A 72,089-nucleotide genomic window follows, 5' to 3' on the forward strand; every position below is an offset into this window, starting at 1 on the left:
ACCCTTGACTGCATTAACGCATAAAGGGAAGAAATTTGAATGGAATGATGAACAAGAGAAAGCGTTTCAGTTATTGAAGAAAAAGCTAACTACGGCACCTATATTGTCATTGCCTGAAGGGAATGATGATTTTGTAATTTATTGTGACGCATCAAAGCAAGGTCTCAGTTGTGTATTAATGCAACGAACGAAGGTGATTGCTTATGCTTCTAGACAATTGAAGATTCACGAACAAAATTATACGACGCATGATTTGGAATTAGGCGTGGTTGTTTTTGCATTAAAGACTTGGAGGCACTACTTATATGGGGTCAAAAGTATTATATATACCGACCACAAAAGTCTTCAACACATATTTAATCAGAAACTACTGAATATGAGGCAGCGTAGGTGGATTGAATTATTGAATGATTACGACGTTGAGATTCATTACCACCCGGGGAAGGCAAATGTGGTAGCCGATGCCTTGAGCAGGAAGGACAGAGAACCCATTCGAGTAAAATCTATGAATATAATGATTCATAATAACCTTACTACTCAAATAAAGGAGGCGCAACAAGGAGTTTTAAAAGAGGGAAATTTAAAGGATGAAATACCCAAAGGATCGGAGAAGCATCTTAATATTCGGGAAGACGGAACCTGGTATAGGGCTGAAAGGATTTGGGTACCAAAATTTGGAGATATAAGAGAAATGGTACTTAGAGAAGCTCATAAAACCAGATACTCAATACATCCTGGAACGGGGAAGATGTACAAGGATCTCAAGAAACATTTTTGGTGGCCGGGTATGAAAGCCGATGTTGCTAAATACGTAGGAGAATGTTTGACTTGTTCTAAGGTCAAAACTGAGCATCAGAAACCATCAGGTCTACTTCAACAACCCGAAATCCCGGAATGAAAATGGGAAAACATTACCATGGATTTCATCACTAAATTGCCAAGGACTGCAAGTGGTTTTGATACTCTTTGGGTAATAGTTGATCGTCTCACCAAATCAGCACACTTCCTGCCAATAAGAGAAGATGACAAGATGGATAAGTTAGCATGACTGTATTTGAAGGAAGTCATCTCCAGACATGGAATACCAATCTCTATTATCTCTGATAGGGATGGCAGATTTATTTCAAGATTCTGGCAGACATTACAGCAAGCATTAGGAACTCGTCTAGACATGAGTACTGCCTATCATCCACAAACTGATGGGCAGAGTGAAAGGACGATACAAACGCTTGAAGACATGCTACGAGCATGTGTTATTGATTTCGGAAACAGTTGGGATCGACATCTACCATTAGCAGAATTTTCCTACAACAACAGCTACCATTCAAGCATTGAGATGGCGCCGTTTGAAGCACTTTATGGTAGAAAGTGCAGGTCTCCGATTTGTTGGAGTGAAGTGGGGGATAGACAGATTACGAGTCCGGAGATTATACAAGAAACTACCGAGAAGATCATCCAAATTCAACAACGGTTGAAAACCGCCCAAAGTAGACAAAAGAGCTACGCTGACATTAAAAGAAAAGATATAGAATTTGAAATTGGAGAGATGGTCATGCTTAAAGTTGCACCTTGGAAAGGCGTTGTTCGATTTGGTAAACGAGGGAAATTTAATCCAAGGTATATTGGACCATTCAAGATTATTGATCGTGTCGGACCAGTAGCTTACCGACTTAAGTTACCTCAACAACTCGCGGCTGTACATAACACTTTCCACGTCTCGAATTTGAAGAAATGTTTTGCTAAAGAAGATCTCACTATTCCGTTAGATGAAATCCAAATCAACGAAAAACTCCAATTCATCGAAGAACCCGTCGAAATAATGGATCGTGAGGTTAAAAGACTTAAGCAAAACAAGATACCAATTGTTAAGGTTCGATGGAATGCTCATAGAGGACCCGAGTTCACTGGGAGCGTGAAGATCAGATGAAGAAGAAATACCCGCATCTATTTCCAGAAGATTCGTCAACACCTTCAACAGCTTAAAATTTCGGGACGAAATTTATTTAACGGGTAGGTACTGTAGTGACCCAAACTTTTCCATGTTTATATATATTAATTGAGATTGATATTTACATGATTAAATGTTTCCAACATGTTAAGCAATCAAACTTGTTAAGACTTGATTAATTGAAATATGTTTCATATAGACAATTGACCACCCAAGTTGACCGGTGATTCACGAACGTTAAAACTTGTAAAAACTATATGATGACATATATATGGATATATATATATATAGTTAACATGATACTACGATAAGTAAACATATCATTAAGTATATTAACAATGAACTACATATGTAAAAACAAGACTACTAACTTAATGATTTTTAAACGAGACATATATGTAACGATTATCGTTGTAAAGACATTTAATGTATATATATATATATATCATATTAAGAGATATTCATACATGATAATATCATGATAATATAATAATTTAAAATCTCATTTGATATTATAAACATTGGGTTAACAACATTTAACAAGATCATTAACCTAAAGGTTTCAAAACAACATTTACATGTAACGACTAACGATGACTTAACGACTCAGTTAAAATGTATATACATGTAGTGTTTTAATATGTATTTATACACTTTTGAAAGACTTCAATACACTTATCAAAATACTTCTACTTAACAAAAATGCTTACAATTACATCCTCGTGCAGTTTCATCAACAATTCTTCTCGTATGCACCCGTATTCGTACTCGTACAATAAACAGCTTTTAGACGTATGTACTATTGGTATATACACTCCAATGATCAGCTTTTAGCTGCCCATGTGAGTCACCTAACACATGTGGGAACCATCATTTGGCAACTAGCATGAAATATCTCATAAAATTACAAAAATATGAGTAATCATTCATGACTTATTTACATGAAAACAAAATTACATATCCTTTATATCTAATCCATACACCAACGACCAAAAACACCTATAAACACTTTCATTCTTCAATTTTCTTCATCTAATTGATCTCTCTCAAGTTATATCTTCAAGTTCTAAGTGTTCTTCATATATTCTACAAGTTCTAGTTACATAAAATCAAGAATACTTTCAAGTTTGCTAGCTCACTTCCAATCTTGTAAGGTGATCATCCAACCTCAAGAAATCTTTATTTCTTACAGTAGGTTATCATTCTAATACAAGGTAATAATCATATTCAAACTTTGGTTCAATTTCTATAACTATAACAATCTTATTTCAAGTGATGATCTTACTTGAACTTGTTTTCGTGTCATGATTCTGCTTCAAGAACTTCGAGCCATCCAAGGATCCGTTGAAGCTAGATCCATTTTTCTCTTTTCCAGTAGGTTTATCCAAGGAACTTAAGGTAGTAATGATGTTCATAACATCATTCGATTCATACATATAAAGCTATCTTATTTGAAGGTTTAAACTTGTAATCACTAGAACATAGTTTAGTTAATTCTAAACTTGTTCGCAAACAAACGTTAATCCTTCTAACTTGACTTTTAAAATCAACTAAACACATGTTCTATATCTATATGATATGCTAACTTAATGATTTAAAACCTGGAAACACGAAAAACACCGTAAAACCGGATTTACGCCGTCGTAGTAACATCGCGGGCTGTTTTGGGTTAGTTAATTAAAAACTATGATAAACTTTGATTTAAAAGTTGTTATTCTGAGAAAATGATTTTTATTATGAACATGAAACTATATCCAAAAATTATGGTTAAACTCAAAGTGGAAGTTGTTTTCTAAAATGGTCATCTAGACGTCGTTCTTTCGACTGAAATGACTACCTTTAAAAAAACGACTTGTAACTTATTTTTCCGACTATAAACCTATAGTTTTTCTATTTAGATTCATAAAATAGAGTTCAATATGAAACCATAGCAATTTGATTCACTCAAAACGGATTTAAAATGAAGAAGTTATGGGTAAAACAAGATTGGATAATTTTTCTCATTTTAGCTACGTGAAAATTGGTAACAAATCTATTCCAACCATAACTTAATCAACTTGTATTGTATATTATGTAATTTTGAGATACCATAGACACGTATACAATGTTTCGACCTATCATGTCGATACATCTATATATATTTCGGAACAACCATAGACACTCTATATGTGAATGTTGGAGTTAGCTATACAGGGTTGAGGTTGATTCCAAAATATATATAGTTTGAGTTGTGATCAATACTGAGATACGTATACACTGGGTCGTGGATTGATTCAAGATAACATTTATCGATTTATTTCTGTACATCTAACTGTGGACAACTAGTTGTAGGTTACTAACGAGGACATCTGACTTAATAAACTTAAAACATCAAAATATATTAAAAGTGTTGTAAATATATTTTGAACATACTTTGATATATATGTATATATTGTTATAAGTTCGTGAATAAACCAGTGGCCAAGTCTTACTTCCCGACGAAGTAAAAATCTGTGAAAGTGAGTTATAGTCCTACTTTTAAAATCTAATATTTTTTGGGATGAGAATACATGCAGGTTTTATAAATGATTTACAAAATAGACACAAGTACGTGAAACTACATTCTATGGTTGAATTATCAAAATCGAATATGCCCCTTTTTATTAAGTCTGGTAATCTAAGAATTAGGGAACAGACACCCTAATTGACGCGAATCCTAAAGATAGATCTATTGGGCCTAACAAACCCCATCCAAAGTACCGGATGCTTTAGTACTTCGAAATTTATATCATATCCGAAGGGTGTCCCGGAATGATGGGGATATTCTTATATATGCATCTTGTTAATGTCGGTTACCAGGTGTTCACCATATGAATGATTTTTATCTCTATGTATGGGATGTGTATTGAAATATGAAATCTTGTGGTCTATTATTATGATTTGATATATATAGGTTAAACCTATAACTCACCAACATTTTTGTTGACGTTTTAAGCATGTTTATTCTCAGGTGATTATTAAGAGCTTCCGCTGTCGCATACTTAAATAAGGACGAGATTTGGAGTCCATGCTTGTATGATATTGTGTAAAAACTGCATTCAAGAAACTTATTTTGTTGTAACATATTTGTATTGTAAACCATTATGTAATGGTCGTGTGTAAACAGGATATTTTAGATTATCATTATTTGATAATCTACGTAAAGCTTTTTAAACCTTTATTGATGAAATAAAGGTTATGGTTTGTTTTAAAATGAATGCAGTCTTTGAAAAACGTCTCATATAGAGGTCAAAACCTCGCAACGAAATCAATTAATATGGAACATTTTTAATCAATAAGAACGGGACATTTCATCACCCTCCTTAAAAGCATAGGTACATTCTTTCTTAGGTAGTGAAGGCAATTTATCACACAAAGCAAGCATTTGTTCTAATGATTGGCACTTAAGTTGCAAGTCAATATTATCCTGTTCTAGTTGAGCTACTATACGATTCAAATTACGTACAGCAGGTAAATGCAAATAATAATCGTGCAAAGGATCAAGTTGACTTTCAAAATCTATCAACGGTACAATGATTGGTTCATTATGAGGTTCTACTTTTTCATCTAAAGACTTTTGACCTAGAGATTCTATCTCAAAGAAAACAGTTTGTTCATGTGCTAGGTCTTCACGGAAAACATTATCAGAACATGCAGGTAAAGCAGGTAGAATTGGTTTCACATCAAAAGTTGATTCATCAAACACCTCATCTATGTTAACAATGCTAGAACTAGGTTTGTTAAACACTTCATTCTCAAGTATTAAAATGTATTTCTCTAGCATGAGTGTAGGAATGTAAACCAATCTACGTGTTGGCACATAATTAGCACATTGCACATTCTTTTCAGTATCAACAAGTTCCTTCAAGAAATCAGGATTTGATTTACCCATTTTTGCATTAATTTTCTCATACATTAAGCTAATTTGATGGTATTTTTTAGATTTGCGATTAACAATTATATCATCAAAATCTGCATCAGAAGAATGCACAAAATGCGGTGGTAAACCAGCTTGAAAGTAATCAGAATGATATAATCCTGGAATCTTTTTGGAAGCTCCATCTAAGATCTTATGATCTTCATAACCCAACCTCCACTTTTCACCATGAATCGTTTTTGGTCTATTCATGAAAATCGTTTGTTTTGAAAGTTCCATATCCATGATAGCTTTGGATTGCTCTGTTCGATAGAGTTTCTCCTCATATCGAGCAAGTTGTGCTTTCATTTGAACAGACTCTTTTGACAACGAAGAAATTTCAGTGTCTTTTTCAATTATGGCGTTTTCCAAATGAATAATATTCTTATTTAGCTTTGAAAGTGTGGGTTCATGTTGATTTTTTAAATCAGAAAGATCTTTTTCTAAGAATTGAACTTTTTCTGCAAGTCGTTAGGATTTTAAACGATAATTAGTTCGTTCGAATTTAATCGGATGAATTGTCTTTTTAAGATCTTCCAACTCAGTTTCCGTAGAGTTGAGTTGGAGAGTCAATCATTGCACATCCGTTTGCAATTTGGATGAGGAAGGTCTGGTCTCATTTAGTTTGATTTTATCTTTTAAAATCTTGTTTTCAGATTTTAAGCCTTTGACTTCTTTTGACATTGAGACCTGATTGTTCATCAAGTCATTTTGCATTTTTATAAAATCAGGTGAGATTTCAGTTGATTGTACCTCATCATCGTCAGATGTTGAGTCAGAATTCTCCAGTGCTTCCTTAGCTTTGATGAGCTTAGTCACCTTGCAGACATTTGCATGTTCCACCTCTGAGTCTGAATCATCAGTCCAGTTAAACCAAGTATCATCAACCGGTTTCAGCTCTCCCCCAGTTTCCACAATCTTAGCCATCAACATTTTCTTCTTGTAGTAAGCTGCGTCCTTCTTCTTAGGCATTTTGCACTCACGAGAGTAATGACCAGCTTTGCCACAATTGAAACAGATTGAATCTTCCTTCTTGGAATCATCAGGACTTTACTGTTTGGATTGATCAGCTTTCTTGTAGTACGAGGAAGATGATGAGTGTTTGCGTTGATTGCTTGATTTACCTTTAAACTTGTGTTTGTTCAAGGCGTTTGTGAACATGGCTGCCATCTTGACTAATTCAAGGTGAGAATCATCAACATCAGAAAGATTCAACTCTTCAGAATCAGTTGATTCTTCAACAAGCACTTTCTTGGATAAGCTTTTGGAAGTCGTAAATGATTTGCTCTTCTTTTTGGCAATTAGGGCAAGAGGATCGCTCGGAGAAGACTCTTTCCTTCCTTCTTGAAGTTTAGACACCTCAGGTTGGTAATGCATAAGAACTCCAACAAGCTCATGAATAGTCAACTTGTCAATCTCTTTGGTAGATCGAACAATGGTTCCATAAGGAAGCCAATCAGCATTGAGCTTTTTGAGGAATTTCATGTTGACTTCAGCATGTACTTTTACAATCTTACACCTTTTCAGCTCATTGAGAACACAATTGAAACGACGGTAGGTATCCTTGAGTTGTTCTTCTGGTTCCTGCTTGAAATCTTCATACAATCCCAGAGCCTTATTCAATTTAGTAACGTCTGACATGTCATAACCTTCTTGTTGTCGTTTGATCTTATCCCATATATCTTTTGCAGTAGTGTTGCTATCAACATTTTCAAATAGCTCATATGGGATAGCTTGCATGACAATATTCTTAGCCTCTATGTCACCCTGAGCTCTTTCACGTTTATCACCAGAAAGTTCATAGACTGGAATTGGCATACCAGTATCCGAATGAAAATCAACAACTGGACCTTCTCTCAGAGAAGCCCATATATGTTTAGCTTTATCACCCTTATTGTCTATGTACTGAGTGATACGATGAAGCCACTGAGTGTACTTGCCATCAAACAACAATGGAGGTCGGGAATCTGATCCAATGATAAGAGTATCTTGTGTAGACATCTTAAATTGAGGTAGATTCGGTATAGATTCGGTATTAAACACAATCTATGATCAGGGTTCAGTATAAAATTTAACAAGAATGTCAGATTTGGTAAAGATTCGGTACTGTAGCAGGTTCAGTAAGTGGTTCGGTACTGTAGCAGATTCGGTAACAATTCGGTAAACCAGATTTTGTAACAGAAACTGATAAAAATTACAAGTAACACACCCAAATTCGGTATGGATTCGGTAACCACACAACTTGAAGCCTCAGAATACTTAAAACCAAAGAATGAAGTGAAACCGAGATTCTGATTCGGTAAATGACTCGGTAGTCAAATTCTGTAAAATATTATGTGTAAACTCAATCCAATACCCTTGAATTAGATTCGGTAACCTTGCTGCACAAGAACACAAGTTAGTAATAAACAGAATATCAATGATACCGAAGATTCAGGATACCAAATGTCAACTGTAGCAGTTGACAATACCGAGTCTAAGTCTAAAACTTAGAAATATAACAGAATCCTTTCTCAAACCATACCAATTAGCTGCGTATGATCAAACCGAATGTGATAGAATCACAAACACACCACAATCTGCAACACTTAAGATGAATTTTCAATAATGAAGCAGATTCGGTATGATAGTTACGATACCGAGTGTTGATCAAATCTTCAAAACTTGAAGAATTGGAGAAATTGAATCGACAGAAATGTGATTTAACACCTCACGAACACAACCGAATCTTTAAATCTTCACAAAACTCCAGAATCAAGCTTGAATTAAGCAATACCGAGAGTTTTAGCCACAAACTCTAAAAATCAACTTGATTCTCCATAATTGAAGTTAAAAAGCTGTAATGATGATCGAAACTCTTTCTAATAGACCTAATACACCTTCGCTGAACTTATCACAAGAATCTGAACGTCAGATTATCAAATTCGATAATATCGAATCTGATTCATTTTACCGAGAGTATTCAGATTCTGTAATCTACAATCTCTGGATCAATATAGTGATGTAGAATCACTTCCTGGAAGCTCTGATACCAAATGATAGGTCAGATCATGATGAGATTGAGAGAAATAATAAGATAGAGTGAGATTCGGTATGTAGGAAGGAGACTTGGTATGAGAGAGAATCGCTAAAATTACATTCCACAGCTTCTAGAACTCTTTTACAATGCAATGGCTATCTAATTAGAACTACTTAGGTTCCTTATATAGCCCTCTTCTAAGGAACCTTCATTTAAGCTTAATTCACATTAACACTATACAACTTCGGGGTCCTAACATAACTAAAATCAGGATCCATGCGAGTCTCCATAGCTGAGATAACGATTGCTCTACCGCAAGTAAGTCCAAAGTTTTTCCCTATTTGAGAACTTTTTCCTTAAGTGTCCAGGGTGTCTATATCTATTACAGATTTTCAGGTTATCAATTCTGCAATCAAGGCCCTTCTTGTACAGTATCTGGGCTACTTTGTTATTCTTTCCCTACCTCTAACAGACCATAATGCGTATACTCAAGTGGTTCCTACCAAAATTTTCTTTGAATCACTTCATATTCCTTATGTAGTAACATTGGAACTTCTGCATGATTTACTTCAATATAATCACACTGGCCGGGTGTCATTATATTGTACTAAATCGTACGTTCATTCCAATATCACTCCATATGGTCAATGTAACGCGATCACTTCAAGTTCTACTCAATTTCATCTAACGGTGCTTTATCTATGCTATCTCAAAAAAATCTACATAATTAATCTCATGGCTTCTCAGTGTGGGTGCGTAGGTTCCGTAGGTCATGCATCAATACCTAAATGTCCCGAAATTTTCTTCAAAATATTCGAGTTTGGGTAATGTCATTAGGTTCCTTTCTAGAAATTCAATCTGGGTCTCGTGTTGAGTTGCACGTGTAGCAAGTAGTAATACGATATGTCTTGAGGTGACTCCTAAGTCTTTGGATATGGCTGAGCATCAGTAGAAGACACTCTGACCTTGTGAAAGGAGATGCCTTCCTGACTTCTCCAATGCCTAAGAGTGTTAGGGACCTAAGTCCAGAAGTGTCGTTAGATCGTCGAGTAGTGGTGAAGAATGAAAGAGATAAGTGACGGTCATGAAAGCGTACGGGATACGGGTCAACTTGCAAAAACTAAACAACCTTCTAATGTTCATACGTTGTACGTGGCTAATTAGGGTGAGCTCGGGGGGGGGGGGGGGGTGGGGCGAGGTGCAGTTACTCTGACAAATCCTCACATATCTCCTCCTCCAAGGATCAACTTTAGTGGGCGTGTAATCCAATGGGTACTCTTCCTAGCTCGCGTGAAGTATGTGTCAACCCGGAAATTTCTGACTAAATTTAAACTTGATCTTTATATGTTTCCGACACGATAAGCAAAGTCTGTAATGTTGAAATCTCAAAAACTTTGAACTGTGTTCATGTAATCAATTACCCTTTGACCTTGCTCGATGATTCACAAACATTAATGTGTATATCGATATGTATATATAATGTAGTTATATTAATTGAAAACGTTAACAAAGTATTAGATGTATAATACTTTACATAAACGTATTTGTTTCAATATATGTTTAATATATTTATCGACGGAATTAAAAGATAATATTAAATGATTGAATTATCAGATACATTGTGATATGATTACGGGTCTATGTTATGAGGTCCACTGTGATTTAAGAAATCTATTCTTTTTGACAACATTTGAAAAATGGTAAAGTGATTTATAAGTAAGAACAAATGTGTAAATTAACGAGAACTAGACAAGGGTTAGTGGAAATTCCTGTTTAATTTCCAATTCATGTTTTATAATATTTTTCTCGTGACCTTGATAAGATAACTACGTTAACTTTCATTTTATTTAAGGTGAAAGTAAGAACGTGGAGTGTAAATAACTTAGATGTTAGAAATCGACAAGTTAAGTAACTCGACATTTTTCATTAAGATGATTTCATACGTTTATTTAACATTTGAACTTTATCCCATGCTTCACCAATAGAATGTAATTTAAAAACTTGAAACCTATTATGAATATATATAATTCTACTTTTCTAAAACGTTTTATGATATAATGATTTCTATTATTTTAACCTTTTAACAAAATGATTCTTAAATATATTTAGTTTTGGAAAACAAAATTATCATATTTATTTGATTTAGTTTCAAACGTACAAAAACGTTTTCAGTTTAAAAAGAACTTTATTATTAAAACGTATATAACTTTTATAAATATCTAGAACTACTTTTGACAACTCATTTCTTAACCAGTATGATAAAGATAACGATATTTATATATTATTTTATTAAATATATATAATGATTTAAATTAATATTATATATATTTATACGCATATTATACGTACATAGTTTTATACTTTTACTATACTTTAACTTTACCTTTACTTTACTTTTACTTTAATTTTACTTTAATTTTACTTTACTTTAACTTTAATAATTCACTTTAATAATTCATACTTTAATAATTCACTTTAATAATTCACTTTAATAATTCATACTTTAATAATTCACTTTAATAATTCATACTTTAATAATTCACTCTAATAATTCAAAAATCTATTATAAATAGAATTCAATAGGTTTCATTATTTCATAGAAACTTGAACATATATTTCTCTAAACTCTCTCAATCGATTTACATATATATATATATATATATATATATATATATATTTACTCAGTATTATTTCAAGATATTATTAGTATACATAAAATACTACGACAGAGTTATGTTCAGGCGATTTCAAAATAAGTTTTCAAACGGGATAGAACAAAGGAAATTATGGGTTATAGCTATAGAGGTTATGGGTATTGTTCGAGGGTATTGCTGGTGAGGTCAACCTAACGTTTATCATTTTCGTTGCGTCTACGTACTTTACTGCAATATTGAATCACAATATTTGTACATGAGCATTCATATCTTATCTTTTATATATTAATAGTGTATCGCTAACTAGTGTTCGAGTATATATGATTATGCATGCTTGTATGCTTAGTTTTGTCGTTAAATAGTTTATGATAAATCATGAATTTAATACATATGCTACAAAGATAAGGTATATGATATGCATGTCGTTGGAAAGCTGGCGAAAAATTAATAACTTTTCATTTAGAAAGCTTATGGTTTCGATGAACGGATTAAAAGATATGGTCAACTGAATTATTATTAATTTTAGTATTATTACTATTAAAATGATTATTATTATTACTATCATCGTTATTATCGTCATTATTATTATTATTTAATAATAATAATAATAATAATTATTAATAATATCATTATCGTTATTAATATAAGTATTATTATTGTTATTGTTATTACTACGTTATTATCATTAAGGCTATTATTATTATTATTATTATTATTATTATTATTATTATTATTATTATTATTATTATTATTATTATTATTATAATAATAATAATAATAATAATAATAATAATTATTATTATTATTATTATTATTATTATTATTGTTATTGTTATTATTATTATTATATTATTATTATTATTATTATTATTATTATTATTATTTATTATTATTATTATTATTATTATTATTATTATTAGTATTATCATTAATATTATTATAATACTTATTAGTATCATTATCATTAAAACTAATATTAGTATCATCTAATTATTATGATTACTATTATTATCATTATTATGAATACGATATAAAAGAGGACTAAAAGCTATTAAACAAGTCGATTAGGAAATAATGAGTATAAGTATCATGATTCAGTTAAAATATTGGTAAGATTATGATTTAGATAAAAATATTGTTTTCATTATTTTTATCATTATTAGTAATATTATTATGACATTAGTATTACTACAAAATATTATTATTTGTTATCAAAATTATTATTATCATTAGTAAATATCATTATTGTTATTATTATTATTATTATTATTATTATTATTATTATTAAAATAATTAATATTATTATTATTATAAAATAGTACAACTTTTGGTTCATTATTATTATCAATGTTATATTATTTAATCAAATAAATACTTGATACAAATATATATTTATGATACATATCACTACATTTTTATCATTAAAAAGATATTATGTGAACATTATACAAATTATAATACTTACTATATAAAAATATATTTTTACTATATATTAACATAAATTTTTATCATTAATACATTATAATAAATGATGAAATTAAAATATTTTAAGATATTAATTTAAGAGAAAAATATCGATTTCATTATTTTTATCATTATTATTATTATTAAAAATATCATTTATATTAAAACTATCATTTTTATTAAAATTATAATTTTTAATAGAAATATCATTGTTATTATAAAATATCATTATTATTATCATTTTATTATTTTTAATAAAATGATTATTATTATTATTATTATCGATAATATTAAAAAGTATCGTTATTATTAAGATTATCATAATTGTTAGAAAATGTATTCATTAAAATTATCATTTTATGAATATTATTCGTATTATTAATAACAACAATATTAGTATCACTGTTATTATTAACATGATTATAATAATATTATTTATTGTTAAAATTATTATTATCCTTAATAAACATAAATAATGTTATTATTATTATTATTATCATTAATATTATTATTAGTAAAATAATTAAGAGTATTATTATTACAAAATAATACAACTTTTATTCATTATTATTATTATCAATATTATTTTATCAGATAATTATGTGATACAAAGATATTTTTACCACACGTAATATAATTACATTAATAATACATAACACTATATTTTATGATATTAAGTGAATTTTATAAATTTTATTACTTGAGATATATAAAAGTATATTTTTATCATATATAAATTTTAATATAAATTTTTATTTATTAATAAATGACCTGTATTATTTACTCTAATAAAATCTGATAAATATATTTAAGTATATAAAACGACTATATTTAAGTTATATAATGAACATGTATAGATTTTGAAAGTCATTTTGGGACAAGTTGACTTTTGTTGACTCTTGCATGTTAATCTCGAGCATTAGGATTGTGATACACTATGACCTGACCTAGCTTGTTAGACATTTATTTGACCAACATATACTAATATAGGCTCGTGAATCCGAGGCCAACCCTACACTTGTTCAATGCCGTCATATGTATTTTTACTACAAAATACAGTATTGTGATTTTCATTTGCTCCCTTTTTAAATGCTTTTGCAATATATATTTTTAGGACTGAGAATACATGCGATGCTTTTATAAATGTTTTACAAAATAGACACAAGTACTTGAAACTACATTCTAGGGTTGGACTATTATACTGGATTTCACCTCTATTATCTTGGTAACATAAGAATTAGTGTTTATTATAATTGCCACTAATTGAAGCGAATGATAGATCAATTCTCTAACATACGTGTGGTTCTGTTCTCTACAGACGAGTGGTTCTGTCGATCTATTCTCTACAGACGAGTGGTTCTGTCGATCTAATCTCTACAGACGAGTGGTTCTATTTATCTTTGGGAATATTTTTGATGCCTTTTGTTAATATGGGTTACCAGGTGTTCAATTCATATGAATTATTTTTACACTTAAGAGTGTATGGTTACTGAAAAATGAAATCTTGTGGTCTATTAAAATGATGGAAATGAACGTTTATGATAAACTAATGAACTCACTAATATGTTGGTTGACACTTTTAAGCATGTTTATTCTCAGGTATTAAAGAAGTTTTCCGCTGTGCATTTGCTCATTTTAAAGATATTACTAGGAGTCATTCATGGCATATTTCAAAAGACGTTGCATTCAAGTCGTTGAGTTCAATAAAGATTATTCTTAAGTAAATGACAGATTAGATCATTTATAGTTTGGATATTATGAAATGGTATGCATGCATGTCAACTTTTGATGTAATGAAAGTTTGTCTTTTGAAAACGAATGCAATGTTTGTAAAATGTATCATATAGAGGTCAAAAATCTCGCAATGAAATCAATTATTATGTAACGTTTATAATCGATATGAACGGGGCATTTCAATTGGTATCAGAGCGGTGGTCTTAGCGAACCAGGTCTTGCATTAGTGTGTCTAACTGATAGATATTAAGATGCATTAATGAGTCTGGACTTCGACCGTGTCTGCATGTCAAAAGTTTTGCTTATCATTTCTTGTCGGAAATTACATGCTTATCATTCTTAGTCTAGACACATCTTACTGCATTGATTGCATGAATAGTGTATAGACAAAATACATATCTTAGCATATATGCTAATTCATATCTTAGTGTATCTGTTACTGTAAACTTTGCCTGATATATTCCGTAAATTTCTCTGTAATCTACGAAATCTTTTGTTCTATATATATAGATATTCTATGCAATTAGAATACCATCCGATAGCCGGAAATCCTTTCATATCAAAAAATCCTTTATTCAATCGTACGAAATGGAACTCGTCACTAGTTCAAGTTCCTCGGATTCCGATATGGAGTTTCACTCGAGCTCCGAAAGCAGTGTGACAGGAACTGATCAACCAATAGCCATCATCTATTCTGGATGAATTGGGAATGGGTTCGTAGCCTACTTAATCATTGGAGACAAGAAGAAGGCGATCCCTTCCATCCACCACATTTCCCTCTTGGCGAAGAACCTGAAGCACTTACCGGCGAACTTGTTCGAGACACCATTTTCTCTCTCATTTCCAGAGTATCTCATCACGATTATATACTATCTCAAATTCTAGATCTTATTCATCCGCTCGTCCGAACCGACAATCATCCCGGTGTAGTAGAAGAAGTCAACGAGCTTCGCGCTCGGGTATTGGCCTTAAAAAATATGGTGCAAAGGTTACACGCACCAGCAGCATCACCGGCATCAACAGTACCATCATCATTCACCGAAGAAATATCAATAAAAATGAATAATGAAGTATTAATTCATAATTTCATGCAAGTGGAAGAAATACTCAGCAAAGGTTATGTAATTTCTAAATTTTTAGGAATTATTCAATCCTAGTTTCAACCGTAAATCAAATGAGTTTAATTTAATGTTAACTCATTAAATCTATATTACATCTGAAGAAAATATACATACATATATATTTTTATAAAGACTGTAATAAAATTTTTTTGTACAAAATATTATTTGTGAATTTTTTTTAACGGGTAGGTAATACCCGAGAAATATTTAGATTTCACATTAATATGTTACACTGTACATTCTTCGATTCTGATTCAACAAGCATTAACTATACTCACTACTTACACAACGATATACATTTTTCATATAAATCAGAATAACCATTCTCATATAAATTCAATTACATATTCTGATTTTAATAGATCAGAATCCAAATCGAGATTTAACCGAAATCATCACTCTTAGATTCCTACATCTTTCAAATCTATACTTTGACTTCAAAATTGTGCTAGAACATTACTTCTATTCATTGAACCCAGAAAACAATTTTCGTATCATTCAAAATTCTAGAACATCATATGTATATTGACAACTACAATCTGCATTCAAACCCTTCATGATTTTTGAAAACACCTCAATTAAGAAACAATCGAGATGATGATCCAACCACATGTTATCCACAGTCATGCACCTGGAAAACTCCCGGAACCTAAGTATAAGTTTAACACAAATCTGTGAGCCATTGGCGTTGTTATTACTGAAAATAACTTTGTAATCCCTTTCCAAAGTAGTCAGTTTTGTAACAGCTCCAGCAAGTCAAATTCGACTTTTCAGTCGAAATAGTCTTATTATAACTTCGATATATACGTTGCCCTTTCGCCATCGTTACCGAGAAACCTTTTACATTCCACTATATTAACAGTAAACGTATCAACAACTTCATTACCCTTTGACTTAAGCTTCTCCGAAAAATCACTATACTTATTCATTGAAATACTATCATGTACTCATCTGCATCTTGTAACAGTAGTTGCCATATCAAAAAGCTTGAATCATTATTTCATAGCAATTCTACGCCAACAGTTATATATATACATATAATGTTTATCTCCTAGACTTACATACTTCAAATGTGAAGTTTCTGAAAAATACCCTAAACTGCGAACTATTTCTCTGAATTTTGAAAAAATGCTGGTGAAGCAGCAAAAACTGTAAACGACCTTAACAGTCGAGACTTTGATGATAAAGAGTAGTGTGTTGAAAAAGTTCAAAAAATGAGAAAAATTTGGTGTTGAAAAACGGTTGAGCAAACCATGAAGGAGGCTGTGGACAGATCACAAAGATGAAATCTACCTTCAAAGAATCCAAATGATCCAGTGTCTGCTAAAATCATTTGCAAACACCTTACTCCTTATTCTAAACCTTCGCAGACAAATTTTCCGCATCATTCTATGATTCCAGATATTTTAAAATTCTAAGATATCATCGTATCTTTCATTATAAATATCCCCGATATTTCTAAAGATATTTTCATAACCATTCTTATCTGAAATAATTTATCTCCTCGCGTTATCTGTATCACATCATAAAGGAAACTGTTTTAGTTTCTAAATTTTGAAACCTTCGAGTTTAAAGTATGAATGTTTTTGAAGTAGTGTGGGGAACTGAAGCATGAGTTAATATAATATAATGACACTTGATCAACGTGATTATATTACGGTAAGTCATGCTGAGTTTCTAATGGAACATGACGATTCACAGACCATACCGTCATCATGTGCCATGTTACATAACTCTTTCATTCTATTTAACCTCTAAAATTATCAAGAAAACATTTTTTTTTCTTGATGATTCGGTCTTTTCAGTGATTTTTTGGTAATTTAACGAGTCGGATATTGCTATTACCAGTTCTTTCTTAGAACGTTAGCCATGATCATTCGAAATTCAAAAATTTCATTTACAAAACCGAGACGTCTTAATTGCTTTACTTTAAGTCGGGAAGAAAACAAAAGCATGAAGCTTCAAAATACTAGGGAAAATATAAAGCTCGACGGCAACACACAAATTACAAACCGTGTATATCAATACGTATCGTAATATAAAGACACGGGAGAACTAGAAACACTATAAAACCAAGAGTATAGTAGAAGTGAATAGATTCTTCCGGCGGCAGATGAAAAAGAAGAATGACAGATATGATAGTTAGGAATATATCAAGAATCAGAACTGGATGGAGCATATTGACGAATGTTTTAAAGTATGAATTGAGGGAGAAAGAATAGAAGGTATAAGTTGTGAAAATAACAGATCATCGCATTTAATCAAAGAGGATCCTAATTTCCTTAATTACCGAAGAACCAAATCTTATTACGAAGATTTTCTCTAAATCCCTTGAATTCCGAAAATCAACCGTGACTACGTCACTGGTTAAGACGAACCTGCATTGACTCATTTCACTCTTTTGTGATGGCTTCACTCGTACTCTTCACAAAATCAAACTGTTTTATCTATATTACTCGATGATGATAAAACTCTAATTTTTAGCTTGTATGCGTCATGAAAACATACTTATTGTCATCCATGACAATCCCAATCAAATTTTTGGATGAAATTTCTTTAACGGGTAGGTACTGTGACAACCCAAAAATTTCTGACAAAATTTAAACTTGATCTTTATATGTTTCTGACACGATAAGCAAAGTCTGTAATGTTGAAATCTCAAAAACTTTGAACCGTGTTCATGTAATCAATTACCCTTTGACGGTGCTCGACGATTCACGAACATTAATGTGTATATAGATTTGTATATATAATGTAGTTATATTAATTGAAAACGTTAACAAAGTATTAGATGTATAATACTTTACATAAACGTATTTGTTTCAATATATGTTTAATATATTTATCGAAGGAATTAAAAGATAATATTAAATGATTGAATTATCAGATACATTGTGATATGATTACGGGTCTATGTTATGAGGTCCACTGTGATTTAAGAAATCTATTCTTTTTGAAAACATTCGAAAAATGGTAAAGTGATTTATAAGTAAGAATAAATGTGTCAATTAACGGGAACTAGACAAGGGTTAGTGGAAATTCCTATTTAATTTCCAATTCATGTTTTATAATATTTTCCCCGTCACCTTGATAAGATAACTACGTTAACTTTCATTTTATTTAATGTAAAAGTAAGAACGTGGAGTGTAAATAACTTAGATGTTGGATATCGACAAGTTAAGTAACTCGACATTTTTCATTAAGATGATTTCATACGTTTATTTAACCTTTGGACTTTATCCCATGCTTCACCAATAGACTGTAATTTAAAAACTTGAAACCTATTATGAATATATATAATTCTACTTTTCTAAAACGTTTTATGATATAACGATTTCCATTATTTTAACCTTTTAACAAAATGATTCTTAAATATATTTAGTTTTGGAAAACAAAATTATCATATTTATTTGATTTAGTTTTAAACGTACAAAAACGTTTTCAATTTAAAAAGAACTTTATTATTAAAACATATATAACTTTTATAAATATCTAGAACTACTTTTGACAACTCATTTCTTAACCAGTATGATAAAGATAACGATATTTATATATTATTTTATTAAATATATATAACGATTTAAGTTAATATTATATATATTTATACGCGTATTATACGTACATAGTTTTATACTTTTACTATACTTTAACTTTACCTTTACTTTACTTTTACTTTAATTTTACTTTACTTTTACTTTACTTTAACTTTAATAATTCACTTTAATAATTCATACTTTAATAATTCACTTTAATAATTTATACTTTAATAATTCACTTTAATAATTCATACTATAATAATTCACTCTAATAATTCAAAAATCTATTATAAATAGAATTCAATAGGTTTCATTATTTCATAGAAACTTGAAAATATATTTATCTAAACTCTCTGAATCGATTTACATATATATTTACTCAGTATTATTTCATTATATTATTAGTATACATAAAATACTACGACGGAGTTATGTTCAGGCGATTTCAAAATAAGTTTTCAAACGGGATAGAGCTAAGGAAATTATGGGTTATAGCTATGGAGGTTATGGGTATTGTTCGAGGGTATTGCTCGTGAGGTCAACCTAACGTTTATCATTTTCGTTGCGTCTACGTACTTTCCTGCAATATTGAATCACAATATTGATACGTGAGCATTCATATCTTATATTTTATATATTAATAGTGTATCACTGACTAGTGCTTGAGTATATATGATTATGCATGCTTGTATGCTTAGTTTCGTCGTTAAATAGTTTATGATAAATCATGAATTTAATGCATATGCTACTAAGATAAGGTATATGATATGCTTGTCGTTGGAAAGCTGGCGAAAAATTAATAACTTTTCATTTAGAAAGCTTATGGTTTTGATGAACAGATTAAAAGATATGGTCAACTGAATTATTATTAATTTTAGTATTATTATTATTAAAATGATTACTATTATTACTATCGTCGTTATTATCGTCGTTATTATTATTATTATTTAATAATAATAATAATTATTATTAATAATATCATTATCGTTATTAATATAAGTATTATTATTGTTATTGTTATTACTACGTTATTATCATTAAGGTTATTATTAATATTATCATTATTATTATTATCATTATTATTATTATTATTATTATTATTATTATTATTATTATTATTATTATTATTATTATTATTATTATTATTATTATTATTATTATTATTATACTTATTAGTATCATTATCATTAAAACTAATATTAGTATCATCTAATTATTTTGATTACTATTATTATCATTATTATGAATACGATATAAAAGAGGACTAAAAGCTATTAAACAAGTCGATTAGGAAATAATGAGTATAAGTATTATGATTCAGTTAAAATATTGTTAGATTATGATTTAGATAAAAATATCGTTTTCATTATTTTTATCATTATTAATAATATTATTATGACATTAGTATTACTACAAAATATTATTATTTGTTATCAAAATTATTATTATCATTAGTAAATATCATTATTGTTATTATTATTATTATTATTATTATTAAAATAATTAATATTATTATTATTATAAAATAATACAACTTTTGGTTCATTATTATTATTATCAATGTTATATTATTTAATCAAATAAATACTTGATACAAATATATATTTATGATACATATCACTACATTTTTATCATTAAAAAGATATTATGTTAACATTATACAAATTATAATACTTACTATATAAAAATATATTTTTACTATATATTAACATAAATTTTTATCATTAATACATTATAATAAATGATGAAATTAAAATATTTTAAGATATTAATTTAAGAGAAAAATATCGATTTCATTATTTTTATTATTATTATTATTATTATTATTATTATTATTATTATTAAAAATATCATTTATATTAAAACTATCATTTTATTTAAAATTATCATTTTTAATAGAAATATCATTGTTATTATAAAATATCATTATTATTATCATTTTAGTATTATGAATAAAATGATTATTATTATTATTATTATTATCAATAATATTAATAAGTATCGTTATTATTAAGATTATCATAATTGTTAGAAAATGTATTCATTAAAATTATCATTTTATGAATATTATTAGTATTATTAATAACAACAATATTAGTATCACTGTTATTATTAACATGATTATTATAATATTATTTATTGTTAAAATTATTATTATCCTTAATAAACATAAATAATGTTATTATTATTAGTATTATTATTATCATTAATATTATTATTATTAAAATAATTAAGAGTATTATTATTACAAAATAATACAACTTTTATTTCTTATTATTATTATCAATATTATTTTATCAGATAATTATGTGATACAAAGATATTTTTACCACACGTAATATAATTACATTAATAATACATAACACTATATTTTATGATATCAAGTGAACTTTATAAATTTTATTACTTGAGATATATAAAAGTATATTTTTATCATATATAAATTTTAATATAAATTTTTATTTATTAATAAATGACCTGTATTATTTACTCTAATAAAATCTGATAAATATATTTAAATATATAAAACGACTATATTTAAGTTATATAATGAACATGTATAGATTTTGAAAGTCATTTTGGGACAAGTTGACTTTTGTTGACTCTTGTATGATAATCTCGAGCATTAGGATTGTGATACACTATGACCCGACCTAGCTTGTTAGACATTTATTTGACCAACATATACTAATATAGGTTCGTGAATCCGAGGCCAACCCTACACTTGTTCAATGCCGTCATATGTATTTTTACTACAAAATACAGTATTGTGAGTTTCATTTGCTCCCTTTTTAAATGCTTTTGCAATATATATTTTTGGGACTGAGAATACATGCGATGCTTTTATAAATTTTTTACAAAATAAACACACAAGTACTGAGGCTACATTCTAGGGTTGGACTATTATACTGGATTTCACCTCTATTATCTTGGTAACATAAGAATTAGTGTTTATTATAATTGCCACTAATTGAAGCGAATGATAGATCAATTCTCTAACAGACGAGTGGTTCTGTTCTCTACAGACGAGTGGTTCTGTCGATCTATTCTCTACAGACGAGTGGTTCTGTCGATCTAATCTCTACAGACGAGTGGTTCTATTTATCTTTGGGAATATTTTTGATGCCTTTTGTTAATATGGGTTACCAGGTGTTCAATTCATATGAATGATTTTTACACTTATGAGTGTATGGTTACTGAAAAATGAAATCTTGTGGTCTATTAAAATGATGGAAATGAACGTTTATGATAAACTAATGAACTCACCAACCTGTTGGTTGACACTTTTAAGCATGTTTATTCTCAGGTATTAAAGAAGTCTTTCACTGTGCATTTGCTCATTTTAAAGATATTACTAGGAGTCATTCATGGCATATTTCAAAAGACGTTGCATTCAAGTCGTTGAGTTCAATAAAGATTATTATTAAGTAAATGACAGATTATGTCATTTATAGTTTAGATATTATGAAATGGTATGCATGCCTGTCAACTTTTGATGTAATGAAAGTTTGTCTTTTGAAAACGAATGCAATGTTTGTAAAATGTATCATATAGAGGTTAAAAACCTTGCAATGAAATCAATTATTATGTAACGTTTATAATCGATATGAACGGGGCATTTCAAAGTAATTTTTAGATCCCTGGAATGGTGGAACGGTAGTAACAGGTGGATTACATTACTAGTTCTTAGGGTTAGACGAGTGGGAAAAGGGTTCAGAAAAAGATCTGAACTAGGAAAGATAAATTTTCCAAGTCGGTACCACAAATAGCAGACATGTAGCAAGAAACAACATCAACAATAACCTAGGTAGTCTATTGCAGTACACAAAACTGTAGTAGATAGTAGTGTCATGCAGTAGTATTAGGTAACCAGTAGCATGCAGCAGTAATAAGCAGTAACATGCAGTAATATATAACAGTAGAATGCAGCAGTTTCGCAGAAACAAGTAAATGAGCAAGTTGTAGATTAGTCCTATTAGTGAATCCTACTCGACTTGGTCAAGACACACTAATGCAACCTAATTCCCTACAACCAATGCTCTGATACTAAATGTGACGCCCCGAACAAAATCAATGTATACGGATCATCAACAACATGATCTTTACACGGTTACAACACTATATGCGGTTTTAAAACAAATTTTGCATTCATGAAAAGGTAACATTTTTACCAACGTCAAATGTTTTACAAAAGATAACGTGCTTCTACGAATAGAGAGCATTAATATAAGTACGTGACGCAAAGGTCATTACAAAACCATTGTTCAAATGTAACATAAGTTGTGAATGTAAGGTAAAAGTTCCATGATTGAGACATCTCTAAACAATGCAGCGGAAGTCTAACACAGCGAGTCTGTAACAGCAAGTCTATAACACCAAGACTATAACAGCAATTCTAACAGCAGAAGCAACAATGTCTAAGCACCTGAGAAATGCATGCTTAAAAAGTCAACACGAATGTTGGTGAGCTATAGTTTGATTGTAAACAACAATGTAATGTAGACCACGAGATTTCGTATTCAAAACAGTATCTCAAATCCGTATGATAAAGTATATGCTTATCCGTGGGCACCCGGTAACTAATTTAACAAGTAATATATCACAACCTAAAAGTACATTTGGCGCGTGCATATGTTTACGAAGTACTAAAGACCCGTTGACTGCTAGTGCGACTAGCCCGAGTGGGGATGTCAAACCCTATGGATCCATATCTAAGATTCACGTCTACCGGTTCATAAACCAATAGTTAAAGGTTACCGAGCTAAGGGGAATCTTTGTGCCGTTATGTCACCCACACATACATAAAGTTTAAGTACTCGTGTCTAATATGTAAAACATAAAAAGCGCATGTATTCTCAGTCCCAAAAATAGTTAAAGTAAAAGGGAACTATAACTCACAGTGAATGTGCAGTAAAATCGATACGAAAATGTAAGCAAGTAGTAAGTCGGTCCAAACAAGTAACTTGGTCGATCCAAAAGGTCCTCAACCTAAGTTAATAGTTACTAAGTCAGTAAATTGTTCCCCAAAAGTTTAAAAGTAAATAAGTTAAGTCTTAAGTATCATTATCATCATCATCATCATCATCATTCGTAAAAGATAAAGTAAGTTTTCAACAAGAATAGAGATCAAAACAGACTTCGGACAGCTGCTACAACCTCTATACAAACTGAAATGACGCACGGCCAGTGGCCAAGGCTCCATTTGTGTGTCCTCTTACCGCTATCCAAATTTCAGATACTAACTCTATGTCGTTTGACCATGGTGACGGTTCAAGCGCGAGTAGGTCAGAAATTTTAGCACGTCGTTACAAAGGCGTAGTGAGTTTCGGAAGGCTATAAATCCTAAACTGTATATCAGATTTAGGTGACTCTTAAATGAAAAGTCATCTACACAAACCGAACTATCTGAAAATCAACTTTCTAGAAGTCCCAGGAGTCTGATTAGACCCTGAAAAATAGAAACAAGTGCTCCGGTGGGTTTATTAGTGCTTGATGCTTATCACGGTTCTCATCCTTGATGCGTATAAGCCTCAAGTGTACAACTCTTTGATGTTTTAGCATCATTATGAGCAAGTTTTAACCATCAACACATAGCTAAAAGTAAAATCTAACTTTCTACAAGTTTTGAACATCAATGTTGTCTCTTTATTGTATAATCACAATAAAGCTTCAACCTTTGTCCTTTTGATACAAGTTTATGCATCTTCATCATATGAGATGATGAAGACTTGATTTTTATCACCATAAAAATCATAAAAAGGTTCCAAGTAAGTGTGATCTACAATAATAACTTAGATCTCAAGTGTTAAGAAACTCTAAGCTAGAAAGCTTGGATCTTTACAAGATTAATGAGACCATAAGCTAGAAAGCTAAGATTTAGTAAAAGTAATGAGATCATAAACTTAAAAAGCTTAGATCTAAACAAAATAATGAAAAACTAAGCTAGAAAGCTTGGATCTTTAATATTCTTGAAGATCCTTAAAGTAAAAAGCTAGATCTACAAGTTACACGAAGATCATAAACACAAGTTTTGATCTTTTAACAAAATAAAGTGATCTTAAGCTTCAAAATTTAGATCCAACGAAGTAATGAAGATTCAAAGCTAAAAAGCTTGAATCTTTCATGTTCTTGAAGATTTCAAATCAAAGTTTGAATCTACAAGATGTAACAAGATCAAAAAGCTAAAAAGCTTGATCCTTTGATGATGATGATGATGATGATGATGATGTCGTGGTTAAGAAGAAAAAGAGAAGAAGAAGAAAATTCAAGAACTTACAATTTTAGTGTGAGAAAGACTAGAGATAAAATTAGGAGCAAGTGTGTGTAAAATGAGAATGAAATGAAGTGTGAAATGAAGGATGAGGCTTGATATTTATAGTTGAGGAGGTGGTAGTGGGTGTCTCCAAACCGTAGGCATCATGGGGGATAAGGGGGGACAACTTTTTGCTTTTTGCATGGTGGTGGTACAAAGGTGGTGCTTGTTGTTGGGATCCCATGCAACATGTGTAGTAATGGCTAACAAAAATGCTAGTATGTTGGCTCACCTAAATGAGTTTTTGTCTTACATTTTAATGGGTCATGATTCCATTAAAATTGGGCTAACTTAAAAGTCCATTAGCTAGAGTAGGGTGGGCTTGAGTCCATTAAGGTATAAAATCCATTAAGACTAACTAGTGTGCATTAGTAAAACACTAAGCGTAATTAAGAAACCATCAAGCCAAGTAATTGTTATTAATAAATAACAATTAGTATTACGTAGTCATAATATTCCAATTATGACAAAAGTTTAACGTGTACAAAGTACATAGCTCGCTTTAAACGACAAGTGACACTAACGATCGTAAAATCATTCGAGGATCAAGTTAAGTGATTACGCACTTAACAACACATTGTAAGATATTAACGAAAGTAATTAATCATGAATAAAGATCCCAGAGCATAAACTAGCTCAGTATGCACATATATGCAGATTCGTGAAAGTATAGAGCACAAAAATATAAGTCGAAAAAGTTGGGTCGTTACAAATTTGATCAGATTCATAACATACTAGTCGCATGTAATTGAGCACTAGACATTAATACACTATGTAATTGACATAAAAACTGATCTAATAAAATTAGGTTTATGAATTATACCTCAATCGTTCAATTAGTTTATACTATCGCGTAGAGGATGATCAAGGCTATCACTTTCGTGTAGAACGCAAGAGCAAATAATCAAAATTGAATGGAGGATGATGATGATGATGAAGTCGACAATGGAGAGGGGGTTTGGAGCTGAAAAATTCGTGACTTAGGGTAATGGGTGGAAGAGTTGTGATTAAATGCCTTTTTATACCTAATTCCTTAATTAGTTTAGGGCCTAAATCACTAGCTAGCAACATGAGCTCAATTTAATCACCTAAATGGGTGAGGTTAGGGGGATTTCAGCCATGAGGGTCCAAGAGGGAGTCCATGGGATTGTCTTGACTAGTTGATGCATTCCTTGTGTAGCCCGTTAGGTGTCGTTAGCCGAAAACGCAAACCGGAACGTTAAACGTCAATTTCTCGCATTTTTAATCTATATAAATTCTAATAAATTGAAAGTATGTTTAAAACATAATAATTATACAATATAATAATTAAAATTAAATTACATTATGCTTTGGCTTGCTAGTACGCGAACTATGGTTCGTTTCTAGTTGCCGTTAACCGTACCGGGTCTCCGGAACGTTAACTAGTCGTTGAAACGCAATCACCGAGTTTAATTCATTAAATAAATAATAAATTAAATAAGTTTTTCATAATGTTAATAATTATTAAAAATAATTATTTTATCGTTTTTCTGAGTTCCGTAAACTGAAAAGCTTTCTAGGCGATTATCTTAATCGTGTCATTTTCTAAGTATTTCGCTATCCGAAATAGGTTTATCAATTAATATATCCATATTAATTCAAGTAATCCACTAGGATCAAGTATGCATTTAAATGAATTAAACACATAAAGTTCTGTGTAATCACCTTTAAATACTTAACGGACAAGTAACGATAGTAACGGAAAAAGTCGAGTTGTTACATTACCGATCTGTTATGAAAAATTTCGTCCCGAAATTTTAGTGCACGTCCGCCTTAGTCATCTCCTTGGGAAACAATTGCGGTTACTTTAGTCTCATTTGGTCTTCACGAAACCATGTGAATTTCGGTCCTCTACGGGCGTTCCATCGAACTTTAACTATCGGGATTCTGCTTTGCTTTAGCCGCTTGACCTCACGGTCCATGATCTCAACAGATTCTTCAACAAAATGAAGCTTAGGATCAACTTGTATCTCTTCCAAAGGAATTACCAAACCTTCGTTCGATAAGCATTTCTTCAAGTTAGAAACATGGAAAGTGTCATGAATATTTCACTGATTTCTTGCGGTAGTTTCAGTCTATACGCTATCGGTCCAATTCTCTTGGTGATCTCAAATGGTCCAATATATCTTTGACTTAGCTTGCCTCTTTTACCAAAACGCACTACACTCTTCCAGGGTGATACCTTGAGCATAACTTTATCTCCAACATGAAATTCCAAATCTCGCCTTCTAACGTCGGCGTAACTCTTTCGACGACTTCGCGCCATTTTCAGTCTCTCTTGTATCTGCATGATCTTCTCAGTTGTTTCATGTATGATCTCAGGACCTGTCAATTGACTATCTCTCAACTCAGTCCAACATACAGGTGATCTGCACTTTCTGCCATAAAGTGCTTCAAAAGGCGCTGCCTTTATACTTGCGTGATAACTATTATTATAGGAGAATTCTGCTAGCGGTAGATGTCTATCCCATCCATTTTCGAAGTCGATAACACATGCCCTTAACATTTCTTCTAGTGTTTGGATGGTTCTCTCGCTTTGGGCATCAGTTTGTGGGTGATAGGCTGTACTCATGTCTAAACGAGTTCCCATTGCCTCTTGCAAAGCTTGTTAGAATCTAGATGTAATCTGCTGTCTCTGTCGAAATTAATAGATATCGGCACTCCATGTCGAGAAACTAATTCCTTTATATAGATCTGTGCCAACTTCTCCATCTTATCCGTTTCCTTAATTGGTACTAAATGAGCTGACTTTCTGAGACGATCAATCATAACCTAAATCGTATCATAACCTCCCACAGTCTTGGGTAACTTAGTAATGAAATCCATAGTAATACATTCCCATTTCCCTTGGGGAATCACTGGCTGTGTTAGCAGTCCTGACAGTTTTTGATGTTCTGCTTTGACTTTAGCACACGTTGAGCACTTACCAACATATTGTGACACCCTCCATATTTTTAAATACACAACGGAAACTTTACAAATATAATAATTACATATCCATATTTATGTTTTACATTACCACACGGATATTATAAATCATCCGGTGTTACGTTGAACAACTATTATTTTGTTATACAAAAGACATCAGAGTTTGATCTTCAAACATATCCAGCAAAACAAGCTCCTCCCAAAACCCTAGCGTATAAGCCTACCTGCATGGAGGAAGTGAGGGAGTTAGCACAAGGCTAAGTGAATGGCACAGTCCTAACAGGTATAAGCATATAGCATCAAGCTAGCCAATATACAAATAAGGTCATGATAACAAGAGGATCGGCGGCCTGGCCGGGCCCTTAACTCCAACTAATCAGGCTAGAGTATACCGATAATTCTAGTTACTGTCTCCCTCGCATAGTATCCGGATGCAGGGGGTGCATCGTTCAACTATACTACATGAATAGTAACTCCTGAACCAGAAAGACTCATCCCTGCCTCTTGCCCAACTTACAAATTTGGCATAACTACAAAACCATAGCTGCCCCACATGTAAGCCAGTTGCCGCTACAAAACCCGCAATCGGCAATATCAACTACCGGACTACTAACCCGTAGCCGGCATCCAAGGTGGCCACAACAAATCACATAATATAGCACAATATATCATATACTAATTATTCAGCTGAGTAAGCCAAGGTAACAGTAGCATAACCCGCTACTAAATACTTATAAACATTAGGATAGTCCCACTCACCTGGAAATACAAGAACTCTGTAGTCTTATTTCACTGAGCCTTCACCTTTTCCTTTATCACCAGAGAATATCATTTCTCTAGTTAGTACCCATTTCAATCAGATTACACATCAGAAGAAATAAACACATCAATATATTAATGAGTCATAATAGCACTTGACCCAAACATACAAACACTGTCACTCGCACGGATGGGATCTCACTCGTGCGACTGACTAGCTCACTCGTACAGATGAGTATGCTCACTTGCACAACTGACAACCTACTCCCAAGAGTGACTTTAAAGTCCACTCGCATGATTAAGTAACTTACACGCACGTTTAGACACCTCATCCGTACGGGTGAGTGCCTCACTCACACGGTTGAGCAAGAACGACAACATAATTGAAATTCGAGCTTTTTCCACCCAACTTAAAGTTTGATTTAGTGTTTTAAAGCCTTATCATTGGAAAGTAAACCTCAAGACCATTCCAACAATAGTTTATTCGTCAAAAACGGAGTTAGGGTTTGAAAGTTACACCCTTTTCAATATTACCAAAAGCCGACCACTGCTCAACCGCGTGGCTGAAACCTCAAATGTACGGTTGAGCCCTCAACCACGTGGTTGAGCCCTCAAAATTGTGCTCAACCGCGTGGTTGAGTTGTCAAAAGTGTGGGCGCTGAAAATCAGTTCCAGCTCGCTGTTTTCGCGTTTTTAATACCCAAAACGCGATTTTTGCTTGTTTTGGTCAATCTAATGCATCAAGAATACCACATAATACATATATAAACTATTTTTAACATCAATCAAGCATAACAAACACATATAATCAAGAATCAAGCTCAAAAAATCATCAAAACCCATTTTAACCCAAACCCACTTTTAAATTCACCAAATTCAATGATGTTTACCTTGTTTCAATCCTTGTAAATGCTAGAATCAGATAAACGAAATCACAATCTTTGATCTTGCAGTTTTAATTTCAATAATTTGGGAGTAGTAGGTGTGTTTAGGGTTTAATGTTACTAAAATAGGAAAGATAAAGAACGTACAGGAGTATATATCCATTTAAGGGTTTCTTCACTATGAGGAAACCTCTTCCGTCTAACACACGGGTATTTACCAGTTATCTAAAACACAATGTACCTCATTAGGTGGCCCTAACGAGGTCCAATTCACATAACAAAATCTGTTCTGTGACCCTGTCACAAAGCGCACACAACAAACTAATCAAAAATTATTAACCCATAATTATTAAAATCATTAATATTAATAAATTAATATTAACTAAGGGTAAAAAGGTCATTTACCGCTAGGCCCAATTCGAGGTTGTTACAAATCTACCCCCTTAAGAAGATTCTATCCTCGGAATCTGGTCCAGGTCAAACAATTGAGGGTATCTAGCTTTCATTAGCTCTTCTGTTTCCCACGTCAAATTGGAACCCAAACTATGTTTCCATTTTACAAGTACCATTGGTATCTGTTTCTTACGTATCTTGGTAACCTTTCTGTCAACAATCCTGACTGGTCCTTCAACTAACTTTTTATTCATATCAACCTTTAAATCCTGCAATGGTAGAATCTGACTTTCATCATCTACCTTACACTTACGAAGATAACATATGTTAAACGTATCGTGAATGCCCGCTAACTCAGGAAGATCTAGAACCACGGTTTGATCGTTCAATACCTTCCTAATGTTAAATGGACCTATATACCTTGGGGCTAGTTTTTCTCGTTTATCAAACAGAATTACACCTTTCCACGGCGATACTTTCAGGTACACATGTTCACCCACATAAAATGTCACTGGTCGTCGACGAGGATCTGTGTACATTTTCTGTCTATCTCTGGCAGCTTTTAACTTCTCTCGAGCTATTGCTACTTTATCAGCGGTTTGTTGTACAATTTCTGGACCTGCAAACTATTTCTCTCTGGCCTCTAACCAACAAGTCGGAGTTCTGCATCATCTACCATACAACATCTCGTAGGTTGGCATGCCAATACTCGAATGATACGAGTTATTGTATGAAAATTCTATCAATGGTAGTGAGAATCCCATGACCCACCATATTCTAATACATAGGCTCTTAACATATCCTCTAACGTTTGAATAGTTCGTTTACTTTGACCGTCCGTTTGAGGATGATAACCTGTACTAAGATTTACACGAGTACCCAAATGTTGTTGTAAACACTGCCAGAAGTTAGATACAAATCTCGAATCTCTATCTGACACAATAGATAATGGTATCCTATACCGAGCTAGAACTTCATTTATGTACAACTGAGCCAATTTACTCAACGATGTCGTGTCACTAGCAGGCAAAAAGTGTGCGCCCTTAGTTAATCGATCAACAATCACCCAGATCATATCATGTCCTTTCTGTGTTCGGGGTAACTTGGTTACAAAATCCATCGTTATATGTTCCCATTTCCATTCTGGAATTCCTAATTGACGTAACGATCCATAGGGTTTTTGATGTTCCGCTTTAACTTGGGCGCAGATATGACATTTTTCCACAAAATTAGCGATGTCTTTCTTCATCGTTGGCCACCAATACAGGGTTTTCAAATCATGGTACATCTTTGTACTTCCAGGATGGATAGATAATCTTGATTTATGCGCCTTATTCATAATTAATTCCCTCAATTCTCCGAGTAAAGGAACCCATACTCGATTGTTGAAGGTTTTTAATCCCCGAGAATCGTCAATTAAATCCTCTTTTCTCTTAACTAAAAGCTCGGATTTTAGGTATTCATCCCTTAAGGCATCTAACTGAGTTATTTTTAAGCATTCGATAAGATCCGATACAATTTCTATTCGCATAAATTTCACATTGTCAATGGATCCTTTTCGGCTTAAAGCATCAGCGACTACATTTTCCTTACCCGGATGGTAGCGGATTTCACAATCACAATCTTTTATTGATTCTTGCCACCATCTCTGCCGCATATTCAACTCTTTCTGAGAAAAGATATATTGTAAACTCTTGTGATCTGTACAAATAACGCAGTGCGTACTATATAAATAATGTCTCCATAACTTCAAAGCAAAAACCACTGCTGCCATTTCTAAGTCATGTACTGGATAATTCTTTTCATGAGTTTTCAACTATAGTGAAGCATACGCAATAACCTTCTCTCGCTGTATTAACACACAAACCAAACCCGCATTTGACGCATCACAATATACCATAAAATCATCAGTGCCCTCGGGTAACGCTAATATTAGAGCTTGACACAATAGCTGCTTCAATGTCTGAAATGCTTTCTCTTGTTCTTCACCCCATTGAAAAGATACATCTTTCTAGTTAACTTTATTAATGGACCCGCAATTTTAGAGAAATCCTAGATAAATCTACGCGAATACCATGCCAAACCCAGAAAACTCTTAATTTCAGTCGGAGTGTTCGGTGCATTCCATTTCATTACCGCCTCTATTTTGGATGGATCCAATTTAATACCCTCTTGATAAATAATATGACCCAGAAACTGAACTTCACGTAACAAAAATTCGCATTTCGAAAACTTGGCGTATAGCTGTTCTCATTTCAATAATTCTAATACTTGACGTAGGTAATCAGCATGCTCATAATCTGTTTTTGAATGAATGTCGTCAATAAATACTATGACAAACTTATCGAGATTGTCGACACACCCGATTCATTAAATCCATAAAAATTGCTGGCGCATTCGTTAACCCGAACGGCATCACCAAAAACTCATAATGACTGTAACTAGTACGAAATGCTGTTTTCGGAATATCGGATTCCACAACCCGAACCTGATGATACCCGAAACGTAAATCTATTTTCGAAAAGAACGAAGCTACTTGAAGCTGATCGAATAAATCATCTATCCTCGGAAGAGGATACTTATTTTTCACGGTTCTTTGTTCAATTCGCGATAATCAATACACATTCGGAGCATCCCGTCTTTCTTTTTCACGAACAACACTGGCGCATCCCATGGCGAAGAACTCGGACGAATAAACCCACGGTCTAACAGTACTTGAATTTGAGACATCATTTCACGTATCTCAGAGGGAACCAACCTATACGGAGCTTTAGCCACTAGTGTAGATCCTGGCATCAACTCAATTCTGTATTCTACTTTCCTAACTGGTGGCAAACCTGGTAATTCATCTGGAAATACTTCTGGGAAGTCACGCACTACTGGGATATCAGCTACCGTCTTTTTCTCTTTCTTAGCATCAATTACATAGGCAAGAAACGTATCACACCCCTTTACTATCGATTTCCTAGCCTTCATCATCGAAATCAAAGGACAACCAAACCCACCCCATTCCCCCGGGCTATAACACGTGTCCCATCAGACAAAGGGAAAGAAATCGATTTCTTATGATATTTTATACTTGCTTTATGGCAACTCAACCAGTTCATACCCTGAACTACATCAAAGCTAGGTATGGGCATCACTAAGCAAGTCACCAGAAATATACTCCCATCTATTTCTATACTTATTCCAGACACAGATGTTGTGACTGGAACAGTCTTACCACTGACTACTTCCACTTCTAAAGGTCCAGGTAACATATAAACAGGCAAGTTTAACTAATCACAGAATCTAGTAGCCATGAATGAACGATTGGCTCCGCAATCAAATAATACACGAGCAGGTGTGGAGTTAACCAAAAACATACCAATGATAGCATCGTCGGCAGTAGTAGCTGTGTCTACCGACATCTGAAAGGCTTTTGCTTCAGGTCTTGGAGAAGTGTTACGCTTTTGTCCAGTTGACGAAGCTGAAGATCCCCCGACTGACGCTGTCCTTGCTCCTGCCCCTACCCCAGAAATTATCTTTCTCGCAGATGGACAATCAACTGACCTGTGCCCTGATTTGTGACAATTCTAGCAAACATTTTCTTTGAATGTGCAAGCCTGGATATTGTGACCCATTACACTACACCGCATGCACCTCTTTGTTAAATTGGTACAAGGACCCTTATGCGTCAATTTACAACCATTGCAGCACACCCTTTGTTTCGAACTACTACCACTTTGGGAAAATCTTCCTTTCTGTTGACCACCATGAGGCTTCTTTGATTTAAAACTACCATGACTTGACGCTTGCTTGAGTTGCGTCACTGGTTTATTTTGAATTACTCTGGCCGCCTTAATGTCTCCTTCCACCATTTTGGCTATGGCAAAGGCTTGAGGTAACGTAGGTGCCATTCTAACCAATGATCTGTATTCTGGCAAGATCATTTCCACAAACTGATCAATCTTAGACTGTTCATCTGGAAGCCACCGTTGTACAAAGCGAAGCTTGTCAGTGAACTTCTCGATTGCTTCGTCAATTATAATCTATCTGGTCATCTTCAGATTCACAAATTCCCGCTTCATTCGTGAAATTTCATAAGGAATGCAATATTGTTCGCACACCTTAGCTGCAAATTATTCCCAAGTCACCTGGTTCAACATTTCCTTTGACATCTGAGAAGTTATTGAATCCCACCAACCCATTGCTTTCTTTTTCCACAATGATATACCTGAATCAGACGGTTTATTTATGCGGTGTCGTTAGGTTGCAAAACGTCAACTCAGGTTATCAACAGAAGAAGTTTATTGTTTAATTTAAATATGCTGGGCCTAAATCTATTATTCCCTCCTATGGGTTAGCAAGGGAAAATATGACCTATGGTCGTTCCTTGAGCGGTCGAATTTGAAACAGAGCTTATTCAGATAATCTAGTAATTAAGATTGGGTTTACACACAATTTAGTATCCAAGACTAGTGTCCAGGCACACCTTGTGTGGAGAGGCAGGATCCTTTTGGTCCCAATAAATTGGCGACTGTTCAGAAAATCCAACAACTAAGTACAACCGGTTTATTCTAGACACCACTTTATCCGGAATATCAAATTATATAAAGGCAATAGTTGGGTTGATTTGATTTATAATTGTATTTAAAATATTAAAGCAATATAATTAAAATAAGCTAGCTAGCATGCAATAGCTAAGGACAAAGAAGACGTGGTTCACCATGATTTAAGATAACGTAGTGTCAGAATGATTGCGAGACACTTATTGGTTAGATATACCTTGGTGTAAACACTAGATTCCCTACTTTGTGATTTCTCGATTAGGATGTCACGAGGAACTAGGTTATTGTGATTCTGATCGGATGGACTATGCTCAGCTCCCGACGCTTTATCTGGTTTAAGGATATAAGCAGCCCACCTTGGATGCAATGCATACCTTGAGCGCACGAATAAAGTAGCATAGCCATATATATAGAATATCCAACCTTTCTTAACACCTTAGTGTATCACCCAGGTGAGTGGTTATGATTGTGTTTCGAATCCCTTTTGTCAATGGTTTGGTAAAATCTAAGGGTTTGTAGACAAATTAGAACCTCTGATAGTTCTCAGTCATCCTTAAAGATTTATAAGCTTAGCTTGTATTGTAGTGCGTTAAATTTCCATTTATGATTTAAACCAGCCCTTACTTAAATCTACCTAATAAATCCCTTAGTTATCCACCATGTACTAGACTTATAGTGGTTCCATAGCTTCTAACCTTGACCATGCTCAAGTGGTCCTATAGTACATCAACACTGTACTCTACTGTTGCAACAGTATTTCCTCGAGTCTTATACTCTTGACCAATGTATTGATCTGGTCCTACGATAATTCCCCATGTACTTTATAGTATTTTCGATGGGTTTATACCTTGACCAATGAATAAACACAGATAATTAATTACCTTATAATTGTCGACTTTATAAAAAGTTTTAATCACGTTTATTGGTGGAAGGACAATAATAACGAGGTTTAATATCATAGACAGAAAGAGAGTACGAAATGATAATCATCCCCTACTAACATTATTAAATCATGGCAAACAATCAAGCAATTACTCACACATCATGGCAACAAGCATTTCTAATATTAATAAATCACAAACATCATATAAGAATAATATAATAAATTAATAAAAGAAAGGATAGATGTTACCGAATAATGTCGGTAGAATAACACTTGTATTTCTTCATAATATCCATAGCGTTACAATGCTTGATAGCTTCTACTACTAGCTACATACTAATCTCCTATTGATCACTAAAGAGCGACAATAGAGAGATAATTATTTTTCCTAATCTCTGTACTTTTCTCTCTCTAGAGACTAGAGAAATAAAGTAGAGAGAGAACTAATCTCCTATAGATCACTAGAGAGCGACTATAGAGAGATATTTGAGAGAGAAGTGAAGAATTGGTGTGTGTTGAAATGAATGCAAAAAGCTCTTTAAATAGGCAAAATTTTCCTGGCAAACGGCTGGCAGGCCGTTTGCCAAGGCCGTTTTCCAGAGCCATTTGTCAGGGCAAGCCGTTTTTGGTGCCCGTTTGCTGGCAGACCATTTTTCCTTATGGCAAGCCATTTAGCAAGCCGTTTGGCAAGTCGTTTGCTGGATCGTAACTTGTCTTTCATTGTTTTTGCTCCAGAATCTTCGTTTTAGCTCCATTTTTGACGATTCTTGCGCCCATGCGTTCGTAATTGAATATAACATGAGATTAAGTAAATAAAATTTTCCAAAAATTATAAAATAAGTTATTTAAATGCGAGTTAATCGTCTTAGCCGGTTTTGCTCGTTTTTCCTCATTTTTCATCCGTTTTTAGTGATTCTTGAAACATAGCCTTTGTAATGACATAATCTACCAAATGAAGCAAATAAATGCTTATTTAGATAATAAAGTCAATTACTTTATCATAAATGGGGCTAATATCAGGGGTAAAAATGTGACTTTTTAGCCGATATCAAATATCTCACACTTAGACTTTGCTTGTCCTCAAGCAAACCTTTCTTTTATTTTGAGTTTAAGGATGCTTCTGAGGTTTCCGTTCTATTATTCATGTGGCTTGTTATTTATTATAAGGGTAAGATCAGACAAACCGTCTTCTAAAAGGGTAGAAACTATCTCTGCAAGCATGAGAGGAGGTTACATGAGTTTGGCTTCCTTACACGGGTCATTCAAATCACTCAAGTGTTTTGGGGTTCCCTATCAATCTATAAAATGAATTCGCTCATAGCCAGTCATGTTGCAAGTATTGTCATAGGCTTGACCAAGAATCAAATCTCCACCGGTTAGATAAGGACGGCACTGATCTTCTCCCTAATCATTCTTTCAAGAGGAAGAGCGGGTTTAAAGGTTGGTTTGCGGTGAAAAGCTAAGTTTTTGATATGGCAAAAAGGGTGATTTTTGAATCATTGAAATTTAGAGAGATTCGATAGATTTCGATTTCATGAGGATATACCTTTTCTAGGAAAGATGATACTCTTATTTTTGTTGAAGAGTTCCTTTAGAGGTGCTGATTTTCAGCGAAGACTTTTCTTCTTTTCTGCAATCCTCCTGGGTTACAATCTTCATTTTCTTGAGGGATTTATGCTTTTATTTGAAGAATTTTCTCTTCTTTATTTTAGAGACTTTGCTCAACATTCTCTCTCTCTCTCTATATTTTTTTTTGCATATCCCATCTTCATAACTTTGTCTATTTCTTCTTGTGCCCAGAGATAAAGGTATTTCACCAGAAATAGGTCTTTTTGACCTATCAAAAACAGTTTGGAATTTCGGAATTTTTTGACAAATGTTTGAAGTAAACTTGGTCGATCTATCTCTTTGAATTTCTTGATTTTGGAAATGAGAAAGGAAAGAAGGTGGAAAGGGTAACGTATTTAATAGTGAATTTGGGGTGAGTATTTTCTGATTCTTCAACTCTTTGGAGTGAGTTGGACGGTTTAAATGCGTGGAGTGGAAACGGAAACGGATGATTTTTGTCTTCTCTATTCAGAATAATTTCGGGAGGAGTATCGCACCTACACCACGTATGGCGCATACTAACCATTGGCCTCGAAATGTATGTCAAGGTCAAGTTCTAACTCTAAATGCTGACATCGACACTCTCAACGGAAAAGATAGTGGAGCATTAAAAATGAATGCGTATTGGGCCATTTTTTGGGGTGCCTCACAACAATTATAGCGCGTTGATAATGCCTAGTCATGCAATGCTCTTTTAGAGAATCGTTTCATCCTTCAGAAGATTTTTGTCCTCATTTGTCTTAATTTTAGAACAAACACGCTTGATTTTCGAAAGTACTTTTTCAGAAAGTATCATTTAGCCAAAATTTTTGAAAAATTTACGTTGAGGACAAAGAATCTAAATAGTAGGTATACTCGAAAATCTTAGTAAAATTTTAAGTTAAGGACATTTTCCGAGCATCTCCTAGCTAATTACGGTGTACTACACCGCTATCCCACACTTAGAGGAACATTGTCCCTAATGTTCATTCTTAGATTTTAGGGAGCTAAAATCCCACACTTAGAGTTTGAACATGTCGGAAAATGTATCTAAGCTCAATATTGGGTTGGAATCCCACACTTAGTGATAAGCTTAGGGTAGGGTATAGTTTAAAGATATAACGAAGCAAAATAAATAAACGAAGAGAAAGAAACAAGTGACTCCCCTTGGGTGTCGCTGTAAGCTGAGGATCTGAAGGTAGACTGAGTCAGAACCATCTTCTGCTAGATTTGAATCGGTCTTCTTGAAGTGTACTCAAGCTCATTAGGGCATTTTCATCCTCCATTCAACATCCACCAATAACTTGAAATGAAATAATCAACGGGTTTCCTTGTCGTTTCATCATTATTCAAAGAGTCTCCACCACAGGCGTCAAGAACTGTCTATTACTGTAAAAATGGAAAAGATCAAACCTAGAAAGGAGATTAAGCTTTAGGCCATAGATTCACTGATTTGCATTTTGATGAAAAAGTTATTTGAAAACTTGAGGGTTTCAAAATTAGGTTTTTGAAAGTTCAACAAATCAGTGTATGACTAAAAAGCTTAATCCCACACTTAAAGTGCTGACTGCCTTCAATTTTAAGACTTTTGAAATAATTTAGCAAATTATGCATTTAAGCTCAAGACAAGTAGGAGAAGTGAATTCATCCTAAGAAACCTTGATAAATTTTATTTTAAGTTTCACTTTCTCATTTATTCAATTAACCTGATTATCCTAATCTAAATACTACTAATGCTATAAAAAAAAGGGTTTCCTCCCGAGAAGCGCTTGTTTTTGTTCGAGTCACGAGCCTGATTCTAACCTTATTTCTCAGGAAATCTAGGCAACTCCCTTATATCCATCAGTAGACACAAGAGGTAATATTGGAACATACCGACGAGATTGAAGTGGGCATAGAGTTGTAGTGACCCGAACTTTTCCATGATTATATTTTAAATGAAAACTATATTTGCATGATTAAATGTTTCCAACATGTTAAGCAATCAAATTTGTTAAGACTTGATTATGATTTTGAGATTCGTTATCACCCGGGGAAGGCGAATGTGGTAGCCGACGCTTTAAGTAGAAAGGACAGAGAACCTATGCGGGTAAAAGCTATGAATATAATTATTCGTACTAACCTTACTACTCAAATAAAGGAGGCTCAATAGAGAGCTTTAAAAGAAGGAAATTTGAAGAATGAAATACCCAAAGGATCGGAGAAACATCTTAATATTCGGGAAGACGGAACTCGGTATAGGGCTGAAAGAATTTGGGTACCAAAGTTTGGAAATGTGATAAAAATGGTACTTAAGGAAGCACATAAAACCAGATATTCAATACATCCCGGAGCGGGAAAGATGTACAAAGATCTCAAGAAACACTTTTGGTGGCCGAGTATGAAATCCGATATTGCTAAATACGTAGGAGAATGTTTGACTTGTTCTAAAGTCAAAGCTGAACATCAGAAACCATCAGGTCTACTCCGACAACCCGAAATTTCAGAATGGAAATGTGGAAACATTACCATGGATTTCATTACTAAATTGCTAAGGACTACAAGTGGTTATGATACTATTTGGTTAATAGTCGATCGTCTCACCAAGTCAGCACACTTTCTGCCAATGAGAGAAGATGATAAAATGGAGAAGTTGGCGCGATTATACTTGAAGGAAGTTGTCTCCAGACATGGAATACCAATCTCTATTATCTCTGATAGGGATGGCAGATTTGTTTCAAGGTTTTGGCAGACATTACAGCAAGCATTGGGAACTCATCTAGACATGAGTACTGCCTATCACCCACAAACTGATGGGCAGAGCGAAAGGACAATACAAACGCTTAAAGACATGCTACGAGCATGTGTTATTGATTTTGGAAATAGTTGGGATCGACATCTACCGTTAGCAGAGTTTTCCTACAACAACAGTAACCACTCGAGTATTGAGATGGCACCGTTTGAGGCACTTTATGGTAGAAAGTGCAGGTCTTCGATTTGTTGGAGTGAAGTTGCGGATAGAAAAATTACGGGTCCAGAGATAATCCAAGAAACTACCAAGAAAATCATTCAAATTCAATAACGGTTGAAAACTGCCCAAAGTCGACAAAAGAGCTACGCGGACATTAAAAGAAAAGATATAGAATTTGAAGTTGGAGAGATGGTCATGCTTAAGGTTTCACCTTGGAAAGGCGTTGTTCGATTTGGTAAACGGGAGAAACTAAATCCAAGGTACATTGGACCATTCAAGATTATTGATCATGTCGGACCAGTAGCTTATCGACTTGAATTACCTCAACAACTTGCCAATGTACATAATACTTTTCACGTCTCGAATCTGAAGAAATGTTTAGCCAAAGAAGATCTCACTGTTCATTTAGACAAAATCAAGATCAATGAAAAACTACATTTCATTGAAGAACCCGTCAAAATAATGGATCGTGAGGTTAAAAGACTTAAGTAAAACAAGATACCAATTGTTAAGGTTCAATAGAATGCTCGTAGAGGACCCAATTTCACCTGGGAATGTGAAGATCAGATGAAAAAGAAATACCCACACCTATTTCCAGAAGATGCGTCAACACCTCCAACAGCTTAAAATTTCGGGACGAAATTTATTTAACGGGTAGGTACTGTGGTGACCCGAACTTTTCCATGATTATATATTAAATGAAAACTATATTTGCATGATTAAATGTTTCCAACATGTTAAGCAATCAAACTTGTTAAGACTTGATTAATTGAATAGGTTTCATGTAGACAATTGACCACCCAAATTGATCGGCGATTCACAAACGTTAAAACTTGTAAAAACTATATGATGATATATATATATGGACATATATAGTTAACATGATATTATGATAAGTAAGTATCTCATTAGGTATATTAACAATGATTTATATACATAAAAATGAGTAGCATAGCCATATATATAGAATATCCAACCTTTCTTAACACCTTAGTGTATCACCCAGGTGAGTGGTTATGATTGTGTTTCGAATCCCTTTTGTCAATGGTTTGGTAAAATCTAAGGGTTTGTAGACAAATTAGAACCTCTGATAGTTCTCAGTCATCCTTAAAGATTTATAAGCTTAGCTTGTATTGTAGTGCGTTAAATTTCCATTTATGATTTAAACCAGCCCTTACTTAAATCTACCTAATAAATCCCTTAGTTATCCACCATGTACTAGACTTATAGTGGTTCCATAGCTTCTAACCTTGACCATGCTCAAGTGGTCCTATAGTACATCAATACTGTACTCTACTGTTGCAACAGTATTTCCTCGAGTCTTATACTCTTGACCAATGTCTTGATCTGGTCCTACGATAATTCCCCATGTACTTTATAGTATTTTCGATGGGTTCATACCTTGACCAATGAATAAACACAGATAATTAATTACCTTATAATTGTCGACTTTATAAAAAGTTTTAATCACGTTTATTGGTGGAAGGACGATAATAACGAGGTTTAATATCATAGACAGAAAGAGAGTACGAAATGATAATCATCCCCTACTAACATTATTAAATCATGGCAAACAATCAAGCAATTACTCACACATCATGGCAACAAGCATTTCTAATATTAATAAATCACAAACATCAAATAAGAATAATATAATAAATTAATAAAAGAAAGGATAGATGTTACCGAATAATGTCGGCAGAATAACACTTGTATTTCTTCATAATATCCATAGCGTTACAATGCTTGATAGCTTCTACTACTAGCTACATACTAATCTCCTATTGATCACTAAAGAGCGACAATAGGGAGATAATTATTTTTCCTAATCTCTGTACTTTTCTCTCTCTAGAGACTAGAGAAAGAAAGTAGAGAGAGAACTAATCTCCTATAGATCACTAGAGAGCGACTATAGAGAGATATTTGAGAGAGAAGTGAAGAATTGGTGTGTGTTGAAATGAATGCAAAAAGCTCTTTAAATAGGCAAAATTTTCCTGGCAAACGGCTTGCCGGCCGTTTGCCAAGGCCGTTTTCCAGAGCCATTTGTCAGGGCAAGCCGTTTTTGGTGCCCGTTTGCTGGCAGACCGTTTTTCCTTATGGCAAGCCATTTAGCAAGTCGTTTGCTGGATCGTAACTTGTCTTTCATTGTTTTTGCTCCAGAATCTTCGTTTTAGCTCCATTTTTGACGATTCTTGCTCCCATGCGTTCGTAATTGAATATAACATGAGATTAAAAAATTAAATTTTCCAAAAATTATAAAATAAGTTATTTAAATGCGAGTTAATCGTCTTAGCCGGTTTTGCTCGTTTTTCCTCATTTTTCATCCGTTTTTAGTGATTCTTGAAACATAGCCTTTGTAATGACATAATCTACTAAATGAAGCAAATAATTGCTTATTTAGATAATAAAGTCAATTACTTTATCATAAATGGGGCTAATATCAGGGGTAAAAATGTGACTTTTTAGCCGATATCAAATATCTCACACTTAGACTTTGCTTGTCCTCAAGCAAACCTTTCTTTTATTTTGAGTTTAAGGATGCTTCTGAGGTTTCTGTTCTATTATTCAAGTGGCTTGTTATTTATTATAAGGGCAAGATCAGACAAACCGTCTTCTAAAAGGGTAGAAACTATCTCTGCAAGCATGAGAGGAGGTTACATGAGTTTGGCTTCCTTACACGGGTCATTCAAATCATTCAAGTGTTTTGGGGTTCCCTATCAATCTATAAAATGAATTCGCTCATAGCCAGTCATGTTGCAAGTATTGTCATAGGCTTGACCAAGAATCAAATCTCCATCGGTTAGATAAGGACGGCACTGATCTTCTCCCTAATCATTCTTTCAAGAGGAAGAGCGGGTTTAAAGGTTGGTTTGCGGTGAAAAGCTAAGTTTTTGATATGGCAAAAAGGGTGATTTTTGAATCATTGAAATTTAGAGAGATTCGATAGATTTCGATTTCATGAGGATATACCTTTTCTAGGAAAGATGATACTCTTATTTTTGTTGAAGAGTTCCTTTAGAGGTGCTGATTTTCAGCGAAGACTTTTCTTCTTTTCTGCAATCCTCCTGGGTTACAATCTTCATTTTCTTGAGGGATTTATGCTTTTATTTGAAGAATTTTCTCTTCTTTATTTTAGAGACTTTGCTCAACATTCTCTCTCTCTCTCTCTCTATATATATATATTTTTTTTGCATATCCCATCTTCATAACTTTGTCTATTTCTTCTTGTGCCCAGAGATAAAGGTATTTCACCAGAAATAGGTCTTTTTGACCTATCAAAAACAGTTTGGAATTTCGGAATTTTTTGACAAATGTTTGAAGTAAACTTGGTCGATCTATCCCTTTGAATTTCTTGATTTTGGAAATGAGAAAGGAAAGAAGGTGGAAAGGGTAACGTATTTGATAGTGAATTTGGGGTGAGTATTTTCTGATTCTTCAACTCTTTGGAGTGAGTTGGACGGTTTAAATGCGTGGAGTGGAAAGGGAAACGGATGGTTTTTGTCTTCTCTATTCAGAATAATTTCGGGAGGAGTATCGCACCTACACCACGTATGGCGCTTACTAACCATTGGCCTCGAAATGTATGTCAAGGTCAAGTTCTAACTCTAAATGCTGACATCGACACTCTCAACGGAAAAGATAGTGGAGCATTAAAAATGAATGCGTATTGGGCCATTTTTTGGGGTGCCTCACAACAATTATAGCGCGTTGATAATGCCTAGTCATGCAATGCTCTTTTAGAGAATCGTTTCATCCTTCAGAAGATTTCTGTCCTCATTTGTCTTAATTTTAGAATAAACACGCTTGATTTTCGAAAGTACTTTTTCAGAAAGTATCATTTAGCCAAAATTTTTGAAAAATTTACGTTGAGGACAAAGAATCTAAATAGTAGGTATACTCGAAAATCTTAGTAAAATTTTAAGTTAAGGACATTTTCCGAGCATCTCCTAGCTAATTACGGTGTACTACACCGCTATCCCACACTTAGAGGAACATTGTCCCTAATGTTCATTCTTAGATTTTAGGGAGCTAAAATCCCACACTTAGAGTTTGAACATGTCGGAAAATGTATCTAAGCTCAATATTAGGTTGGAATCCCACACTTAGTGATAAGCTTAGGGTAGGGTATAGTTTAAAGATATAACGAAGCAAAATAAATAAACGAAGAGAAAGAAACAAGTGACTCCCCTTGGGTGTCGCTGTAAGCTGAGGATCTGAAGGTAGACTGAGTCAGAACCATCTTCTGCTAGATTTGAATCGGTCTTCTTGAAGTGTACTCAAGCTCATTAGGGCATTTTCATCCTCCATTCAACATCCACCAATAACTTGAAATGAAATAATCAACGGGTTTCCTTGTCGTTTCATCATTATTCAAAGAGTCTCCACCACTGGCGTCAAGAACTGTCTATTACTGTAAAAATGGAAAAGATCAAACCTAGAAAGGAGATTAAGCTTTAGGCCATAGATTCACTGATTTGCGTTTTGATGAAAAAGTTATTTGAAAACTTGAGGGTTTCAAAATTAGGTTTTTGAAAGTTCAACAAATCAGTGTATGACTAAAAAGCTTAATCCCACACTTAAAGTGTTGACTGCCTTCAATTTTAAGACTTTTGAAATAATTTAGCAAATTATGCATTTAAGCTCAAGACAAGTAGGAGAAGTGAATTCATCCTAAGAAACCTTGATAAATATTATTTTAAGTTTCACTTTCTCATTTATTCAATTAACCTGATTATCCTAATCTAAATACTACTAATGCTATAAAAAAAAGGTTTTCCTCCCGAGAAGCGCTTGTTTTTGTTCGAGTCACGAGCCAGATTCTAGCCTTATTTCTCAGGAAATCTAGGCAACTCCCTTGTATCCATCAGTAGACACAAGAGGTAATATTGGAACATACCGACGAGATTGAAGTGGGCATAGAGTTGTAGTGACCCGAACTTTTCCATGATTATATTTTAAATGAAAACTATATTTGCATGATTAAATGTTTCCAACATGTTAAGCAATCAAATTTGTTAAGACTTGATTACGATTTTGAGATTCGTTATCACCCGGGGAAGGCGAATGTGGTAGCCGATGCTTTAAGTAGAAAGGACAGAGAACCTATGCGGGTAAAAGCTATGAATATAATTATTCGTACTAACCTTACTACTCAAATAAAGGAGGCTCAATAGAGAGCTTTAAAAGAAGGAAATTTGAAGAATGAAATACCCAAAGGATCGGAGAAACATCTTAATATTCGGGAAGACGGAACTCGGTATAGGGCTGAAAGAATTTGGGTACCAAAGTTTGGAAATGTGATAAAAATGGTACATAAGGAAGCACATAAAACCAGATATTCAATACATCCCGGAGCGGGAAAGATGTACAAAGATCTCAAGAAACACTTTTGGTGGCCGGGTATGAAATCCGATATTGCTAAATACGTAGGAGAATGTTTGACTTGTTCTAAAGTCAAAGCTGAACATCAGAAACCATCAGGTCTACTCCGACAACCCGAAATTTCAGAATGGAAATGGGGAAACATTACCATGGATTTCATTACTAAATTGCCAAGGACTACAAGTGGTTATGATACTATTTGGTTAATAGTCGATCGTCTCACCAAGTCAGCACACTTTCTGCCAATGAGAGAAGATGATAAAATGGAGAAGTTGGTGCGATTATACTTGAAGGAAGTTGTCTCCAGACATGGAATACCAATCTCTATTATCTCTGATAGGGATGGCAGATTTGTTTCAAGGTTTTGGCAGACATTATAGCAAGCATTGGGAACTCATCTAGACATGAGTACTGCCTATCACCCACAAACTGATGGGCAGAGCGAAAGGACAATACAAATGCTTAAAGACATGCTACGAGCATGTGTTATTGATTTTGGAAACAGTTGGGATCGACATCTACCGTTAGCAGAGTTTTCCTACAACAACAGTAACCACTCGAGTATTGAGATGGCACCGTTTGAGGCACTTTATGGTAGAAAGTGCAGGTCTCCGATTTGTTGGAGTGAAGTTGCGGATAGAAAAATTACGGGTCCAGAGATAATCCAAGAAACTACCAAGAAAATCATTCAAATTCAATAACGGTTGAAAACTGCCCAAAGTCGACAAAAGAGCTACGCGGACATTAAAAGAAAAGATATAGAATTTGAAGTTGGAGAGATGGTCATGCTTAAGGTTTCACCTTGGAAAGGCGTTGTTCGATTTGGTAAACGGGGGAAACTAAATCCAAGGTACATTGGACCATTCAAGATTATTGATCGTGTCGGACCAGTAGCTTATCGACTTGAATTACCTCAACAACTTGCCAATGTACATAATACTTTTCACGTCTCGAATCTGAAAAATGTTTAGCCAAAGAAGATCTCACTGTTCCTTTAGACAAAATCAAGATCAATGAAAAACTACATTTCATTGAAGAACCCGTCAAAATAATGGATCGTGAGGTTAAAAGACTTAAGCAAAACAAGATACCAATTGTTAAGGTTCAATAGAATGCTCGTAGAGGACCCAATTTCACCTAGGAATGTGAAGATCAGATGAAAAAGAAATACCCACACCTATTTCCAGAAGATGCGTCAACACCTCCAACAGCTTAAAATTTCGGGACGAAATTTATTTAACGGGTAGGTACTGTGGTGACCCGAACTTTTCCATGATTATATATTAAATGAAAACTATATTTGCATGATTAAATGTTTCCAACATGTTAAGTAATCAAACTTGTTAAGACTTGATTAATTGAATAGGTTTCATGTAGACAATTGACCACCCAAATTGATCGGCGATTCACAAACGTTAAAACTTGTAAAAACTATATGATGATATATATATGGACATATATAGTTAACATGATATTATGATAAGTAAGTATCTCATTAGGTATATTAACAATGATTTATATACATAAAAATGAGACTACTAAGTTAAGAAACTCGAAACGATATATATAACGATTATCGTTATAACAACGTCTTACTAAATACATATGTATCATATTAAGATATTGTTACACTATATTTAAAAGATAAAATGATAATTATATATATCATTAAGTATGTTAACAATGAATTACATATGTAAAACAAGACTACTAACTTAAGAAATTCAAAACGATATCTATACGTAACGATTATCGTTGTAATAACGTCGTAATATTAATATATCACAATAAGATACATTAGTACATCATGTTATCATGATAATGTAACAATTTAACATCTCATTAAATATAATAACAATGGGATTAATTACATTTAACGAGATCGTTAACTTAAAGGTTCTGAAACAACATGAACATGTAACGACTAACGATGACTTAACGACTCAGTTAAAATGCATATAAATATAGTGTATTAAGATGTATTAGTACACTTTTGAAGGACTTCATGACACATATCAAAGTACTTTTACTTAACAAAAATGCTTACAATTACATTCTCATTCATTTTCATCGACAATTCTACTCGTATGCAACCGTATTCGTACTTGTACAATACCTAGCTCCTAAATGTACATACTATTGGTATATATACTTCAATGATCAGCTCTTAGAAGCCCTTAGTGAGTCACCTAACATGTGGGAACCATCATTTGGAAACTAGCATGAAATATCTAACAAAAATACAAACTAATGGAGCCTATATCACAAGTGCATATTCACGTTTTTCTCACTAACCATAAACACTTTCATTTTTCAATTTTTATGCATCAAACAACTCTCTCTCAAGTGTTCTCTCATTGTTCTAAGTATTCTTCATCATCTTCAACAAAATCTAGCTCAATCAAGTTCATAAATCCTAACCTAGATCAACTTTCAAAACAACTACTCAAGTAAACTTCAAGAACACTTTCAAGTTTGCAAGTCTACTTCCAAGCTTTCTAATCCATTCCAAGTAATCATCTAAGATCAAGAAGCCTCTGTTATTTACAGTAGGTTATCATTCTAATTCAAGGTAATACTCATATTCAAACTTTGATTCGATTTCTATAACTATAAACTATATTAATTCGAGTAAAAATCTTACCTGAACTTGTTTTCGTGTCATGATTCTACTTCAAGAACTTTCAAGCCATCCAAGATCCTTTGAAGCTAGATCATTTCTTGTCACTTCCAGTAGTTTTACCTACTAAACTTGAGGTAGTAATGATATTCATAACATCATTCGATTCATATATATATATATATATATATATATATATATATATATATATATATATATATATATATATATATATATATATATATATATATATATATATATATATATATATATATATAACTATCTTATTCGAAGATTTAAACTTGTAATCACTAGAACATAGTTTAGTTAATTCTAAACTTGTTCGCAAACAAAGTTAATCCTTCTAACATAACTTTTAAAATCAACTAAACACATGTTCTATATCTATATGATATGCTAACGTAATGATTTAAAACCTGAAAACACGAAGAACACCGTAAAACCGGACAAACGCCGTCGTAGTGAAACCGGGGGCTGTTTTGGGTTAGATATTTAAAAACTATGATAAAATTTTATTTAAAAGTTGTCCTTCAGGGAAAATGATTTTTCTTATGAACATGAAGCTATATCCAAAAATCATGGTTAAACTCAAAGTGGAAGTATGTTTTTCAAAATAGTCATCAATCTTTCGACTGAAATGACTACCTCTTAAAAAAACGACTTGTAACTTGTATTTCCGACTATAAACTTATACTTTTTGTAGTGAACCGAACTTTTTCATGTTTATATATATATTAAATGAAATTGTTATTTACATGATTAAGTGTTTCCAACATGTTAAACAAACAAACTTGTTAAGACTTGATTAATCGAAATAGGTTTCATATAGACAATTGACCACCCAAGTAGACCGGTGATTCACGAATGTTAAAACTTGTAAAAACTATATGATGACATATATATGGATATATATATAGTTAACATGATATTATGATAAGTAAACATATCATTAAGTATATTAACAATGAACTACATATGTAAAAACAAGACTACTAACTTAATGATTTTGAAACGAGACATATATGTAACGATTATCGTTGTAACGACATTTAATGTATATATATCATATTAAGAGATATTTATACATCATAATATCATGATAATATAATAATTTAAAATCTCATTTGATATTATAAACATTGGGTTAACAACACTTAACAAGATCGTTAACCTAAAGGTTTCAAAACAACACTTACATGTAACGACTAACGATGACTTAACGACTCAGTTAAAATGTATATACATGTAGTGTTTTAATATGTATTCATACACTTTTGAAAGACTTCAATACACTTATCAAAATACTTCTACTTACCAAAAATACTTACAATTACATCCTCGTTCAGTTTCATCAACAATTATACTCGTATGCACCCGTATTCGTACTCGTACAATACACAGCTTTTAGATGTATGTAATATTGGTATATACACTCCAATGATCAGCTATTAGCAGACCATGTGAGTCACCTAACACATGTGGGAATCATCATTTGGCAACTAGCATGAAATATCTCATAAAATTACAAAAATATGAGTAATCATTCATGATTTATTTACATGAAAACAAAATTACATATCCTTTATATCTAATCCATACACCAACGACCAAAAACAAATACAAATACTTTCATTCTTCAATTTTATTCATCTAATTGATCTCTCTCAAGTTCTATCTTTAAGTTCTAAGTGTTCTTCATAAATTCCAAAAGTTCTAGTTTCATAAAATCAAGAATACTTCCAAGATTGCAAGTTTACTTCCAAGTTTTCTAAATCCATTCCAAGTAATCATCCAAGATCAAGAAACCTTTGTTAATTACAGTAGGTTATCTTTCTAATACAAGGTAATAATCGTATTCAAACTTTAATTCAATTTCTATAACTATAACAATCTTATTTAGAGTGGAAATCTTACTTGAAATTGTTTTCGTGTCATGATTCTGCTTCAAGAACTTTCATGCCATCCAAGGATCCTTTGAAGCTAGATACATTTTTCTCATTTCCAGTAAGTTTATCCAAGGAACTTGAGGTAGTAATGATGTTCATAACATCATTCGATTCATACATAAAAAGCTGTCTTATTCAACATTATAAACTTGTAATCACTAGAACATAGTTTAGTTAATTCTAAACTTGTTCGCAAATAAAGTTAATCCTTCTAACTAGACTTTTAAAATCAACTAAACATATGTTCTATATCTATATGATATGTTAACTTAATGATTTAAAACCCGGAAACACGATAAACACCATAAAACTGGATATACGCCGTCGTAGTAAAACCGGGGGCTGTTTTGGTTGGGATAATTAAAAGCTAAGAAGAACTTTGATTTAAAAGCTATACTTCTGGAAAAATGATTTTTCTTATGAACATGAAACTATATCCAAAAATCATGGTTAAACTCAAAGTGAAAGTATGTTTTTCAAAATGGTCATCAAGATGTCGTTCTTTCGACGGAAATGACTACCTCTTTCAAAAATGACTTGTAACTTGTATTTCCGACTATAAACTTATACTTTTCTATTTAGATTCATAAAGTTAAGTTCAATACGAAACCGTGGCCACTGGAATCACTCAAAACGGATTAGAAACGAAGAAATGGCGAGTAAAACAAGATTGATAAAAACTACTCATTTTACCTACGTGAAAGTTAATAATAAATCTATTCCAACCATAACCTAATCAACTTATATTGTATATTATGTAATCTTGAGATACCATAGACACGTATACAATGTTTTGACCTATCATGTCGACCCATCTATATATATTGCGGAACAAGCATAGACACTCTATATGTGAATGTTGGAGTTAGCTATACAGGGTTGAGGTTGATTCCAAAATATATATATAGTTTGAGTTGTGATCAATACTGAGATACGTATACACTGGGTCGTGGATTGATTCAAGATAAAATTTATCAATTTATTTCTGTACATCTAACTGATAAGGCTAAAAAGTAACATATATTTCATAGCATTATCCCCCAAGAATGACAAGTTTTTAGTTGCAATTGTTCCATTTTCAAGTAATATTCGTTTATATTTAATAAGTGCGAAGACAAAAGGCGAAAACGAAGATTTGAAGACAAAAAGGTCCAAAATGCTAAAAAGTACAAGATACAATCAAAAAGGTTCAAATTATTGATGAGGAACGTCTAAAAATGACAAGAGTACAAGTTACAAAACGCAAAGTACACGATATAAAATAGTACGCAAGGACGTTCGAAAATCCGGAACCGGGACATGAACCAACTCTCAACGCTCGACGCAATGGTGTAAAAATTACGAGTCAACTATGCACAAGAATAAAATATAATATTTAAATAATTCATAATAAGAATAATATTAAATAATAAAAAGTTGTTAATTGAGCATAGTTAAGGGGTCATAAGTGAAAATTTCAATTCAAAATTCGTCTATAAAAGAAAACGAATTCTAATTGATTTTTGACCCCTTTTTCAATTCCATCCCAATTCTCTCTTTCTATCTTTCTGTAAACATATTTATATATATTATAATTTTAATTTTAATTTTAGATAATAATAATAATGGTATGTTAGCGAATATTGTAAGGATTTAAGTCAGAACTCTGTCCGTGTAACGCTACGCGATTAATCATCACTGTAAGCTATGTTCTTCCTTTTTAATTTAATGTCTCGTAACTAAGTTATTATTATGCTTATTTGAGCCGAAGTAATCGTGATGTTGGGCTAAAATATTAAGAAGGGGTTATTGAATTTTGTACCATAATTAAGGTTTGGACAAAAGACCGACACTTGTGGAAATTGGACTATTGACTATTAATAGATGGGGGGTATTGTCTAATTGAGTGACAACTCATTGGAGTCTGTCGAACCTATCTTCAAATTAATTATCCTAATAATTAATAATGATTATGGTTGTCCTATTTAGTGACGTTCATATGGAATCTATTATAATCATTTAATTAATTATTCGGGTTGGGTAATTGATTATTCAAACTGATCAAGTGGGTAAATTAATATTCATATCTAATCAAAACAGGGGTGGATTACATACAGTGATAACTGGTGTAATTGTTGACAGAAGTGATAACTGCGTCACAGTTTAAATCCTTAATTAGTTGGAATATTTGACTTCGGGTATAAGGGTAATTTGATGAGGACACTCGCACTTTATATTTATGACCGATGGACTATTATGGACAAAAACCAGATAGGTATCAAATAAACCATGACAAAGGACAATTAACCCGAGTAACAATTAATTAAAATCAAAACGTTAAATATCATGATTACGGAAGTTTAAATAAGCATAATCCTTTTATTTCATATTCTATCGCAATTTTATTTATTGTTATTTTATTTATCGTCATTTATATATTTTACGCACTTTAATTATTGTCATTTATCTTTACGCTTAAAAATATAAAATCGACAAACCGGTCATTAAACGGTAAAAAACCCCCTTTTATAATAATATTACTACTTATATATATATATATATATATATATATATATATATATATATATATATATATATATATATATATATATATATATATATATATATATATATATATATATATATATATATATATATTTATATAAATATAGTTTTATAAAAATATAGTACGTAATCACTAGCTCACTGTGGAACGAACCGGACTTACTAAAAACTACACTACTCTACGATTAGGTACACTGCCTATAGTGTTGTAGCAAGGTTTAGGTATATCCCATCCGTAAATTAATAAAACTTGTGTCATATTTTGTAGTATTTTGTATTAAAAATAATACTATTTCGTACCCTCACGCTACATCCTCACTAACTGTGGACAACTAGTTGTAGGTTACTAACGAGGACAGCTGACTTAATAAACTTAAAACATCAAAATGTATTAAAAGTATTGTAAATATATTTTGAACATACTTTGATATATATGTATATATTGTTATAGGTTCGTGAATCAACCAGTGGCCAAGTCTTACTTCCCGATGAAGTAAAAATCTATGAAAGTGAGTTATAGTCCCACTTTTAAAATCTAATATTTTTGGGATGAGAATACATGCAGGTTTTATAAATGATTTACAAAACAGACACAAGTACTTGAAACTACATTCTATGGTTGAATTATCAAAATCGAATATGCCCCTTTTTATTAAGTCTGGTAATCTAAGAATTAGGGAACAGACACCCTAATTAACGCGAATCCTAAAGATAGATCTATTGGGCCTAACAAACCCCATCCAAAGTACCGGATGCTTTAGTACTTCAAAATTTATATCATATCCGAAGGGTGTCCCGGAATGATGGGGATATTCTTATATATGCATCTTGTAAATGTCGGTTACCAGGTGTTCACCATATGAATGATTTTTATCTCTATGTATGGGATGTGTATTGAAATATGAAATCTTGTGGTCTATTGTTACGATTTGATATATATAGGTTAAACCTATAACTCACCAACATTTTTGTTGACGTTTAAAGCATGTTTATTCTCAGGTGAATACTAAGTGCTTCCGCTGTTGCATACTAAAATAAGGACAAGAGTTGGAGTCCATGTTTGTATGATATTGTGTAAAAACTGCATTCAAGAAACTGATTTCGATGTAACATATTTGTATTGTAAACCATTATGTAATGGTCGTGTGTAAACAGGATATTTTAGATTATCATTATTTGATAATCTACGTAAAGCTTTTTAAACCTTAATTTATGAAATAAAGGTTATGGTTTGTTTTAAAAATGAATGCAGTCTTTGAAAAACGTCTCATATAGAGGTCAAAACCTCGCAACGAAATCAATTAATATGGAACGTTTTTAATCAATAAGAACGGGACAGTTATGTAACAACCTAACCCGATAACCGACCATAAACAGTCCCAAAAAAAAAAAATTAAAAGCTGCTGGACAGGGGAGTGCGCGGCGCGCATCCCCTGTAGTGCGCGGCGCGCACAGAGCACTCCAGCTTCTGTCCGAACTGTTTTTAACACACAAAAAGATGGACCACTTCCCGAGATTTTTAGACCGAACGCTTTTCACAACAAACTTATATATGTAAAACTAACACGAATCAAACATAAAAATGATGTTTTACAAGCGGGGCCCACACGACCCAAAATACAAGTTTAATACAAGTTTAGAGTTTTGACCACCAAAAAGTTTAAGTTCCAAACTACACAATGAGCATGGCGTTTGGGATTAAACTACCTAACTACCGGTCAAACTCCATGAGCTACTAAAGCCAAAAGCGTCCCCTAGCATCAAGCGGGATCTCTAGTCCAATACGATACCCTTACCCTTGTCCAAAACCGAACCTATAAAATGGTAAACAACGAGAGGGTAAGCAAAGCTTAGTGAATGCAATAATTATACGAATACATATATAATTATACCTACTTGCATACACTTACACAAACCGCAAACATGCTAGCAACACAATTAGCTTATCGTCACATTAACAAGCTATAATCTCCAATACCACAAGCTAGCAACAACCGCATAATAATATAACTCGAAATGATATAATATGCTTACAACACAAGTAACCATGGTCGACCAATAGTACAAGGGAACGGCGCTCGCGAAAATGCCATCGGTGTTCATAACATCCATTAGGGCACTTAACACCTCGCACCACTAACCCCTAGGGTGGCACCTTAACACCTCGGCACATCACCCCGAGTGGCATCTTAACACCTCGATGCAACACTCATTATTTTACGGAGTGGTGTCTTAACACCTCGACACTACACTCCTAGGTGGCATCTTAACACCTCGATGCTACACCCGAGTGGCATCTTAACACTTCGATGCTACACCCTTCACGTGAAACGTGGTGTCTTAACACCTCGACACTACACCTTTCACGCTACAACAAATAGATACATTATATTCATATGCATATAATTATTCCACTCACCTTAACAATTAGATGACGATTTCAACCTCCACAAGCTTCAAAGCAAAGTACCTAATATAATAAGTACTTGATCAACACATAAGCTAAGTGGACTCAATACTAACACTTACACATGAGCATTTAATGACTTAATGTATTAAATCGCCCATTTATACCAAAACCGCCCAATTAAAGTCAAGACCACCACTAATCACTTAAAAGCTAGTGATTAAGGTCCAACAACACCAACTAATACATAATTAGGGTAATTCATACCCATCTTTCCAAACTAGGTCAATTTTCAAACTAGGTCAATCTATAAAAAAAAATTTTATTTTAAGTTTTATTACCATTAGATTTTTAGACTATAGTTGCAACTTTTAGTATTAAGTTTAGTTTTGCCATAGTTATTTATATTTCTAGAATTTTTAGGTTTGCCGTAAAATCCCTTAAGTGCTTATTCCTTAGACTAAGATTTAGGTGCTTTAGAGTTTTGCGACGCCGTTTTTCGCGCTACTTTCTTATTTTTATTTTTCGACGCCTATTTTTCGACCTTTTTATTTTTCAACATTTTTCGACGCGCAATCTATTTCTTCCTTATTTCTCGATACTCTAGTTTTTAGGGCTTAGAATTTTCTATACTTCTTATCTAAATCTTAAAACGGAAAGAAAAATTATTTAAGCGGTTAAATTAATAGACGTTGACATTTTTCTGGTTCGTAGTAATAGTTGGATTTGTTAGTGGCTAGTTGTGGGCTTCCGATTTAAAGGGTCCTGGCTACCTGCTGCATCTTTTGGCTATTCGAAACGTGGGCAAAATCAGAAAAGTCTATTAATTGGACAACTTATATAAGTTTTTCTTATTTTTATAACTAATAGGATATTCCTGAACCACTAATCATTCCTCCTGAACCCCAAACCATTAAATCAGAATCCTCTAGTGATTCGGATACAACAAATCCAATCATGGAAAATCTAGAACCTCTAAGTATGGAAGATCGAATGAGGGCTAAACGCACGGGCCAAGGTCACGCCATTATTAAGCCAGAAGTTAATGCGCCAGATTATGAAATCAAAGAACAAATTCTACACATGGTAACTAACCAATGCCAATTCAGTGGTGCACCGAATGAAGATCCTAACGAACACCTTCGTACGTTTAAAAGAATTTGTACACTATTCAAAATCCGAGAAGTGGAAGATGAGCAGATCTATCTCATGTTATTTCCCTGGACTTTAAAGGGAGAAGCCAAAGATTGGTTAGAATTGTTACATGAAGGGGCGATTGATACATGGGATGTTTTAGTTGAAAAATTTCTTAAACAATTCTTTCCGGCATCTAAAACCGTGAGACTTCAAGGAGAAATTGTTACGTTCGCGCAAAAGCCAAATGAAACATTATATAAGGCGTGGACAAGATTCGGAAGGATGTTGAGAGGATGTCCTCAACACGGTTTAGATACTTATCAAATAGTACAAATATTCTACCAAGTTGTCAACGTTGCTACACGAAAAGACATCGACATAACAGCTGGTGGTTCCATTATGAAGAAAACCGCAACCGAAGCTTACAAAATTATTGATAACACAGCCTCCCACTCACATGAGTGGCATCAAGAAAAAGATATCTTTCGATCATCTAAAGCGGCTAGAGCCGATTCTAGCCATGACTTTGATTCCGTTTCCGCAAAAATAGATGCTTTCGAAAGACGAATGGAAAAGATGAATAAAGATATTCACGCAATACGAATCAGTTGTGAGCAATGCGGTGGACCACACTTATTGAAAGATTGTCACATTGAACCAACATTGGAACAACGAGAGAATGTTTCCTATATGAACCAAAGGCCTGGAAATAATTATCAAAATAATTATCAACCGCCAAAGTTAAACTTCAATCGAAATCAAAACATTCTTTACAATCCAAACGGACCCAACAACAACTCGTACAACCAACAAGGTCCGAATAACCAACCAACTCAAAACAACACTTTCAATCAACAAAGACCTAGCTTGTATAAACCACCACAACAAATCGAAGAGAAAAAGCCAAATCTAGAAGAAATGATAGCAAAGCTAATGGAATCTCAAACACAATTTATTACATCTCAAACCCAAACGAATGAGAGGTTTGATCAGTCATTAAGAACTCAACAAGCTTCCATTTTGAATCTAGAAAAACACGTAGGTACTCTTGCTAGCATGATGAGTGAGAGGGAACAAGGAAAGCTACCGAGTAATACTGAAGTAAATCCTCGGAATGAGAATGTTAATATGGTGTCAACAAATTCTGAAAAACCAGCACCAGAAGATGGGAAGATTTTAGATGTGAGTAACAATGAAGAAGTTACACCACCACCACCACCACCCGAGTATGTAAAGCCAGTGGTGACACCATACAAACCACCCCTCCCGTTTCCAAGAAAAAGAGTTGAGTATGAGCAAGTAATAGGTAATAAAGTTTGTGATACCTCTGGAAAGAAGAAGAAGAAGAAGAATAAGAAAGTGCAAGAAACAAAAATCATAGAAGTAAACCCGGTAAAGACAGTTCCACCAAAACCTCCACCTAGGGTAGGTGATCCGGGTGAATTTATTGTTCCTTGTCTACTTAGTGATTGTGTCATGTATGATGCACTAGCAGATTTAGGTGCGAGTGTGAGTGTTATGCCTCTTTCCTTATATAAGAGATTAGGTGTAGGTGAGTTAAGTCCAACGGATATGAGTGTTCGACTCTTTGATCAAACCATTAAGCACCCAGTTGGAATTGCCGACAACCTACCCGTTCAAGTAGGCAATTTAACCTTTCTAGTCGAATTCATTGTCATTGACATAGAAGAGGACCCAAACATTCCTCTAATTTTAGGTCAACCATTCTTAGCGTCCACCGGGGCGTTCTTTGATGTAAGAAACGGTAGAATGACACTTAGTAGTGGTGACAAATCGATCACCTTTATGATTCGAAAGTCTAAATCTCCACCAACCAAAACCGTTGAACCAGCAAAAACGATTGGTAAGAACCATGTTGTTTTACCAACTCCAACGGTAGTGCTTAACAATAATAAAACGCCTAAGTGTGGGGAAAATGAAGTAACACCTAATGATGACATGATAACAAAGAACCCCGTTGTTGATACGAAATTAAATGACCCCGTTATTAATAGTTCAATGAAGAAACTTATTAAACGGATTCGCGATGCTAGAACCAAGGGGAACTTTAAGTTATGTAACCGGTTAGTATCCAATCTATCGCCTAAAGAAAAGGTGAAGCTAGTTGAAATTGTGGATATTACACAGGAATCCGACCAATGGCTTAAAGAGAAAGTCACAGATATGCAAGTTGATTATGGACCAAGAGAAATTGACGATGAAGTTAATCATAATTTTGACACCACAGCTACCTAAGTGTGGGGAGATTCAAGTGTTCTAAAAAGAAAATGCTATCTAGAGTTAGTTGTTCTGTTCTCGTGTAGTTCCGAGAATGGAATCCGAGTGGTCTTTTCCACTAGCAGACACTAAAGAACTAGTTTTCTCCCTCCATTCTGAATTTTTGTTTTGTAGGTTTTATATAAAATTAATATGTTTTTTTTTAAATTTAAGTTTTGTGTGAATTTTAAAAACAAAATTTGCTTTATTTCATTAAGTTAAAAATTGATTTCTAAAATTCGTCGTGAGTTGAAAACTAGGTCGTTAAGCAGAAATTGCTTTACCCGAAGGCGGGGCGACAAATTTTTTTATCATTATTTTTAATTTTATTGATTTAAAGTATGCCAAAAATATTATACTTTATAAATTTTTGAAAAGTGGGGTTATAAACCAAACTTCAAAATATATATATATATATATATATATATATATATATATATATATATGTATATATATATATATATATATATATATATATATATATATATATATATATGTTTGTATTTTATCTTATGTACAAAACAGGGTAAAACAACGCAAAAGGTACTAATTTTGACGACAAGATGCAAAACAACAAATGTGATATAACAAATGAAGGAATGAACGATGAGGCGCCATCAATCATTCGACGAGCTTGGTAATTACAAACTGGGTATTTTTAATCACTTTTCTACACTAATCACCCTCATGAATTTATAATTATAGTCTGATTTCATGCAAATGAGGGCATTGCATGATCTTAAGTGTGGGGAAGGGTTATAAATTCTCTCGGTTTTACACTTGGTTTACTTTCCAAATTTTGTGAAAATTTGAAAAAATTTCAACTAAATGAACTCAAAATCATGTTTGTTTATACATATTTATGAACGATAAAACTAGGTGTTAATGCCGAAATTATCGTTACCTCAAAAAGGACATAAATTTAGAAACAACCCAAAACTCTTGAATTCATGGAATAAAGAAGAATAAAAAGGCAAAGAAAGAAACTAAGTGTGGGGAGAATGTACCAAGTTATTCAATTAAAAACTATCTATCACATGTTTATGTAAAGTTATTGCAGGTGTTTTTGTTTTGGACTAAATTAACTGTTTTACCCGGTTTACTGTAATATATTTGAAAGAAAGATGGATCTACACGATGAATCAATTCCATCATTAAAAGGAAGTAAAGTCTTCCGAAAAAGACACGCGCTTCTTGATTTAGGTCAAGAAGTTGTCGTCCAGACCAGCTGTAGGTTGACAAAAAATCTAGAAAAGTCATCTCTAAAATCAGCAGGAAATCCACGGACCTCAGCATCAAACAGGGTCGCCAAGTGGTCAGATTTATCCTAACCATGAGAAGGATTTATCTCATACAATGGGGAGGCACCATGCAAATTAGCTTGATAAGACTAATGAATCAGATCCCCAGAAAGGATAATCTCCTTAAAGATTAAAAATCAGCTTTTAAGCCTGATATTACTCAATCCTTGAGATTGACCTTAAAGATTGAGAATTTAAACTCATGGAATTCAATGATATCTATACTCGAGCTTGAAGGAGAAAATACTTTGATCAAAATTACAAACCGATTTGTTTTCTGAAAACCCATTTTCAATGCGTTCATTACCATTGAACGTAAAATCCTAGGAATTCACCTGGAATTCATTAGGTCACCTGAACCAAATCGGGTGTCAACCGTAAGAACGGTGGTTGCATAGCATGGTCGGAGACAGGACCTTGTGCCAGACCGAAAAAATTATAGGATGATCTTTACTATTGCTCCTACCAAGGATAGTACTAGCATCCGACACGTTAAAAAAGACCATAAACATCTGCATGTCATTGGACATTGCCTTAACAGTTTCTTGTTCATCGCTTTCCTTTACAACCGGACGGTAGTTTACCGAAAGGTAATATACGGAACAAGTAAACTGGATGTGTGCTTTTCGATACCGGGATAGCAGTGGATTACACGAGCCTAAAAGTTTTAGCCAAAATATTGATCCACAAATATATTTTGCAACACGAAGGGTGGGTCAAATCAGAAAACTTATCTAGGGTGAAAGCTAGAATGAATTTTCAAAAAGATCAAATGTTTTCATAAAGATCCAATTTCCTAAAGGATCTACATTTTTATAGTCATGTGGGACTGTAAACCACCTTTCAAATGTGCACTTTGCTTTGGAAACCGAAAGTAAATCGGCTATTTGATTGAAAGTGTCGTTGACCTAAACCCGAGGCAACTGTGGATGACACACCCACCTTTAACCATGGTTCTATGGTTACTACCATTGTTCATACCGCCGTATTGAAATCACTGATGTACAAAGTGTGAAGAATAAAGAAGTGATTCAAGTGTTTTTCAAGACTGTATTGCTTGAGGACAAGCAATGCTCGAGTGTGGGGATATTGATAAGGCTAAAAAGGAACATATATTTCATAGCATTATCCCCCAAGAATGACAAGTTTTTAGTTGCAATTGTTCCATTGTCAAGTAATATTCGTTTATATTTAATAAGTGCGAAGACAAAAGGCGAAAACGAAGATTTGAAGACAAAAAGGTCCAAAATGCTAAAAAGTACAAGATACAATCAAAAAGGTTCAAATTATTGATGAGGAACGTCTAAAAATGACAAGAGTACAAGTTACAAAACGCAAAGTACACGATATAAAATAGTACGCAAGGACGTTCGAAAATCCGGAACCGGGACATGAACCAACTCTCAACGCTCGACGCAACGGTGTAAAAATTACGAGTCAACTATGCACAAGAATAAAATATAATATTTAAATAATTCATAATAAGAATAATATTAAATAATAAAAAGTTGTTAATTGAGCATAGTTAAGGGGTCATAAGTGAAAATTTCAATTCAAAATTCGTCTATAAAAGAAAACGAATTCTAATTGATTTTTGACCCCTTTTTCAATTCCATCCCAATTCTCTCTTTCTATCTTTCTGTAAACATATTTATATATATTATAATTTTAATTTTAATTTTAGATAATAATAATAATGGTATGTTAGCGAATATTGTAAGGATTTAAGTCAGAACTCTGTCCGTGTAACGCTACGCGATTAATCATCACTGTAAGCTATGTTCTTCCTTTTTAATTTAATGTCTCGTAACTAAGTTATTATTATGCTTATTTGAGCCGAAGTAATCGTGATGTTGGGCTAAAATATTAAGAAGGGGTTATTGAATTTTGTACCATAATTAAGGTTTGGACAAAAGACCGACACTTGTGGAAATTGGACTATTGACTATTAATAGATGGGGGGTATTGTCTAATTGAGTGACAACTCATTGGAGTCTGTCGAACCTATCTTCAAATTAATTATCCTAATAATTAATAATGATTATGGTTGTCCTATTTAGTGACGTTCATATGGAATCTATTATAATTATTTAATTAATTATTCGGATTGGGTAATTGATTATTCAAACTGATCAAGTGGGTAAATTAATATTCATATCTAATCAAAACAGGGGTGGATTACATACAGTGATAACTGGTGTAATTGTTGACAAAAGTGATAACTGCGTCACAGTTTAAATCCTTAATTAGTTGGAATATTTGACTTCGGGTATAAGGGTAATTTGACGAGGACACTCGCACTTTATATTTATGACCGATGGACTATTATGGACAAAAACCAGATAGGTATCAAATAAACCATGACAAAGGACAATTAACCCGAGTAACAATTAATTAAAATCAAAACGTTAAATATCATGATTACGGAAGTTTAAATAAGCATAATCCTTTTATTTCATATTCTATCGCAATTTTATTTATTGTTATTTTATTTATTGTCATTTATTTATTTTACGCACTTTAATTATTGTCATTTATCTTTACGCTTAAAAATATAAAATCGACAAACCGGTCATTAAACGGTAAAAAACCCCCTTTTATAATAATATTACTACTTATATATATATATATATATATATATATATATATATATATATGTATATATATATATATATATATATATATATATATTTATATAAATATAGTTTTATAAAAATATAGTACGTAATCACTAGCTCACTGTGGAACGAACCGGACTTACTAAAAACTACACTACTCTACGATTAGGTACACTGCCTATAGTGTTGTAGCAAGGTTTAGGTATATCCCATCCGTAAATTAATAAAACTTGTGTCATATTTTGTAGTATTTTGTATTAAAAATAATACTATTTCGTACCCTCACGCTACATCCTCACTAACTGTGGACAACTAGTTGTAGGTTACTAACGAGGACAGCTGACTTAATAAACTTAAAACATCAAAATGTATTAAAAGTATTGTAAATATATTTTGAACATACTTTGATATATATGTATATATTGTTATAGGTTCGTGAATCAACCAGTGGCCAAGTCTTACTTCCCGATGAAGTAAAAATCTATGAAAGTGAGTTATAGTCCCACTTTTAAAATCTAATATTTTTGGGATGAGAATACATGCAGGTTTTATAAATGATTTACAAAACAGACACAAGTACTTGAAACTACATTCTATGGTTGAATTATCAAAATCGAATATGCCCCTTTTTATTAAGTCTGGTAATCTAAGAATTAGGGAACAGACACCCTAATTAACGCGAATCCTAAAGATAGATCTATTGAGCCTAACAAACCCCATCCAAAGTACCGGATGCTTTAGTACTTCAAAATTTATATCATATCCGAAGGGTGTCCCGGAATGATGGGGATATTCTTATATATGCATCTTGTAAATGTCGGTTACCAGGTGTTCACCATATGAATGATTTTTATCTCTATGTATGGGATGTGTATTGAAATATGAAATCTTGTGGTCTATTGTTACGATTTGATATATATAGGTTAAACCTATAACTCACCAACATTTTTGTTGACGTTTAAAGCATGTTTATTCTCAGGTGAATACTAAGTGCTTCCGCTGTTGCATACTAAAATAAGGACAAGAGTTGGAGTCCATGTTTGTATGATATTGTGTAAAAACTGCATTCAAAAAACTGATTTCGATGTAACATATTTGTATTGTAAACCATTATGTAATGGTCGTGTGTAAACAGGATATTTTAGATTATCATTATTTGATAATCTACGTAAAGCTTTTTAAACCTTAATTTATGAAATAAAGGTTATGGTTTGTTTTAAAAATGAATGCAGTCTTTGAAAAACGTCTCATATAGAGGTCAAAACCTCGCAACGAAATCAATTAATATGGAACGTTTTTAATCAATAAGAACGGGACAGTTATGTAACAACCTAACCCGATAACCGACCATAAACAGTCCCAAAAAAAAAAAAAATTAAAAGCTGCTGGACAGGGGAGTGCGCGGCGCGCATCCCCTGTAGTGCGCGGCGCGCACAGAGCACTCCAGCTTCTGTCCGAACTGTTTTTAACATACAAAAAGATGGACCACTTCCCGAGATTTTTAGACCGAACGCTTTTCACAACAAACTTATATATGTAAAACTAACACGAATCAAACATAAAAATGATGTTTTACAAGCGGGGCCCACACGACCCAAAATACAAGTTTAATACAAGTTTAGAGTTTTGACCACCAAAAAGTTTAAGTTCCAAACTACACAATGAGCATGGCGTTTGGGATTAAACTACCTAACTACCGGTCAAACTCCATGAGCTACTAAAGCCAAAAGCGTCCCCTAGCATCAAGCGGGATCTCTAGTCCAATACGATGCCCTTACCCTTGTCCAAAACCGAACCTATAAAATGGTAAACAACGAGAGGGTAAGCAAAGCTTAGTGAATGCAATAATTATACGAATACATATATAATTATACCTACTTGCATACACTTACACAAACCGCAAACATGCTAGCAACACAATTAGCTTATCGTCACATTAACAAGCTATAATCTCTAATACCACAAGCTAGCAACAACCGCATAATAATATAACTCGAAATGATATAATATGCTTACAACACAAGTAACCATGGTCGACCAATAGTACAAGGGAACGGCGCTCGCGAAAACGCCATCGGTGTTCATAACATCCATTAGGGCACTTAACACCTCGCACCACTAACCCCTAGGGTGGCACCTTAACACCTCGGCACATCACCCCGAGTGGCATCTTAACACCTCGATGCAACACTCATTATTTTACGGAGTGGTGTCTTAACACCTCGACACTACACTCCTAGGTGGCATCTTAACACCTCGATGCTACACCCGAGTGGCATCTTAACACTTCGATGCTACACCCTTCACGTGAAACGTGGTGTCTTAACACCTCGACACTACACCTTTCACGCTACAACAAATAGATACATTATATTCATATGCATATAATTATTACACTCACCTTAACAATTAGATGACGATTTCAACCTCCACAAGCTTCAAAGCAAAGTACCTAATATAATAAGTACTTGATCAACACATAAGCTAAGTGGACTCAATACTAACACTTACACATGAGCATTTAATGACTTAATGTATTAAATCGCCCATTTATACCAAAACCGCCCAATTAAAGTCAAGACCACCACTAATCACTTAAAAGCTAGTGATTAAGGTCCAACAACACCAACTAATACATAATTAGGGTAATTCATACCCATCTTTCCAAACTAGGTCAATTTATTACCCAAATAACCATTTTAAGACAACACACTCATTTCGGGTCATCCACTAACTAACCAACACCCATTTACTAAATAACTAGGTGAGTTAGCAATTAACTCACCAATTAGGGTTCATAAACATCATTTAATACTTTGAAACCCTAGACTAGTCACCAATTAGTATTCAAGACTCAATTTTACCCAAGAACACCCAAAATCACCAATAATGGGTTTTGTGTTCATCATTTACTCAAACCCTAACCCTTACACTAAATCAAAGTAAGGAAAATAAAATTAGAACATACCACAACTACCACAATGAAGCTAGAGATAAGATGAACGACTTTAATGCTTGAACTTTAACCCAAAACAAGCTCCTTCCTCTTGGATTTAAGCTTTCTCTCTCAAAAATCACAATCTCTCTCTAGAATTAAAGTTAAAGTGATAAGGTTGTTGATAATGGAGTGATGGTGCTCCACAAACTGACCTATCTGTCTTTAACCCGTCCATAAGTGAATTTACCAAAATGCCCATCAAAATATCTGATTTAAAAAGCTGGAACCCGGCTACAGTAAGGGTGCGCGGCGCGCTCCCTTTAGTGTGCGCGGCGTGCACTAGGCTCAGCTCACTCAGTGACTTCTGTTTAACTGCACAACATCACCCACACTCTATGTAACATATTTACACTGCTGTACAAACTGATTAGGGTTTTACAACTCTCCCCCACTTAGATTGAATCACGTCCTCGTGATCCGCACCAAATACTTGAAGTTAAGCACTCTACCTTGAACATTTCCGTCTCCAATGCGGAATTACACTTGTAGCAATCACTCATCCGGGTTCTCACTTCGTACACTAACGCATCATAATACAACAACCGTACTTCACACTTCCATTCGATCAAAATTCTCACCACTCACTCGGAAATACACCGCGAAAACATCATAATATATCTTTCCAAAAGCCATGGCACTCCATCATTTCACGATATCGGGTAACCAACCCACGAGACCCAATAACTACAACCGTTTGCTCTTACGCCGAGTATCCAAACTCGTACCCTACACTCCACAATCGTCCTAAAAGTAGTACAATCCATCGACAATCATTGTCGTCACGCCTATAAATCGTGGAATATTCGGGAATCATCCCGACACTTTTTGAAAATCTCTCGTATCCCTCTATCGGGAACTTCGCCATACCGTCTCACGTCGCTAACTACCTTCGCAATTAACTCCAAAGTCCAACTTGGGGCTTTTTCGAAGACCATCGAAGCTTTCCTTTCCTAAATGAGCGACACCCGTTCGCTCATCACGTCTACTAGATAGGAACTTTTCCGCATTCTCCGGCGTTGGTCATACTAAATAATCCTTCCAAGGACTCGCTATAAGATATTCGAACCTCGGTCTTTCAAATCATTTGAGTGTCAACGCTCGCTAAACATCACACTATACCACCGTTGTAAATTCGAGTTTCTCACCGGAACCCAAAATCAAAGCAATCACATCATCGGGGTCAAAAGTTACACTAGTAGGTATAAGAGGCACCTGACGTTGTGTTATCCAACTCCGATTACTAACACCGAGTCTCCCAGACTCGACCCTTACGGGGTTTACTCCTGATGTCACACGTCACCTAACTACACGCGGTCACACAAATCTAACGAACCTTACGGCTCGACACCCATGACTTCCTAGCGGCACCTGCTAGTCACTATCCACCTAGGCCGCATAGCTAGTCTACTTATATTCCATCTCAACACTAAGGAGGCGCTTGGAACACCAAGGCTTACACCTTTCCAACTTGGTCCTAACCATTAACCCGGTTACCTACATACATAAGGATAGTTAACCACCAAGACTCTACTCGCACACGAACGTGATTAACGGAAATGCCTCTAGAACGGCACACCGCGTACACCCCCAAAATCATAAAAGAAAAGAGTGACCGTCAAGAGCATACAACACTCGTCACACAATCACAAAACCGCCATTGAAATCGAATCGTCAATTAATCATTAATTCGAAGATTATTCCAATAACTAAATGCACACTTGCACGCATTCCGAAAAGTGCAATACACACAACATCCGAAGTCTATAATGATTACTTAGAATACGCGAAGTCGTCACGTATTCTTGATAATGCTAAAAACGAACATATATTTCATAGCATTATTCCTTAAGAAAGACAAGCTTTTAGTTGCAATTATTCTATTTACAAGTGATATTCGTTTAAATAATAAAAGGTGAAGACAAAAGACAGATTCGACGAATTGAAGACGCAAACGACCAAAAAGCTCAAAAGTACAAAAGACAATCAAAGAGGTTCCAATTATTGATAAGAAACGTCTCGAAATTACAGGAGTACAAGATTCAAAACACAAAGTACAAAATATAAAATTGTACGCAAGGACGTTCGAAAATCCGGAACCGGGACCGGAGTCAACTCTCAACGCTCGACGCAATGGACTAAAAATTACAAGTCAACTATGCACATAAATATAATATAATATTTAAATAATTCTTATAATTATTTAATATATTATATTATTTATAAAACCGTCGGCAGAAGAAAACAACCAAAAATGAGCCTCCCCAGCTGGCCATGCGATCGCATGGCCTGGAAGGCATAAATCCATGCGATCGCATGAGCCTCAGTTCCAGCCCACATGCCTATAAAAATCGAGCTTTGGTGAACCAAAAACATATCCATCTTTCTCTTTTCTCTCATATATACGTAAAACATATATATATATATATATTTATAATTTATATTTTAATTTTAATTATAATTCTAATAATAAGGGTATGTTAGCGAATATTATAAGGGTGTAAGTCGAAATTCTGTCCGTGTAACGCTACGCTATTTTTAATCATTGTAAGTTATGTTCAACCTTTTTATATTAATGTCTCGTAGCTAAGTTATTATTATGCTTATTTAATCCGAAGTAATCATGATGTTGGGCTAATTACTAAAATTGGGTAATTGGGCTTTGTACCATAATTGGGGTTTGAACAAAAGAACGACACTTGTGGAAATTAGACTATGAGCTATTAATGGGCTTTATATTTGTTTAACTAAATGATAGTTTGTTAATGTTAATATAAAGATTTACAATTGGGCGTCCCTATAAATTACCATATACACTCGATCGGACACGATGGGCGGGGTATTTATATGTACGAATAATCGTTCATTTAACCGGACACGGGAATGGATTAATAGCCACTAGAATAATTAAAACAGGGGTGAAATTATGTAAAAGGACACTTGGTATAATTGATAACAAAATATTAAAACCTTGGGTTACACTCAGTCGACATCCTGGTATAATTATTAAACAAAGTATTAAAATCTTGTTACAGTTTAAGTCCTCAATTAGTTGAAATATTTAACTTCGGGTATAAGAATAATTTGATGAGGACACTCGCACTTTATATTTATGACTGATGGACTGTTATGGACAAAAACCAGACGGACATATTAAATAATCCAGGACAAAGGACAATTAACCCATGGGCATAAAACTAAAATCAACACGTCAAACATCATGATTACGGAAGTTTAAATAAGCATAATTCTTTTATTTCATATTTAATTTCCTTTATTTTATATTTAATTGCACTTCTAAATCGCATTTTTATTATTATTGTATTGCACTTTTAATTATCGTACTTTTTAATTATCGCAAGTTTATTTTATCGCACTTTTATTATTCGCAATTTCATTATCGTTATTTACTTTATGCTTTAATTTAAGTCTTGTATTTATTTTTAATATTTTACATTTGGTTTTAACTGCGACTAAAGTTTTAAAATCGACAAACCGGTCATTAAACGGTAAAAACCCCCCTTTATAATAATAATATTACTTATATATATATTTGTATTTTTATAAAAGTAAACTAATATAGCGTTAAGCTTTGTTTAAAAAGATTCCCCGTGGAACGAACCGGACTTACTAAGAACTACACTACTGTACGATTAGGTACACTGCCTATAAGTGTTGTAGCAAGGTTTAAGTATATCCATTCTATAAATAAATAAATATCTTGTATAAAATTGTATCGTATTTAATAGTATTTTCTGTAAAATATAAGCTATTTTATATACTACTCTGCTAAAACATCAAGTATTTTTGGCGCCGCTGCCGGGGACTCGCTTAAAAGCCGGAAGCGCAACGCTAATATATATATAAAAAAAAAGATTTTTAGTTTACTTTTATTAAAATTCATTTTTTTTAAAAAAAAAAATACGTTTTAAATATTCGAAAATATAAAAAGAAAAACAAAAAATATAAATATTTTTAGGTGTTTGATAAATATTTAAGTTTTATAAAGTTTCTTTAGTTTGTAAAAATATAAGTTTTATTTAATTTATTTTATAAATATATTTTAAAACCGAAAAAAAATAATTATATATAAATCTATTTTTTTTAGATTGTTATTTATAAAATCATAAAGTATTTTATTTTTATCTTAGTTTTTTTTAGATAAGTTTTATTTAATTTATATAAGTACTTTTTATAAATATTAAAACAGAAAAAAAAAGTAGTAAAAAAAAAACCAAAAAAAACCACTCGGCCCGATCACTGTTGCAGCCCAAAGTGTGGCCCGAATTCGCGAGTCATGCGATCGCATGGTAAAACAACTAACACCTCATGCGATCGCATGAGGTGAGTTGACAGGTCTGGTAACCTAGTCCGACCAGTTTAGGGTTTAAATTAATTATAATTATTATTAATTAACCCTAATTAGGGTATTGTTTTTTTATTATTTAGTGTATTTTGTATTCTTTTTTAGTTTTAATTAATTTTATTTTGTTTTAATAAATTATAAAATTGATACCTTTAAAAATAAATAATATAATATTTTTATAAAATTTTTTACTTTTTACAACTTTAAGTTTATTTTTATATTTTGTAATTTTTTATTGGTTTTAGCGTAATATTTGTATTTTTCGCTCATATTTAGTTTTAATTCATAGTTTTTGCCATAATTATTTTTACTTCTAGATTTTTAGGATTTGCCGTAAAATCCCTTAATTCCATTTGGGATTTAGTTTTTCCTGTAAGCTTTAATATTTTTAGACATTTTTTACTATGTATCAATTATCATTCCAATTAGTAATTTCAATTTGCGATTATAATTTTAAGTTAGTTGTAGTAATAAGGTTAGGTTAGTCAAGTATTTTTAAGTTTTATAAGTTTCTTTTATTTTTCCGTCACCTTTTATTTTTCAACCATTTTTCTTTTTCGACCTTTTTCGACGAACTCTTTTTCTTTCTTATTTCTCGCTATTCTAGTTTTAGGACATAGATTTTTATTCTACTTCTTATCTAAATTTCTTAAAATTACGAAAATTTATTTTAAGTGGTTAAATTGATAGACATAAAAATTTTCTGGTTCGTAGTAATAGTTGGATTTGTACGTGGACCGGGTTATTGGAGCCAAACAGTCCTCAATTATATTGAGACCAAACGAATCCTGCCCCTCTGCTGCATCTTTTGGCTATTCGAAACGTGGGCAAAATCAGAAAAGTCTATTGATTGGATAACTTACTATAATTTTTCTTTCCTTTTTAAAACTAATAGGATATTCAGTGAATGCACCGAGCAAGACGTTCACCACCTTTTGTACGTTCACCACCTGTAACTAGATCAAGACATTTAGCAAATATAACCGCCGTTGATTTTTCTTTAGAATCGTCATCCAGTCGACCAAGTACTTCAGTTCAAATTTCCGATAATCCATTTTTTGAACCCGACCTCACAATTGAGGATCCGGAGAATATTCAGGAACGGTTCGTAGATCCCGAACCATTAAACTTTCCTTCGGAACCACCAATCATTCAAACAGAGATTGTGTAGGAACGAACCATTAAATCAGAATCCTCTAGTGATTCCGATTCAACAAATTCAATTATGGAGAATCTGGAACCTTTAAGTATGGAAGACTGAATGAGACCTAAACGCACTGGCCAAGGGCACGCAATTACTCATCCAGACATTAATGCGCCAGATTATGAAATCAAAGGACAAATTCTACACATGGTGACTAATCAATACCAATTTAGTGGTGCGCCGAAGGAAGATCCAAATGAACATCTACGTACCTTTAATAGGATCTGCACATTATTTAAAATCCGAGAAGTGGAGGATGAACAGATATATCTCATGTTATTTCCCTGGACTTTAAAGGGAGAAGCCAAAGATTGGTTGGAATCATTACCTGAAGGGGCGATTGATACATGGGACGTTTTAGTTGAAAAATTTCTTAAACAATTCTTTCCTGCATCTAAAGCCGTAAGACTTCAAGCAGAAATTGTTACGTTTACACAGAAGCCAAATGAAACTCTATATGAGGCATGGACAAGATATGGAAAGTTGTTAAGAGGATGTCCGCAACATGGTTTAGACACCTGTCAAATAGTACAAATATTCTACCAAGGATGCGACATCACTACAAGGAAAGACATAGATATAGCAGCTGGTGG

The sequence above is a fragment of the Rutidosis leptorrhynchoides genome, chromosome 1 (assembly GCF_046630445.1).
Source record: "Rutidosis leptorrhynchoides isolate AG116_Rl617_1_P2 chromosome 1, CSIRO_AGI_Rlap_v1, whole genome shotgun sequence".
Lineage (NCBI taxonomy): Eukaryota > Viridiplantae > Streptophyta > Magnoliopsida > Asterales > Asteraceae > Rutidosis > Rutidosis leptorrhynchoides.